This window comes from Doryrhamphus excisus, chromosome 23 (genome assembly GCF_030265055.1).
Source record: "Doryrhamphus excisus isolate RoL2022-K1 chromosome 23, RoL_Dexc_1.0, whole genome shotgun sequence".
NCBI classification, from domain to species: Eukaryota; Metazoa; Chordata; class Actinopteri; order Syngnathiformes; family Syngnathidae; genus Doryrhamphus; species Doryrhamphus excisus.
This window is the reverse complement of record NC_080488.1, coordinates 8,591,497-8,652,444: the sequence shown is the minus strand read 5'-3', so window position 1 is coordinate 8,652,444 and position 60,948 is coordinate 8,591,497. Positions and strand designations below refer to the sequence as shown.

The window sequence follows — 60,948 nt, the reverse complement described above, 5'->3', positions numbered from 1 at the left end:
GCTGGTTTTCCCCAATTAAACATGAAATGTGATTAATTCCAGTGCCAATAGCAACATGGCTGGAAATGTCATGCAAGGTTAAAATATGTCTGCAAGGACAACGTTGTCTAACGGTCAAAACACACCCATGCACACACACACACACAGACACACACGTGCCGACTCCTTTTCCGAGGTTGTATTTTATTGGTCAGAAGCAGATAAGAGACCCCACGTGCTCATGTTTACATACCTTCAAATTTCAAGCGGGATTTTGTATTTAGGCGGAAACACTTGCAAGAAAAGCCACACTTGACAGCAACATTTTGGGAGCAGAATACCAGCGAAAACATACCTGCAGATTTTGTTTGGAAAAGTTCTGAAGGAGACACAAGATGGGAAAGAAAAAACCTTCGATTTTTCAACTTATTGGTCTTTTCTCGTTTACCACCAAGGAAAAAGAACCGAGAAAAAAGAACTGCCATGACACTGGAGGTGCAGGTAAGTCAGTTATCCTTTAGTAATTCATATTGAAACCCAATTTGTCATATATAATAGTGTGTATATGCAGTGTATGCACCTATAGTATACACACATATACATAACCACTATGAGGTGTGTAATACAATATACAGTATACAATATATTTTCCCTTTTAAACAGTTTTTTCATGGTTTTCCTGAAATGTGACTACTGATGAGTAGATTAAATTATTTTTATCGTAAAGTGATTTTTTCTCTCCCTTCCTAAATGTTCTGGAGAGTCCCCTCATCCCCCATAATAAAGATTGTTATTATTAGATTGTTATTATTATTTGTAGACAGACAGGAAATGCCTGTCCCTCAGCTGTGGTTGTTTGGAGTGTTGTGTGGGTGAGTGAAGTTGACAATGACCTCCACTGATGAAGTCATAGCTTTCCCAGACCCTGGCAGGGGAGGGGCAATGGGAAAAACAGAACGTTGGCGGAAGTCATTAAAAGAAGCCCCTCCCTTACTTTGTGTGGCTTGTCTACATTGGGAATGGATGTTTTCTAAAATAGATTGCATAAATATAGGAAGAATTATCAATTAATTAATTTAAATTTAAATTGTTTGAATTTTTTTTGACTATGTAGCTCAACTTAATTAGCAAAAATGTTACAAAATGTCACTAAGTTTTATGACGAAACGAGGTAATCAGCTACGTGTTGCCACACGGACGGATATTACATTGCTCTGCCTGTCATTACACCGCAGACACTCGACAATGACATAATATTTGCAGAAAATGATGAATAAATGTTAATAAAAAAGTTATATTGGATAATTTCTCACGATATACTAGTGTACCACGGCACAGTGGTTGAAAATCACTGAAATAGAAAATAAATGGATGGAGCGTCGTCTCATAGCGCCTCTGCTGGTTACAAACAGGAAGTGTACTCCATTTTGCCTCAATTGCTAGCCCATTCCTAGCAACATTGTTTTAAAAAGAACTGAAAAAAGGATACTCTTATTTCTGTATCTCAGTTAATATACACACACTTGTAAATAATTTACAAGTTTCATTATTGTAACACAAAAAAGGTCACTTTGGGTCGTGTTGTTATTGGTGTCGATACCGCTATTGAACACAGGGTGGCGCTTTTCTACTGTATGTGCTGAGAATGTGGCCGTGACTAGGGAACATGGATGACTGCACTTTGAATACACCCCCTTACTCCCTGACACATGGTTTTAGTGTGTGAAACAAAGTCAAAACTCTATACAAAGAACACTTTATCGTTTTGACAGTGGTCGCCTATGTGTGAGCCCCGAGTGATGTCATACACGGGCCTCTGCCAGTGGATTGTCCGTCCATTAAAACTGGAGCCCATCCCAGCTGACTTCGGGCGTGTTCTTTTAGCGGCTAAATGCTATCATAAAGATCATATCAGCTTGCATGAGAACAACTGTCATCATCTTACGCTATTTTTAAATGACTTTGAATCAACAACAAGAACAACATGCTTTGGTAAAACCAACAAGAACTTTAGTCTCTGTTTGCAACCAATATCCTCTGGGACATTAGATATACTGTAGAACAGGAAGTTCTCATATTTACAAGGCCTTAAAATAGCCTCGTCACCCGGCACTCTCAGTGTATCGGTGTCTTGTCCAAAGTAGGGGGGGCCCCCCGTAGAAGTTTCTCACACGTGTCACACGCTAATGCCATGACAAGAGAGCCAGGGGAGACGGGAAGAGGGCTGGGGAATGGAAAAGGAGGTGGGAACAAGTTGAAGGAGCGGGAAAGAAAATAATGAGGAAGATAAATAAAAGCTTACATCGACACAGAGATTATGGAAGAGGGTTGCGGGTGTTGTTTTAACTGATGGCTGAGAACAGGAAAAGGGGCACACATGGGGGCTAAGCCAGCGGTCTCAAACATGCGGCCCGCGGGCCAAATGTGGCCCGCAGGACACTAGTTTGAGGCCCCCCGCCTTGATATGAAAGTTTAATGTTGTTTGATATGGATGCTGTATGGTATCATGTACCCAGAAAAAATTATTACGTTTGATTAATGTTCATGTTAAAGGTTAAATAACTGTTAATAGTTATCCTCCCTATCCGTGTGGAAGTGGTAAGTTTTTGGCTATTTAAGTTTAAAGGAAATAACTTGAAGGCTACCGTTTAGGTCGCTAGCTCTCTAGTTTGCGAGTTAGCATGTGTCTAAAAGACTCTGCAGTTGCACAATATGTTGTAAATAAAAAGAGTATAAATGTGACTATAGTCGTGTTTTGTCATGTCTACAGGGCTCTAATAATGCTTTGTTCATTTTAATGTAAAAAAAATAATTTGTCTACCCACCAACTATATGTGGTTTCTTAAGTTTTGATTATTTGCCGTTTTATTATTATTATTATTATATTTATTTATTACTGATTGATTGATTTTCTTTATTCTTGATTTGTTTATTTATTTTTTATTTTATATTTTTATTTTTTTTATTTTATAGTTTATTTATTTTATTTTTTTTATTTTGTGCAGAAAAATAAAAATTAAGATATTTTATCTTAATTTAATATAATTTAATTATCTTAATTTTTTTATTATATATTTGAGAACAGTGGAATGTTTTATCAGAGCTTTTATTGTAGAAAATCGGAACCAAAGCACTGAAAAAGTTTGTAATAATGCGTTTGTTTTTTTTTTGGAAAACCGGATGCGGCCCAGCCTTGCCCAGACCCTAGCTCCAGTGGCCCCCATGTAAATTGAGTTTGAGACCCCTGGTCTAAGCACTCTGTGGTGTCAATGCGCTAAAGGTGAACCAAGTATCTTTGAAACCGACCTCCTCCTTGAGGCATGCACGAGGGTTATGCAACCAAGTGTTTACGGACGCCCACACATTTACATTGTACGCCATTGATGATAACACTCTTTCTAGATCTGCTTGTTTACCTGTTGGAGCTGTGTCGCTGCATAGTGTACATTGTAACGTTTCAAATAAGGACACTCGGCTCAGCTTACAAGGTTCCCATTCGCTCATGCCCTTCCACAGAGGCTATCTTTGATGTCTGGTATGCGGTGCAGATACACAGACAGAGCCTTCAGATAGCGGATAGTCCGTAGCCACCAACACAACACGATGAAACACCTTCATTGTAAAGTTAAAACTACAGTACAAACAACAGTCTTAAGCCAATGCTATTTGTTACTCTACTATAAAAATAAAAGCATGTGTACAATTATTCCGTCTCATTACTAGACGCTTATGAAAAGGGCCAAAATGGCAGTTATCACCTTTTATTCCACTTTTATTATTCAAACTAACCAAATTTGGACTTTGTTTTCATTGAACAGGTATGTTCAGGTTGTAAATGATACAAAAATGTGCCAGGAATTGTGTTAATATAAATAACAAATAGCTTGCATTTACATTTTGAGGTCAGAACTATATTATTATTTCTAACATTAAGTATTTTTTGTAAAGGATTGTGCAAAATGTGTAGCATTTAATCTAATCTCGAGCAGGGTTCCCCAAACTCCACTCGCAGCCCGGTAGCGGTCAGTGGGTGGGGCCAAACCAGGCCGAGGGAAACTTTCAGGTGTAGTGATAAACAATGTTGCTATTGCGTCATGCTGGAGAATATACTCAACACAATAAATGTCTGCCAGATCGTTGCGATACCAATACTGTATTGCTAATAATGTAAGTCACTATGACTGCGCGGTGGTTGAGTGGCTAGCGCGCAGGCCACACAGCTAGGATTCCTACAGCTAGATTTTCCCCGTGCATGCGTGGGTTTTCTCCGGGTACTCCGGTTTCCTCCCACATTCCAAAAAACATGCTAGGTTAATTAGCGACTCCAAATTGTCCATTTTGGTATGAATGTGAGTGTGAATGGTTGTTTGTCTATATGTGTTCTGTGATTGGCTGGCGACCAGTCCAGGGTATATCCCACCTCTCGCCCGAAGACAGCTGGGATAGGCTCCAGCATGCCCGCGACCGTCTTGAGGGCCTGGAACCAATTCATTGCAATAAATAAGGAAGGACAGTATATCTTATATTTAAACCAGTGCCTCTCAAATAGTGGGGCAGTGGTACTTTATATGTTAGTGCGGACCTGCCAACATGTACACATTTTTTGTACACTTATGCTTCACAACTCTCCATTTTGTTGTATTTTCTAGGTTCTATGTGCCCTGTGATTGGCTGGTGACCAGTCCAGGACACAGCTGGGATAGGCTCCAGCATGCTCCGTCGTGAAATAAAATATTTATTATATTTATAATATTTATATTTATTTCAGTTCCCCCTCCTAAGTCAGCCATGATGGGGGTGATTTGGCTTGTAGAACAGTTTTGCTCTGATCAACCAATCAGAGGACAGAAAAGTGCTGATGTCACTGTTAGCCGGTTCGCTGGTCCTGAGAGGCCAATCTGAATTCTGACAGACTAACAATCATTGGTAATACTGTCTATGTCACATGGGCCAGCACTTCTGATTTTGAAGGCCCTGGGCAGATTACGCTGATATGGTAATACATACTAGAAGCTGATTGGACAACAAAAATCTAACATACAAATACACCACTGTAAGCATAACACATTACTAAATGAAAATACTTGACAGCTGTAATAAATTAATAGATACAAATACATAAAATAAATAATATAATTTAAGTCATAGATGTATATCAGTGCTTCTGATAGTGTTTAGGCCAGCAGAGAAGGCCTTGCCGACCCTGACTGCACACCATTAATAAAATCACATGCTGATTCAATGTTATATATAAAAAAAAGCCTCAAACCACAACAACTTTTGCAGTTATCAACATCCAATTATTCATTCATTCATTTTCTACCGCTTTTTCCTCACGAGGGTCGCGGGGGGTGCTGGAGCCTATCCCAGCTGTCTTCGGGCGTAAGGCGGGGTACACCCTGGACTAGTGGCCAGCCAATCACAGGGCACATATAGACAAACAACCATTCACACTCACATTCATACCTATGGACAATTTGGAGTGGCCAATTAACCTAGCATGTTTTTGGAATGTGGGAGGAAACCGGAATACCCGGAGAAAACCCACGCATGCACGGGGAGAACATGCAAACTCCACACAGAGATGCCCGAGGGTGGAATTGAACCCTGGTCTCCTAGCTGTGAGGTCTGTGCGCTAACCCCTAGACCACCGTGCCGCCATCCAATTATTATTTATCATTATTATTGTAGCAGTCCAGAAAGCTGACACACTTTTTAAAACTTGATTGTGACCTTAACACGTCAACAGCAGTTTTCCTTTCCAACACATCAGCACCCACACCCACACCCACACCCACACAACACTTCCTCATCCTACTTCAATTACAAGTGAGGAGCATTCAGGGACATCGAGACTCGCAATATCAATACAAAACACAAATAGAGCCCTCCATTATGCACTTATTATAGGTGATAGCTGTTCAATAATTACTTTCCTTGGTAATTAATTACATCTATGAAGGAGTAATTCTGTTACTAATTGGTAATGGTAGTGGTTTTATTTCATTTGAACATGCATCACATTACAATTGAACGCATCCCATAATCAGTTCACAGTTCCACATGTCCAAAAGGAGTAGGAAGAAGCAAAGCTTATTAAATCCTACCCCTCCATCTGGTATTTTTACAATCAGTAACTGTTACATTTGTTCACTTCCTGCTTTCCATAATACAGTTTAAGGATTTTTTTTTCGTTTTTTTTTTTTTTAATAATGTACCTCGTACCGAAGTACAAGGTGATATGACCATACAATGACATAATGGGTACCATAGTAAGTGTCAATATATATTCCTTACTCAATCCATGCCATAGTTTGATTCCATATACTGAAATGCTATAGCTTTTTTTAACGTAGTCCTAGCATATAGTAAGTGTTTCAAATGTAGTTCTTCCCTGAGATCATATTTCTCCTCTCTTGTAGAGTATTGGTATTGGATAAGTATTAGTATAAGTATAAGTATTGGATGACATTTTTAGGTAATTGGTTATTTTTAGCCTTATACATTATTTTAGCTGTTTGAAGATTAACTATATCAGCAAGTATTTGTGATTTTTGAAATAAGGAGTTAGTATGTTCTCTGTAGGCGGCATTATGAATTATCCTTACTGACCTTTTTTGCAGTACATTTAGCGAGTGAAGATTGCTTTTATAGTTATTACCCCATATTTCCACACAATAAGTAAGATATGGTAGAACCAGAGAACAATAAAGAGTGTGGAGTGATTTCTGATTGAGAACAAATTTTGCTTTGTTCAATATTGAAATATTTCTGTAAGTATTTCGGAAATATACTTTTTTACAGTAATTTGCCCAACACTGATCCTCATTTGATTAGAAGAGAAGGAAAACTATTTCTTCAAACATTTTCTGGCCTTGAATTGCCTTCTTTGAAGAAATACTGTAGATGCTTGTTTTCGTTTTGTTCTAGTTCAAATTGGGTCGCTAAAATCAGGCTATGACAAGACCCACACACACATAAATGAAGCCTTTGTCGTTTTTAGTCTCATTTGCTCCTGCAGGGTTGCAGAGCTGTCACCAACCGTTAAGAGTATTTTTCTTCAAAATGTTGAGATAGGAAAGAATCCAGTTGTTTGTGTCCCCTCGTGGGCTGAAGCGTCGTTTTGTTTGAACATAATTAGAAGACTGGGAGCTTTGAGGGTGAATTGAGGGCACCCAGCCATCCATCTGCTACACAGGAGGAGCTCCTTGAAGCTACCATGCAGAAGTCAGCTAGCAGAACATGCTACCTAACGCCACATATCAGCAGTGTTGCAGAAGATATACCTCGACTCAGTGATGAAAAAATGGGTGCACCCCCTAGAATGCACATATAGACAAACAACCATTCACACTCACATTCATACCTATGGACAATTTGGAGTCGCTAATTAACCTAGCATGTTTTTGGAATGTGGGAGGAAACCGGAGTACCCGGCGAAAACCCACGCATGCACGGAGAACATTCTGGGAATCCTAGCCTGCATGCTAACTACTCGGCCACCGTGCAGCCATAGTGACTTATTTTATTAGCAATACAATATTGGTATCGCAACGATCTGGCACACATTTATTGTGTTGACCAACAGTGTATTCTCCAGTATAGCGTAATGGCAATATTTTTTTATCACTGCATCTGAGATGGCCGAGGGTGGAATTGAACTCAAGTCTCCTAGCTGTGAGGCCTGCGCAATAACCACTATTTTCTACAATAAAAGCTCTGACAAAATATCTTAAATATTCTTAATTTTAATTTTTAATTTTTATTTTTCTGCACAAAATAAGATGAAAAATAAATAAACAAATCAAGAATAAAGAAAATCAATCAGTAATAAATAAATATAATAATAATAATAATAATAAAACAGAAAATAATAAAAACCTAAATAACCGCATATAGTTGGTGGGTAGACAAATTATTTTTTTCAGATTAAAATTAACAAAGCATTATTAGAGCCCTGTAGATATGACAAAACACGACTATAGTCACATTTATACTTTTTTATTTACAACATGTTGCGCAACTGCAGGGTCTTGAGACACATGCTAACTCGCAAACTAGAGAGCTAGCGACCTAAACGGTAGCCTTCGAGTTATTTCCTTTCAACTTAAATAGCCAAAAACTTACCACTTCCACACGGATAGGGAGGATAACTATTAACAGTTATTTAACCTTTAACATGAACATTAATCAAATGTAATAATTTTTTCTGGGTACATGATACCATACAGCATCCATATCAAACTTGCGCGGGCTGCACTAACATTAAACTTTCATATCAAGGCAGGGGCCTCAAAGTAGTGCCCTGCGGGCCACATTTGGCCCGCGGGCCGCGTGTTTGAGACCCCTGTTATTACCAAATGTGGCATTACAGTATTACAGTTCACGAGGTGAAAATGTATTCCATTATTACATAATGTGTTGCTACAGACGTAGCAATATGTTTGGCCTTTCTGGAGAAAATAAGCGAATGCTAACGCTCAATAAACATGACAGCTGCCAGCCACTCGTGAACTTCATTCATTGAGCGGCCACATTGCAGTCTTTGAAGCAGGGATTACAGCAAGCAGGCCTGCTTGCATGTCTTTCTTTGCCGCTATGCTGAGAAACCGCTCAAGGTTAATAATAGCAATAGTATTTAAGGTCACGACCTCAAAACCCTCATTGGCTCCCTCTGGTCGAGGTCGGGATCGTGTTAGGCGCCACCGTAGTCACAATGTTAGCTCTAGCATGTAAGTTTCTTTGCTCACACTGTGCGGTAGTTGGGGTTAAAGGTCAAAGGAGTGAACTCGAGTCATGCGACTTGGACTGCGGTCATAATTTTTATGACTTTGGAATCAATCTGACAATATCACCAAAGATTTGCAATTGGATGACTTGACTCGGACTTTGGTCTAATGACTTGAAAATACTGCATGTGTTAAAAATAAAATGTGTCCCCAGTCAGTAGTTCTCATGAACTAGTTTAAAGTTCAGTTCACATAGTACAGTAAACACTTCAAGTTGATGACTTCGGACTTGACTCGAACTGTCATGTCCCGATTTGAGACTTGGCTTGGACTTGCATGAGTTCGAGCACTCTCACCCCACTGCAATTTGCTTGGCTTCACTGGGTCTAGCAATAAAAATTGGAATTGCCCCCCTTCATATTTGACTACCATTGTAGTAGTACTAAAGTAGTATACTAGTACTATACTGTAGTACTAAATGTTCTGCAAAAACTGGCCCCATTCGCCCGACTCACACAACTTCCACCATCTAATCAAGAGTTATTTATTGCAATAGGTTGGAGCCTATCCCAGCTGTCTTCGAAACAAGAGGCGGGGTACATCCTGGATTGGTCGACAGCCAATCACAGGGCACATATAGTCAAACAACCATTCACACTCACATTCATACCTATGGACAATTTGGAGTCGCTAATTAACCTAGCATGTTTTTGGAATGTGGGAGGAAACCGGAGTACCCGGAGTAACCATTTTGAGGGGTTTCTGTGTGGAAGTGGTTTTTTCATTCATTCATTTTCTACCGCTTTTCCTCACGAGGGTCGCAAGGGATGCTGGAGCCTATGCCAGATGTCTTCAGGCAAGAGGCGGGGTACACCTCAGCCAATCAAAGGGCACTTACAGACAAACAACCATTCACACTCTATCCCAGCTGTCTTCGGAACGAGAGGCGGGGTACATCTTGGACTGGTCGGCAGCCAATCACAGGGTACATATAGTCAAACAACCATTCACACTCACATTCATACCTATGGACAATTTGGAGTCGCTAATTAACCTAGCATGTTTTTGGAATGTGGGAGGAAACCGGAGTACCCGGAGTAATCATTTTGAGGGGGTTCTGTGTGGAAGTGGTTTTTTCATTCATTAATTTTCTACCGCTTTTCCTCACGAGGGTCGCAAGGGATGCTGGAGCCTATGCCAGATGTCTTCAGGCAAGAGGCGGGGTACACCTCAGCCAATCAAAGGGCACTTACAGACAAACAACCATTCACACTCTATCCTAGCTGTCTTCGGAACGAGAGGCGGGGTACATCCTGGATTGGTCAGCAGCCAATCACAGGGTACATATAGTCAAACAACCATTCACACTCACATTCATACGTATGGACAATTTGGAGTCGCTAATTAACCTAGCATGTTTTTGGAATGTGGGAGGAAACCGGAGTACTCGGCGAAAACCCACGCATGCACGGAGAACATGCTGGGAATCCGAGCTGTGTAGCCTGCATGCTAACTAGCTATAGTGACTTATTTTATTAGCAATACAATATTGGTATCGCAACAATCTGGCACACATTTATTGTGTTGACTCACAGTGTATTTTCCATTATAGCGTAATGGCAATATTTTTTTTTATCACAGCATCTGAGATGGCCGAGGGTGGAATTGAACTCAGGTCTCCTAGCTGTGAGGCCTACGCAATAACCACTCAACCACCGCACGGTTAAGATTGATTATTTAGTTACATAAGCTTTCAACGCTGGGAAAGTTATATTATTGTTTGAATTCAAGTGAGACTTAAAAACCTTTCAATTGGTTTTTCCGCAGAAATTTCCCCCAAAACCGCCCAAGTTCCCTTAATGAGATCTTGGATTGGTTTCTGGTGCAACGTAAAGTGAAGCCATTTGTTAGCTTTTGGGAGCCGGAGGGCAAAAATTCTGACAAGCCTTGAATTTCTTGGGAAGCCATTTCCTTTGGAACGCTGTCATAAATTCTAATGATGCTAACGGGGCTTAATTGGTAGCTTCTTAGCTTCGCTGTAACATACCACAAGAATACGTCGTGTTCCCGACATATGCCTGACAGAATTAATGTGAACATTTTATAACTGTGCTAAAAAATGAAGTGATGCAGGTTAACATCATGCATCCATCTTTTTAATGTCACCGCGAACAAAAACTATGCTATGCTGCTGGTATAAAAAACATCAACATAAAACATGCATGCGCCTCACTCAATCTATTTTTATATAGTTTCGAACCCGGGATTAATAATGTATAGCTTTTAACTTGTAAATTTTAATGTTTTACCAGATGGGTTATTTCTGGGTTGTGCATGTTAGGCGTGTGTATGTAGAGTCATGTTCAAAAAAAATTTTTTTTTTTTTTTTTTTTTTGCCTGGAGACTAGACATGAACTGCGATTAGCTCTGACAAACAGAGGTTTGTGTCATTTCCGCTGCATCAAGCATGTGACTTTGCAGGCCCTTTGGAGGGGGAAAATGAAATGACCAGTTAGTGCACAATTGTGGAATGAAAGAGGAACATTTGATGTATTTGTACTATATATATATTTTTTTTATATGATATGATATTCTGCACCGGTGTCTGTGGCCATTGTGCACAAGGCGAGAATAATAAGAAGACGAAGTGAGCCGTGTTGTTCTAGGCTGAGAGTATTTCCTGCATCTCCATCAGTGGTGCATCCGCTCTTCAGCTCACAGAACACTGAGACAATAGAACAGATGGAGGAAGAACACTGTCCGTGCATCTGGTTTAAATGCATTGACACACCATTTTTAGCACGTCTCCCACTGACAACAGAGGCCCTAAACACAACATTACAAAGAAAACCTCTGTTTTATGCTGCAGAACCAGAACCAGACTAACTTCAAAGTGCAACAGCGACTATTTCTAACAATGCTCAACAAGCATGAAGACGCGTTTTGAATTTCTTGCCTTGTGGGACTAATGAACGATTGTCCTTTTCTTTTTGAACGCTTGACTGCTCACATTGTGTTACAATAGCGGGAGACATTTCATGTCAGGAGCTGTCATGTTACGTAACAACACATTTAAAGACACAGTTAGTGGAAAATATGCACGTTTTGAATTCCATCACAGTGTGGCTACTTCCGACCTACATCTGTAGTCCACTATATTCATTCATTCATTCATTTTCTACCGCTTATCCTCACAAAGGTTGCGTGGGGGTTGTCTTCGGGCGATAGGCGGGGTTACACCCTAGACTGGTCGCCAGTCAATCACAGGGCACAGGAGAAGATTGGACAGACCAATGATATGTAACAAGAATCACTGTTCCTAAGTTAGAACTGGCCGGCATGGTGAAAAAGTGGTTGGCATAGTTAGGAGATCTGGGTTCGAATCTCAGCAAGGGTAGGTGTTCTCCCTGTTCCAATTGTTTTTCAATATAACTTTATTATATTTTTTATTAACTGAAAAATATTTGGCTGCACGGTGGTGGAGACAGCTAGGAGACCAGGGTTCAATTCCACCCTTGGTCATCTCTGTGTGGAGTTTGAATGATCTCCCCGTGCATGCGTGGGTTTTCTCTGGGTACTCCGGTTTTTCATCCCACATTCCAAAAACATGCTAGGTTAATTAGCGACTCCAAATTGTCCATAGGTATTAATGTGAGTGTGAATGGTTGTTTGTCTATATGTGCCCTGTGATTGGCTGGATGGCCACCAGTCCAGGGTGTACCCCGCCTCTCGCCCGAAGACACCTGTGATAGGCTCCAGCACCCCCGTGACCCTCGTGAGGCTAAGCAGTAGAAAATGAATGAATGAATGAGTTCTCCTCTTATTTTGTGTGGAAGTGGTAACTTTTTGGCTAGTTATTTTGTCTTTCTCCACCCTCGGCCATCTCTGTGTGGCGTTTGCATGTTCTCCCCGTGCATGCGTGGGTTTTCTCTGGGTACTCCGGTTTTTCCTCCCACATTCCAAAAACATGCTAGGTTAATTGGCGACTCCAAATTGTCCATAGGTATGAATGTGAGTGTGAATGGTTGTTTGTCTATATGTGCCCTGTGATTGGCTGGCGACCAGTCCAGGGTGTACCCCGCCTCTCGCCCGAAGACAGCTGGGATAGGCTCCAGCATGCCCATGACTCTTGTGAAGATAAGCGGTATAGAAAATGGATGGATGGATCTCACACAGCTAGGAGACCCGGGTTTGATTCCACCCTCAGGAACCCCAATAGACCTAATGAGAAGACAGAAGTTCATATTAAAAACAGATGTAGTAGAACTGCCTGTTCCAGTGAAAATGTGACCAGAAACAACATTTTTGATTAAACATGGTGGTTGTTTTGCAGCATGTTTGAGTTTATTGTTGAAGTTCAAGGTGGTATGACCTACTTCATCCATTAGAGGAATACTTGAGGGGTTTGGACCTTGGCATTCCCCTTGCTGAGCACCATGACATTAAAAGACTTTTCAATTGACTGTTCCACTCTGAATTTACATGCATTTGATACTAATTAAAGATTCTAATTGAACATTTGGGCTTCTCCACTCTTGCCCTCAGTCTCCCCTTGAATAAAAATCGCCCATACCGCGGTACCGGGTACCCAAAAGTACTCTCATACTAAGAAATAAATACAGAAGACCTTCATTCGCCTCCACTGTTTTGCTCACAAGTCAAAAGTAATCAGTTTCAAAGCCATCTAATAGAAAAATAAAGTCAAACGTTGTCTCTATGGCTATAAATCACTGTTTCACAACCTCCGGAGGCAGCTTAGCTTCTGTCATACTGTCATAGCAATGAGAGTGACATATCTGTGCTAACAGTGTCCAGGGGTGTCTGGATATAGTAATGCAAGGTTGATCTTTAGGTCTGGGTCGAAAAAAAAACCCCTAAGACTTTCTTTTAGACCACATTTCAACTAAATATTATATAATACTATAATGTTATTGTGCAATGACAATAAAGAAAGTCAAACAACCATTCACACTCACATTCATACCTATGGACAATTTGGAGTTGCTAATTAACCTAGCATGTTTTTGGAACCCACGCACGCATGCGGAGAACATGCAAACACCACACAGAGATTCCTGACGGTGGAATCGAACCCATGTCTCCTAGCTGTGTGAAATCCATCCATCCATCCATTTTCTATACCGCTTATCCTCACGAGAGTCAGGGGCATGCTGGAGCCTATCCCAGCTGTCTTCAGGCGAAAGGCAGGGTACACCCTGGACTGGTGGCCACCCAGCCAATCACAGGTCACATATAGACAAACAACCATTCACACTCACATTCATACCTATGGACAATTTGGAGTCGCTAATTAACCTAGCATGTTTTTGGAACCTGTGTGTTTTGGAACATGCAAACACCACATAGAGATTCCTGACGGTGGAATCGAACCCATGTCTCCTAGCTGTGTGAGATCCATCCATCCATTTTCTATACCGCTTATCCTCACGAGAGTCACAGGCATGCTGGAGCCTATCCCAGCTGTCTTCCGGTGAGAGGCGGGGTACACCCTGGACTGGTGGCCAGCCAATCACAGGGCACATATAGACAAACAACCATTCACACTCACATTCATACCTATGGACAATTTGGAGTCGCCAATTAACCTAGCATGTTTTTGGAATGTGGGAGGAAACCGGAGTACACGGAGAAAACCCACCACGCATGCACGGGGAGAACATTCAAACTCCACACAGAGATGACCGAGGGTGGAATTGAACCCTGGTCTCCTAGCAGTCAAATGTTTTCAGTTAATACAAAATATAATATAAAATAATAAAGATGTATTGAAAAACAATTGGAAAACACCAGGTATTAGTACAAGTAACATTTTAACACTGTTTTCTCAATCTTAACTTTGATGGCACATGAAGGGAGCACAATGAGTTCTACGGCCGGCATCACACTTTTCCACTTTTCCATCACCGTTACACTTAACAAATAGCTTCTTAGAGGAACGCTAACAAGCAGAACATAATATTGTGAGTAGTCAAATGGCGAACAGAAATTGTTAGCTTTGGCTTTACATTGCCGACTGTTTATTTATGCAGCGAGAGTTGGACTTCAACAACAACATTTCGAAATTCTTTCAGTCCACTTTTGTTGCACTTTCACTGATTATCTGGCACACGTAGTATGGAGGACCAAAACTGCCGAAATAATAAATAAATAAATAAATAAAAGTGAAAATAAAAACAAAATTGAAAAAAAAATCGAAAAATTAAATACACAAAAATAAATATAAATGGAAATAAAAACAAAAATAAAAAATATATACATAAATAAATAAATAAAAGCAAAAATAAATACAAAAATAAAAAACAAGATTCAAAAATTAAAAATAAATACAAAAATAAATGTAGAAATAAATACAAAAATAAATATATAAGTAGAATTACATATCAATAAATAAGTGCAATAAGTGCAATTTATTTATTAGATAAATAGAATTACATATCAATAAATAAGTGCAATAAGTGCAATTTATTTATTGATATGTAATTCTATTTATATATTTATTTTGTATTTATTTCTACATTTATTTTTGTATTTATTTTTAATTTTTGAATCTTGTTTTTTATTTTTGTATTTATTTTTGCTTTTATTTATTTATTTATGTATATATTTTTTGTTGTTTTTATTTCCATTTATATTTATTTTTGTGTATTTAATTTTTGGATTTTTTTTTTTCATTTTTGTTTTTATTTTCACTTTTATTTATTTATTTATTTATTATTTTGGCAGTTTTGGTCCTCCATAACGTAGCTCCTTATGAAACCACACGTTATCAGACTCACTTAACACACTTAGCTTTCTCCGAGTTCTCAATAATTTGTACACATTCAAACAGTCTGTTAAGTGCTGAAAATGGCCAAAAATGCTATTTAATTCATGATTTTGTAATAAAATCAACACCACGCTCATTAGACTCCCATCGACGAGTCTCCCATTTGATTGCAGAGTTCATTGCAGGCTCAGTATTCACTTCCTGTGTTGATCCCCTATGCCGGAGCACCTCGTTTTCTATCCGATGCCCGACAAGGGCTCCGGTTCGCCCCAAACACCATTCAGTAAAGGTTCATATAAGGAGCCACCATATCCTGCTAAAACAAACAGCACCGAGGAGGTAGAAACAAATGCTTTTGTTTCGGAGATATATTTAGATTCAGGCTGCCTTCACCCAAACGTCATGTCTCGGGGGGGGCCTTGTTTGCCCTCAAGAATAATAAGATCCCTGTGACCATGTTGGCACCAAGAGTAACCCATACGCCGTTTCTGCAAGAATAAAATACTGCAAATTTACAATGAAGATTTTTCCAAATCTTATACTATACATTATACTATAAGAAATGAAGTGTCTTCTCATTAAAGAGAGTCTGAAGCAATCCAAGCCCTGCAGGCCATGACTCCTCTGAGAGCAGTGTGGTCCAGAAGACAGGAAACAGCTTGAAAGAAGTCCAGCAGTCAAGGCCATGGGAGGGGTAGAGAAAACGGGGATTTCCTCATATGATGACCTGGACTTTTATCAAAAGTGTGCCGTCTTTGATTTGGCGCAGCACATGAGCATGATCAGCATTGTGGGATCTGTTTGCGTCTTCAGGGATCACAATGGGAACTAATGGGAACTTTTGGATTTAAGAAGTTCGAGGATGAAAAGCAACTTTCACCTAGAATGACACTCACGGTCACGATGTGAGTTTTACAGTTTAGTGCAAGGGGTCTCAAACATGCGGCCCGCGGGCCAAACTTGAAATATTAAGTCAGTTAGTATATGTTTTGTTTGAGTCGGACCATCTGGAATGGATTAATATTACTAAAACCGAGGTCTTAGGGACAAAAATACTTTGAATGGTCATTTAATTGTGGGAACCGCTAACACAACCGCTAACATCCTAATACAGACCACCATCTTAAGTATATGACAGTGTACCACCAGACCGAGCAGAAACTGTAGTAATTCTACACTTAATCAAACTTACTTAAGATTTGTCAGATCAAACCACAATTGATGTAGAAGACTTCAGCGGAATACATTATATATACATACATTATATATATATATACACTCTAAATCAGGGGTCTGAAACATGCGGCCCGCGGGCCAAATGTGGCGCGCAGGACACTAGTTTGAGGCCCGCGCCTTGATATGAAAGTTTAATGTTAGTGCGGCCCGCGCAAGTTTGATATGGATGCTGTATGGTATCATGTACCCAGAAAAAATTATTACGTTTGATTAATGTTCATGTTAAAGGTTAAATAACTGTTAATAGTTATCCTCCCTATCCGTGTGGAAGTGGTAAGTTTTTGGCTATTTAAGTTTAAAGGAAATAACTTGGAGGCTACCGTTTAGGTCGCTAGATCTCTAGTTTGCGCGCATCCATCTACAGGGCTCTAATAATGCTTTGTTCATTTTAATCTGAAAAAAATAATTTGTCTACCCACCAACTATATGTGGTTTCTTAAGTTTTTATTATTTGCTGTTTTTATTATTTTATTATTTTATTATTATTATTATATTTATTTATTTATTACTGATTGATTGATTTTCTTTATTCTTGATTTGTTTATTTATTTTTCATCTTATTTTGTGTAGAAAAATAAAAAGTGAGATATTTGAGAACAGTGGAATGTTTTATCAGAGCTTTTATTGTAGAAAATCGGAACCAAAGCAAAGTTTATTAATTTTTTTTTTTTTTTTGGGGAAAACCTGATGTGGCCCAGTCTCACCCAGACCCTAGCTCCAGTGGCCCCCCAAGTAAATTGAGTTTGAGACCCCTTTCATTTCTACAACATTACCATGCCAGGTTATTATTTGAGTCTATAAAATAGACACAATTTAATGTAAACATGGATCTGACTGCTGTTGAACATATTATATTTCACTTTATATAAATTGCCCAAGTAAAGCTAGTTTTTTTATGTACAAGCATCATCCTGCATTATCAATAATAAAAGGAAATTAGTCAAAGTAGGTAATTTTTTACAAAGAAACATAAATATAGGAAGTAAAAGCTCATCACCAATCTGACCTTTTTGTATGTAAATATATGACCTCTTGTCCACCACCACCCACTCCCCACGACAAGTCAGCAAACATTACCACAGCCTTTGAGCAGTGCTTTTTAAGGACTATCCCTGCTTCCTGTGTCTTTAAAGTGCAGTAGGAGCCTCTCCTAAATAGAGGAGGAGGGGGGGCTGCTGTGCGCCACTTGGAGGTGTCTGCCTGCCTCTCAAAGGAGCGTGTCCGTGTATACTGAACACACGGGAGTCCCAGTTTGATTCGGATTCGCGGAAAAAAAAATTCTCGCAAGAGATAAGGAAAGGAAAAAGGGGCGATACACACATGGATGGACGGACGGACGCTGCAATCTGGATTCGTTTGGCTGCCGGTGCGCGACATTTGTGGACATAATGGGGAATACGACACCTAAACCATTAATAGGTGAGGCGTCTGTGATATTTATTTTATTGGAGATTCCGTGTGTGACGTGCACGATGTGGCGTGTAGATACAGTATATATATATATATATATGTGTGTGTGTGTGTGTGTGTTCGATTTCCTCGACATGTTATCGCTGCGCATCACTGTGGGAGCTGAACGTGATTGCCGTGGCGCTAATCAATTGCACATAAATGAAAGCAATGTTAGTGGGGGGGTCACCTGTTCACGCTGATAGTGGGTCACCCACCACACAGAGTGGACAATCATGAGCACTACTCCAAAAGATAAACCAGTTGCATATCTTATTGCATTAAAAACGTCTTTACATATGATATAGAAATGCATGGTTACTTTAATTTTTTAATATTTTACATTTTATGGATATTAATAATTGCTCAATCTATAATAGCAGCAATCTATAATATTCTTAACATTTGCAAGACTGTCATCTCAACCGGATCACCGCCATCCATACATCTTCTATATGCCGTTTAACATTACTAAGGTCAGGGGCATGCTGGAGCCTATCCCAGCCAATATTTTTTTAAACATATTATTCAAATGATAACTTTATTACAGCAAACATGGAAATATGTTGATTCATTTCAGGTTCATGGAAAATAATGGACGGGCAGTTCCATTATGATTATGCGGGGGTGGGAGATCCATCTATTTTCTATACCGCTTATCCTCATGAAAGTCACGGGCATGCTGGAGCCTATCCCAGCCAATATATTTTTAAACATATTATTCAAATGATAACTTCATTACAGCCAACTTGGAAATTTGTTGATTCATTTCAGGTTCATGGAAAATGATTGACGGGTAGTTCCATTATGATTATGCAGGGGTGGAAGATACATCCATACATACATTTTTTATACCGCTTATCCTCACGAGAGTCACATGCATGCCGGAGCCTATCCCAGCTGTCTTCGAGCAAGAGGCGGGGTACACCCTTTGACTGGTGGCCAGCCAATCACAGGGCACATATAGACAAACAACCATTCACACTCAAATTCATACCTATGGACAATTTGGAGTTGCTAATTAACCTAGCATGTTTGGTTGCATGGGGAGAACATGCAAACACCACACAGAGATTCTTGAGGGTGGAATCGAACCCGGGTCTCCTAGCTGCGTGACCAGTGTGTTCACCACTTGACCACTATGCAGCCACAGGGTGGAAGATCCATTGATGTAAATTAATGCAAATATCAAGGCATCAAGGGCGGCAAGGCGGTAGAGTGGTTAGCGTGCAGACCTCACAGCTAGGAGACCAGGGTTCAATTCCACCCTCGGCTATCTCTGTGTGGAGTTTGCATGTCTCCGGGTACTCCGGTTTCCTCCCACATTCCGAAAACATGCTAGGTTAATTAGCGACTCCAAATTGTCCATAGGTATGAATGTGAGTGTGAATGGTTGTTTGTCTATATGTGCCCTGTGATTGGCTGGCCACCAGTCCAGGGTGTACCCCGCCTCTTGCCCAAAGACAGCTGGGATAGGCTCCAGCACCCTCCCTTGTGAGGAAAAGCGGTAGAAAATGAATGAATGAATGAATAACTGGGTGGCACGGCAGTTTAGTGGTTAGCGCGTAGACCTCACAGCTATGAGACCAGGGTTCAATTCCACCCTCGGCCATCTCTGTGTGGAATTTGCATGTTCTCCCCGTGCATGAGTGGGTTTTCTCCGGGTACTCCGGTTTCACATTCCAAAAACATGCTAGGTCCATAGGTATGAATGTGAGTGTGAATGGTTGTTTGCCTATCTGAATGGTTGTTTATCAATGCAAAACTACATTACATGTGAGATTTAATATATACTGTTAAACATGTTACTCTACATGCTTTTCCACTCTCACGGGGTAAACAGGGCTTTTATTCCAAGATAGCAGTGACACATCTGCCTGTTTTATGTCAGACACATTATTCCTGGAGTACAATCGCAAGCGACTCCTGATTGTGCCCATGAGCAGCGTTGTCATTATTATAAATCATCACAACATCACTACTTTGTCATTTGACACCTAAAGCACAATACTTTATAATCAGTGCCCCATGTCGCTTTGATTTACTGCCCGTCCCACTCCCACGCCCCCACACAGGCTAGACACGATGTAGTCACCGCTACCAAGCCAACACCAACGCATGGGACTTGCGGGGAGGAAGCACTAAGCATGCATTGTTTATATGGAACACATTCTCTCTCTTTAGCATTTAAATGCATCTTTATGTACAGACTCTAAATCAAAACATATGATAAAAAGCCTACAATGATCTTATTGAGCGTATTCAACAAAAGGTGCAGTAATAACACTGTGAAATTCTTCAAATCCATCAAATCTCATGTTTTTCGGAGTAAATGACTTTAGTGTATGACGATCAGACGTTACGCCCGGAGCTAAGAAGGAATAACGGCTCTGCTCATGTAGTCGCTGTTGTTGCTCCATCTTACATGAAGCGTCTTGTGCTCATGTCTTATGATTGCATCTATTCTTGCTTGTTTGTCAAAGGGGCCAAAACACCTGAAGTAGCCTGTCCTGGTTTCGCCTTGAAGAAATGGTGTTGTATCTCAAATTGGAGGTGCTCTCGTGGAGGTTTCTGCAAATGAAACTACTAATATATTATATTATATATATAATATATTCCACTGTTCTAATAAAAAATCTTACTTTTTTTTCTACACAAAATAAGATGAAAAATAAATAAACAAATCAAGACTAAAGAATCAATCATTAATAAATAAATATAATAATAATAATAAAACGGCAAATAATAACAACTTAAGAAACCACATATAGTTGGTGGGTAGACAAATTATTTTTTTCAGATTAAAATGAACAAAGCATTATTAGAGCCCTGTAGACATGACAAAACACGACTATAGTCACATTTATACTCTTTTTATTTACAACATATTGCGCAACTGCAGGGTCTCGAGACACATGCTAACTCGCAAACTAGAGAGCTAGCGACCTAAACGGTAGCCTTCAAGTTATTTCCTTTAAACTTAAATAGCCAAAAACGTACCACTTCCACACGGATAGGGAGGATAACTATTAACAGTTATTTAACCTTTAACATGAACATTAATCAAACGTAATAATTTTTTCTGGGTACATGATACCATACAGCATCCATATCAAACATTAAACTTTCATATCAAGGCGGGGGCCTCAAACTAGTGTCCTGCGGGCCACATTTGGCCTGCGGGCCGCGTGTTTGAGACCCCTAATTTAGAGTGTCAAAACAATAAATATATACAATGTATTCCACTGAAGTCTTCTACATCAATTGTGGTTTGATCTGACAAATCTTAAGTAAGTTTGATTAAGTGTAGAATTACTACAGTTTCTGCTTAGTCTGGTGGTACATTGTCATATACTTAAGATGGTGGTCTGTATTAGTATGTTAGCGTTTGTGTTAGCGGTCCCCACAATTAAATGACCAGTCAAAGTATTTTTGTCCCTAAGACCAAAACAGCGGATCCTCGGTTTTAGTAATATTAATCCATTCCAGATGGTCCGACTCAAACAAAACATATACTAACTGACTTAATATTTCCAGTATTTTTTTTTTTAAGTTTTACATTATAGTTTGACATTTAAAATGCATATAAATCATGAATCATTAATGTTAAAAAAACATTTAATATCACTTTTACCCTGATTAATTGTTGACAAAGATGTCTATGAGGCAGTGGCGAGGGATGAGTAGAGCTCAACACCCCCTTTGTGTATTTTTTTTTTTTTAATTTAATAGTGTTTCTCACCTCCTACATCAAAGTACTGGTACTTACTTAGACACATAAAAAAACACAACAACAAGAAAAGCAAAGACTTGTGGTGTAAATGTGAGTCAACATTTGGCTCCAGTTTCCAGTTAAGAGAATAACCTCAGGCTACTAACGGGGATGTTTTGCGATAAAATACTTTATGAATACAGTTGGACTAGTTAGACTCATGCAATATATTAATAATTTGACAAGATGCGCACCATATTATTCATTAATCGGGAAATGTGCTAAATGTTTGCATGCATTTTCAATGAATAAGGTTCCACTGTATTATACTAATGATACATGATGTCAAAAATTTTGCCTTTAATTTGAATGATGTGTGTCTGATTCATTAATATATAATTTGTAGCAATGTAGTATGGACCATTTTCTTAATTTAATGCAGTTAATATATCTTTGTCAGCATGGTGCATTGGGGTTGCTTTATTTAAATGCTCAACTTATAATAATAAACTTATTTCATATCACATGACCATCAAATGCTGTTTGATTTCTGACTTGATAATTTGGTTAAATGGTTAAATTTCTTAGGAAATTGAGATGAAATTATAGATTAAGCCTTTGAATGGTGTATCCATCTTTGCTGGACAAGAAGTGGTCCATTCTTAGTTTGTTGATGCTGCCGGCCAAGATGGCTTACAGACATATGGACATAAATAAAATTGATGCCAGCATGTGAAAAATGGATTATCTGCTTATGTTTTATGTTTTCCATTTTATCTTGTGTGACATTATTATTGTGAGTGTGATTCCAAATGGTGTTCTCTTCAACCGCTATTTGCATTTTTTATTATTTACTTTTTATCTTTTTACTGTAAGCTACTGTGTTTATTTTATGCCAACAACAAAACAGATCTTACTATATTATCCTTGTTGAACTCTGCCCCTCATTGCCCACCCCTTCCACTACTTACATCCCCCCGCTGATCTATGCCCCCCCATCACTTAATTGCACTATTGTACATATTACTGTAATATCTTGTTGCATTGCAAGTTGAATCTAATCTAATCTAATTAATAATAGAGGAAATTCATTCAGTTACTACATAAGAAATACAGATGATAATTGAATGCATATAAATATGATTACTGTTTATTACTGCTGTGTGCATGGTGCATACGGTTACAGTAAAGCAATCGAATGTTGTAAATGTGTGCTACATGCTAAATAAAAGAAGCTATTGAGAGGAACTGAGAGGTCCATAGTGTGAGTGTGGGAAAAAAAAGTGTCTAAGACTGAAGGCTCTTTTACATAACTGGCCTTTGCCCTCACAACCAAGTGCCACGGACCACTTGCTACATGTTATTAGGTGCTGATACGTTAGTTTCTTTTTACGGCAGCTGTTGTCGCTGTTTTGACCTTGACTGAGACGCACAAAGCAAACTTGAAGTTGACACATGTTTGGGTTAAATTTGATGCTTAAATTAAAAAAAAAAATACATTTGTGTTTTGTATTGTGTTTGATTTCTATACACAGATGCGACTCTGCAACCCCGCCCTGTGGCAAACAGGCAGTACTACACGTTGCCGAACCATGGGTCAGGAGTTGAGAGAAGGTCGGCACATCCAGTTAGCATCAGTATGGAGTCGCCTCGCTTTCATCCTAACGCTAAGGGCAAGAATATCAGACTGGACGGGCAACTTCGCCGCGCCATTCGTAAAAACAGCTTCTGCAATGGCATCACCTTCAGCCACCGGCCTGTTCACCTCTACGAGAAGGTTTGTTATCTTCTAGTCTCTTCTAGTTACATGTTACAGTTCCAAGAAGTTACATCAACATCGTTGTTATCAATTCAGGTGCGACTTCGTCTCACTAGTGTGCACACTGGCTGGAGTGGAGCTCTGCGTTTCGGGTTTACCAGTCTGGACCCCAGCGAGTTGATGACATCGGACATCCCCAAGTATGCCTGCCCAGATCTGGTGACACGGCCCGGATACTGGGCCAAAGCGCTGCCTGAGAGACTTGCCCTGAAGGACAACGTGTTGGCGTTCTGGACCGATCGTCACGGAAGAGTGTTCTACAGTATCAATGACGGCGAGCCAATTCTTTTTCACTGTGGCCTCAGCATCGGCTGCCCGTTGTGGGCCATCATCGATATCTACGGGATCACTCAGGAAGTCACACTGCTGGGTAAATGTCACATTTGTTTTGCTTTGGGTTTAGCGGTCCAGCTAAATGTTCTAATCTTGTGACCTACTACTAGGCCATTTCTCGATATTGAACAGTCCGACTCACAGTGAAATAACGTTAAAATCATCACACAGCAACTTAACACTCAAAAGTTAGGTACGAAATATACAAGTACCAATACGTGTTTAGGCTTTCCATGATGGATTTCTTCCTAGCAAAGCTTTTCATTGGCGATGGCTGCTGGAGCCCCTGCAAGGATTCACTCAACTGCTTTTGTCCACCAGAGGGAGACCCCCCCCCCCCGCCCACCAGGATGCTCTGACCACCTTGAATCCTTGAATGCTTTGCTGTGAAGAAATTATGGGAAGGTGTTAAAATACCAATTTTTTTATTTTAAACTCGTATATTTCTTTCCTTCCCTTTGAATGTTAAGTTGCTGTGTGATGATTTTAGCGCTCCAAGATGACACAGTTTTTTCACAGTTCATGATTGGCTAATGCGGCTTACTGTATATATATATATATATATATATTTATCTGTATATTTAGTGGGTGTGGATCTTATACACTGCAAATTAGGAAATTGTTTTGAAATTGTTTTGATCAGCAATAATAAGGAACCATATGTGGTAATTTAAACAACGCCATTATGAGGCAGTATAGTCAATGTATTGATAATAATGAATATACATTTTTGTAGTACCAAGTAAATATAATTAAGGAAAAAATAAGTTATAATGAGATATAAAAATCTAAATAAAATTTCCTAGAATATTTCTTTGAATAAAATGGGTTCTAAAATGTTTCTGATATTTTGGTTAGCTTGTCGGGAATGAGAAGAAATATCAAAGACGCCTCTCAAGATGATGTAGTACAGTTCTTCCCTACTACAAACTACAATGATAAACATTTTGTTAGAATAATACCCCACTTAACCATCTTAAGTGCTAATTAAAATCAAGCATTCTGGCTGTGGTCCTCGTCGTGTCATTTTCCTTTTCAGTGTTTTTTGTGGTAAGTTGTAAAATATTTTATAGCGGGAATCTGAGCATGAATTAAAGGGGTATTTTTATTGGAATAAACCTACAAGGTATAAACTGTGGACTTTGAGCCACTGCTAAACCTTGAGTATTTATTTACATAGTGTTAATAAATATGGATCTAATTTAAGCAGCTTCCCGAGTGGGCAAGAGCATCTGTGACATCCAGTTCCAAGCGTATAGGTCTCATCACCGACTGAACAATGGCATAGATATCTGTTCACTCCTAATTACTCGACTTCTACACTCTGATGTAAACTTCCTTGCATGTTTCCTTTTATTTCCATCGGTGCCTGCCCTTGTAGTTCCATCCCTTACTTGTGTTTATATTCAGTCTGACAGGAGCTGTAGCCATGTTTGGTCAAGGCGGCAAATCCCATGAGCTTTAGTGAGGGGCCAGTGCTCTCGTCTGCTACGCCATCACTAGAAATAGTCACAAAGGAATGGAGCATAAGTCAAAGGGAGACAACGGGCTACAGATTTGTTTAGAGAACTTATGAAACCTTTTACAACGCTGCAGTGTAGCGAGTTGAGATCATAAGGACGAAAGTCATCTACGAATCGACTGTCTTATGCTTGACTAGACTATGTGAAAATAGACAATACTTGTGTCCAGTGTGGAAGTGGTACTCCCTCGTTATCAGAGTTAAGGCACTCGTCTTCATATTACACCTTTGATGGAATCTCATATGGTTTGAAGTCCAAGTGTTACTTTTTACATTAGTCAAACTTTAAATTGTACTAATTTTGGGAAACATTCTTTCCAGTTTACCAGTGTCCTGGAACGGATTGTGTTTGGTACCACTGGATTTGAAGCTCTTAATGCATTCACATAAACAAACGTAGACCAGAGAAGAAGCTAAAGAGACAGATGACACATAGATCAGAAAGATGTCTTTAACGGATTAATTGGATTCTCATTATTTTCTATATGGAAAAACTTGCCTTGGTTAAGAGTCTGTTTTGGTTTGAGTCAAATTTTCTAGGTGTCTTTAACGGATTAATTGGATTTTCATTATTTTCTATATGGAAAAACTTGCCTTGGTTAAGAGTCTGTTTTGGTTTTAGTCGAATTTTATAGGTGTCTTTAACGGATTAATTGGATTTTCATTTTTTTCTATATGGAAAAACTTGCCTTGGTTAAGAGTCTGTTTTGGTTTTAGTAGAATTTTATAAGTGTCTTTAACGGATTAATTTGATTTTCATTATTTTCTATATGGAAAAAGTTGCCTTGGTTAAGAGTCTGTTTTGGTTTGAGTCAAATTTTATAGGTGTCTTTAACGGATTAATTGGATTTTCATTATTTTCTATATGGAAAAACTTGCCTTGGTTAAAAGTCTGTTTTTTTTGCTTTGAGTCGAATTTTATAGGTGTCTTTAACGGATTAATTGGATTTTCATTATTTTCTATATGGAAAAACTTGCCTTGCTTAAGAGACTGTTTTGGTTTGAGTCGATTTTTATAGGTGTCTTTAACGGATTAATTGGATTTTCATTATTTTCTATATGGAAAAACTTGCCTTGGTTAAGAGTCTTTTTTGGTTTGAGTCGAATTTTATAGGTGTCTTTAACGGATTCATTGGATTTTCATTTTTTTCTATATGGAAAAACTTGCCTTGGTTAAGAGTCTGTTTTGGTTTGAGTCGAATTTTATAGGTGTCTTTAACGGATTAATTGGATTTTCACTATTTTCTATATGGAAAAACTTGCCTTGGTTAAGAGTCTGTTTTGGTTTGAGTCGAATTTTAGAGGTGTCTTTAACGGATTAATTGGATTGTCATTATTTTCTATATGGAAAAACTTGCCTTGGTTAAGAGTCTGTTTTGGTTTGAGTCGAATTTTAGAGGTGTCTTTAATGGATTAATTGGATTTTCATTATTTTCTATATGGAAAAACTTGCCTTGGTTAAGAGTCTGTTTTGGTTTGAATCGAATTTTATAGGTGTCTTTAACAGATTAATTGGATTTTCATTATTTTCTATATGGAAAAACTTGCCTTGGTTAAGAGTCTGTTTTGGTTTGAGTCGAATTTTTTAGGTGTCTTTAACAGATTAATTGGATTTTCATTATTTTCTATATGGAAAAACTTGCCTTGGTTAAGAGTCTGTTTTGGTTTGAGTCGAATTTTATAGGTGTCTTTAACGGATTAATTGGATTTTCATTATTTTCTATATGGAAAAACTTGCCTTGGTTAAGAGTCTGTTTTGGTTTGAGTCGAATTTTATAGGTGTCTTTAACGGATTAATTGGATTTTCATTATTTTCTATATGGAAAAACTTGACTTGGTTAAGAGTCTGTTTTGGTTTGAGTCGAATTTTATAGGTGTCTTTAACGGATTAATTTGATTTTCATTATTTTCTATATGGAAAAACTTGCCTTGGTTAAGAGTCTGTTTTGGTTTGAGTCGAATTTTATAGGTGTCTTTAACGGATTAATTGGATTTTCATTATTTTCTATATGGAAAAACTTGCCTTGGTTAAGAGTCTGTTTTGGTTTGAGTCGAATTTTAGAGGTGTCTTTAACGGATTAATTTGATTTTCGTTATTTTCTATATGGAAAAACTTGCGTTGGTTAAGAGTCTGTTTTGGTTTGAGTCGAATTTTATAGGTGTCTTTAACGGATTAATTGGATTTTCATTATTTTCTATATGGAAAAACTTGCCTTGGTTAAGAGTCTGTTTTGGTTTGAGCCGAATTTTATAGGTGTCTTTAACGGATTAATTGGATTTTCATTATTTTCTATATGGAAAAACTTGCCTTGGTTAAGAGTCTGTTTTGGTTTGAGTCGAATTTTATAGGTGTCTTTAACGGATTTATTTGATTTTCATTATTTTCTATATGGAAAAACTTGCCTTGGTTAAGAGTCTGTTTTGTGTTAGTCAAATTTTATAGGTGTCTTTAACGGATTAATTGGATTTTCATTATTTTCTATATGGAAAACTTGCCTTGGTTAAGAGTCTGTTTTGGTTTGAGTCGAATTTTAGAGGTTCATTCATTCATTCATTTTCTAAGACACAGATGACACATAGATCAGATCTTTGAGCTAAGAGCAAGTGAGTTTACATTAAATGATGCTATATAAGCAAATGACAGGCTCTTTTCTCCATTACAGAAAGCACGTTTGCTGAGAGCGTTGGGTCCAGTTGCCTGAACGCAGCCCGTCTGAGTGCCTATCTGCCACAAAGCAGCCACGACTCTGCCAATTTCAGCAACAATCAGCTGGAGAACAACCAGGCGGCCGCTGCCAAAATGGCCAACATCCAGCTCAGTAATTACACTCAACTTATCCCTTGTTGCTCTTCCACTTCTTCCTCCACGACGCCATCCTCATCTACCACCACTGGATGCAGCGTTTCTCGTGTGGTCCGCAGCCTTCCTTCTCCGCTGGATAGCGACTTGCACTTTCACCCGATCCGTGGCTCTGATGTCATACTGTCGGCGGACCGCTTAGCCGCTTGTATCCACTTCCTGGACAGCAGTCGGACTTTAGTGTTTAGCGATCGTCCGCTGCACACGGGAGAGACTTTGTATATAGAGGTCGGCCATTTGGGTCTGCCTTACTTTGGGGCGCTTTTGTTTGGTTTGACATCATGTGACCCAGCTAGTCTTCACGCCGGGGACTTGCCAGCCGACCCTGAGGTTCTCCTGGATCGCAAGGAGTACTGGGTGGTGCACCGCGGCTTCCCCATGCCGTGCGCCGGAGATGTGCTCAGCTTCAGTGTGTTACCCGGTGGAGAGGTGCACCACGGCGTGAACGGAGTCGGACGAGGAAGACTCCTTTGCGTGGATTCGTCTCAGGTGCTGTGGGCTTTCTTCGCTCTGCATGGAGCTGTCAACAGACTCAGGATACTTGGTAAGTTGAATATATTTACAGTAAAGATAATAAAGTGTAGGGGGGGGTGACAGGTAGAACATATAGAAAATATATTTTCCATATAGAAAATAATGAAAATCAAATTAATCCGTTAAAGACACCTATAAAATTCGACTCAAACCAAAACGGACTCTTAACCAAGGCAAGTTTTTCCATATAGAAAATAATGAAAATCCAATGAATCCGTTAAAGACACCTATAAAATTCGACTCAAACCAAAACAGACTCTTAACCAAGGCAAGTTTTTCCATATAGAAAATAATGAAAATCAAATTAATCCGTTAAAGACACCTATAAAATTAGACTCAAACCAAAACGGACTCTTAACCAAGGCAAGTTTTTCCATATAGAAAATAATGAAAATCAAATTAATCCGTTAAAGACACCTATAAAATTCGACTCAAACCAAAACAGACTCTTAACCAAGGCAAGTTTTTCCATATAGAAAATAATGAAAATCCAATGAATCCGTTAAAGACACCTATAAAATTAGACTCAAACCAAAACCGACTCTTAACCAAGGCAAGTTTTTCCATATAGAAAATAATGAAAATCCAATTAATCCGTTAAAGACACCTATAAAATTCGACTCAAACCAAAACAGACTCTTAACCAAGGCAAGTTTTTCCATATAGAAAATAATGAAAATCCAATTAATCCGTTAAAGACACCTATAAAATTCGACTCAAACCAAAACAGACTCTTAACCAAGGCAAGTTTGTCCATATAGAAAATAATGAAAATCCAATGAATCCGTTAAAGACACCTATAAAATTCGACTCAAACCAAAACAGACTCTTAACCAAGGCAAGTTTTTCCATATAGAAAATAATGAAAATCCAATTAATCCGTTAAAGACACCTATAAAATTCGACTCAAACCAAAAAAGACTCTTAACCAAGGCAAGTTTTTCCATATAGAAAATAATGAAAATCAAATTAATCCGTTAAAGACACCTATAAAATTCGACTCAAACCAAAACAGACTCTTAACCAAGGCAAGTTTTTCCATATAGAAAATAATGAAAATCCAATTAATCCGTTAAAGACACCTATAAAATTCGACTCAAACCAAAACAGACTCTTAACCAAGGCAAGTTTTTCCATATAGAAAATAATGAAAATCCAATTAATCCGTTAAAGACACCTATAAAATTCGACTCAAACCAAAACAGACTCTTAACCAAGGCAAGTTTTTCCATATGGAAAATAATGAAAATCCAATTAATCCGTTAAAGACACCTATAAAATTCGACTCAAACCAAAACAGACTCTTAACCAAGGCAAGTTTTTCCATATAGAAAATAATGAAAATCCAATTAATCCGTTAAAGACACCTATAAAATTCGACTCAAACCAAAAAAGACTCTTAACCAAGGAAAGTTTTTCCATATAGAAAATAATGAAAATCAAATTAATCCGTTAAAGACACCTATAAAATTCGACTCAAACCAAAACAGACTCTTAACCAAGGCAAGTTTTTCCATATAGAAAATAATGAAAATCCAATGAATCCGTTAAAGACACCTATAAAATTCGACTCAAACCAAAACAGACTCTTAACCAAGGCAAGTTTTTCCATATAGAAAATAATGAAAATCCAATTAATCCGTTAAAGAAACCTATAAAATTCGACTCAAACCAAAACAGACTCTTAACCAAGGCAAGTTTTTCCATATAGAAAATAATGAAAATCCTATTAATCCGTTAAAGACACCTATAAAATTCGACTCAAACCAAAACAGACTCTTAACCAAGGCAAGTTTTTCCATATAGAAAATAATGAAAATCCAATTAATCTGTTAAAGACACCTATAAAATTCGACTCAAACCAAAACAGACTCTTAACCAAGGCAAGTTTTTCCATAACACGTGACAGTCCATTTGTACACATATATTTTTACACATATTTTACACATAAAAGTGTCATGCAGTCTGCTATACATGCACTTTGAGATCATTTATTTGATGTAAAGTGCATAATAAAATTATTATTATTATTATTATTATTATTATTATTACGACCAGTCCAGGTGTACCCCGCCTCTCGCCCCAAGAAGCTGGGATAGGCTCAGCACCCCCGCAACCCTCGGAGGATAAATGGTAGAAAATGAATGAATTATTATTATTATTATTATTATTATTATTATTATTATTACGACCAGTCCAGGGTGCACCCTGCCTCTCGCCCCAAGACAGCTGGGATAGGCTCCAGCACCCCCGCGACCCTCGTGAGGGTAAGCGGTAGTAAATGAATGTATTATTATTATTATTATTATTATTATTACGACCAGTCCAGGGTGTACCCCGCCTCTCGCCCCAAGACAGCTGGGGTAGGCTCCAGCACCCCCGCGACCCTCATGAGGGTAAGCGGTAGAAAATGAATGTATTATTATTATTCTTATTATTCTTATTATTATTATTATTCTTATTATTATTATTCTTATTCTTATTATTATTATTATTATTACGAAATTGATAAAACAGCTACTTCAACCATCAAAAGGTTGTCTCAAGCCATGATGCCAGGTTGTATGTTGAGTTTAAATGAAATATTTTGGAAAGAACAGGCAAACACTTGGCGGGCCGGATGTGGCCCCCGGGCCGTAGTTTGCCCACCCCTGCCATAGCGTTAACTGTTAACTACCCATTCAGTCTTATTTCCTATCCCGTTCCCACAACTCCCATCACCTCAGACCCATTTTGAGATCCAACATAAAATAAACCGCCCTCCCTCAAACCATCACGAGAGCACCCGAGGAACACCTCAAGGACGCAGAACGTCAAGGGGAAAAAAAAATATGCACTTCTTCATTTGTTTTATCTTTCTGACCCAGGAACGCTGCAGGCCAGTCCTCCCTCCATCTCCCCAGGCACTTCCCAGAGCAGCAGTCCAGATGACAGTGATTCAGACCCGGCCTTCAGCGTCAACAGATCCTCCTCTGCATCTGAATCCTCGTTAGGTGAGAACAACATCGTTACCTTTAGAGCAGCGACTGGAATCTGACTCTGTATCTTATGTTCTCCTCCCATGCAGTGACTGCTCCCAGCTCCCCTCTTAGCCCTCCGGTCTCTCCCAGCTCAGAGTTGCCTCCTTCTGACAAAAATGGGGAATGCACCATTTGCTTCGACCAGGAAGTGGACACGGTCATTTATACATGCGGTCACATGTGTCTCTGCAACGACTGTGGACTTAAACTCAAGCGGCAGATCAACGCATGCTGTCCGATATGCAGGAGGCCCATCAAGGATGTCATCAAAACCTATCGGCCATGATGGTTCTTGGCACGGTGATGCCAGCATCCTTTTGTCAATGCAGATTAGCCATACAAGGACAAAATGTGCCTATAGAATTTTTATAATGTAAATCATCTCTGGAAAAAAAGACACGCTCCTCTTAGTGAATAGATGCATACTTGAGCTTTTCTGCAGCATTTTTGGTAAATAATTAACTGTCACTCTTCTTTTGTAAATCCATATTTCTCCTCTTATGTTCCCATATATATGTAAACAATTCAATCCATTCAGTATTTTATGCTTCTGCAGGAATAAATAACTTCTAGTGCCTTCTTGTGAGACATCTATGTCTAATTCATTAAGTGACAATCCAGGCTATATTTTGTAATGATGTTAAAGGCTTGTGGTGAAAAAATGACACAAAAAATTGAAGCAATAAAAGGAAACATTGTAAGTTGAATATGTATGTGTACCGGACTGAATGTGTCATTAAATGGTTTGAATGTGTGTCATTTCAGGTACAATTGTATATTCTGTTAAAGGTGTTATTATTTTTATTCATTATTTTGATAAAAGCAATCAGCTCATTGTATGTGTGATTAAAAATGTCATATTTGGGGTGTTCTTTTGTAGTGTATTTAAAGCACTTAGCACTCAGATGTGAGTTTAGCGCCCCCTTTTGGTCAGTGGGAAATAGTGAAAAATATTTTAAAGGGGACGTATTATGCTCATTTTTGGGCCCTTTGTTATGGAGTTGTGGACTACTACACACGATAAACAGTACATAAAGCGTTCTAGTTCTTCTAGAATCTCAACATCTGAACACAGAATCTGCATTTCAGCAGTATTTCGTAGTAGCGAAAACGGTCTGTTTTAATGTATTGCATCCAGGGCCCGCCTCCAGTCCCGCCCACTCTGCTGTGGTTGGTCACATTGCCGAGCGCAAAGAAACACTTCCGGTTTGTCTCGTTAAATATTTAGTAGTTGATAAACTTCCGGTTTGTGCCACCAAATTTACAGGAGTTGATAAACGGCTATTTATCCTTTTAAAATGTCTGCTTTTAACATACAGCCATATGTGTCTGATCCTAAATCCAAGTAGCTTTAGCATTTTAGCGTTAGTGTGTTGTGTTGGTGGCGTTTTGAAGGAATTGTAAACAAATTTGTTGTTTCCTTTGGAGGCATTGTTAGCAAGTCAAGTAAACAGCAGAGCAGCACTTGGGGGAGGGCAGAGCGTTTTTATATATATTATAAGGAAGTCCGCCCTTTGTGACATCACAAGGGAATCGTTTTACCACGCCTTTTATAACCGAGTGTTTTGAGCCATCACAAACTTATTTTATTATTTTATTTCCTGCTCATGGGGATCACAATAGATGAAAATATGAGCTGGAAACATCATATTACAAATATGCAACATAAGTTGGCCAGAAATATTTCAATATTGAACAAAGCAAAATTTGTTCTCAATCAGAAATCACTCCACGCTCTTTATTGCTCTCTGATTCTACCATATCTTACTTATTGTGTGGAAATATGGGCTAATAACTATAAAAGCAATCTTCACTCGCTAAATGTACTGCAAAAAAGGCCAGTAAGGATAATTCATAATGCCGCCTACAGAGAACATACTAACTCCTTATTTCTAAAATCACAAATAGTTAAACTTGCTGATATAGTTCATCTTCAAACATAATAATAAAATAACAAATTTGCTAAAAATGTCATCCAATACTTCTCTACAAGAGAGGAGAAATATGATCTCAGGGAAGAACTAAATGTGAAACACTTATATGCTAGGACTACGTTATGCTAGCCATAGCATTTCAGTATGTGGAATCAAACTATGGAATGGATTGAGTAAGGAAATCAAACAATGCACAACGATGAGGCAATTCAAGAAACAATACAAGCAGTTGATGTTTGCTAAATACAAGGATGAAGACTATATTGACTATATATACTATTATATACTATATTGACACTTACTATGGTACCCATTATGTAATTGTATGGTCACATCACCTTGTACTTCGGTATGTGTAAAAAAAATAATTAATAAAATAAAGTAAAAAATAATTCTTAAATTATATTGGGAAAGCAGGAAGTGAACAAATGTAACAGTTACTGATTGTAAAAGTACCAGATGGAGGGGTAGGATTTAATAAGTTTTGCTTCTTCCTACTCCTTTTGGACATGTGGAACTGTGAACTGATTATGTGATGCGTTCAATTGCAATCTGATGCATGTTCAAATGAAATAAAACCATTACCATTTTAGGGCTCACTTTCAAATGTCCAAACGTCATTATCTGAAACTTTGGCATTGTTTAACATGAGAATACAACATTCTAACTACATTTATTGGTCAGAAAGTAGCAAAAAGTATAATATTTAAGAAATACAAATGTGACGCTGTCTCCATCTCATCCCAAATGGACTGTGAGTCAAATCCTACACCATATGTCATCTTGTATCTATTAGATTCACTTGAAATATTCCAGAGACTCTATATACAAATTCTGTGTGCACTAAGTGTTGCCGCATCAAAGATGTTTTTTTTTTTTTTTGCAAAAAGCCTAGTGCAGCGAGGCATGCAGTGTACAGGGAAAACAGAAGCTTGCAGAGAGTGATTAATAATTGTCAGGGCCGACTATGACTGAATTAAAGATGAGGTAGGAATTGAATGAAGCGCACAAATGGAAGAGTACAGTTGCTTGCCTACTTTCTGAGCAGTTCAATTGTAAGCAGGTAAAAAAAAATGTATATATTTGTATTAGCCAATTAACTTAACATGTATGTTTTTAGGGATGTGGGAGGAAACCGGAATACCAGGAGAAAACCCAAGCAGATGGCCTACATGCTAACCACTTGACACTTTTGGTAGAAACAGACAATAAATGTGGAGTCACTTAGCTTTTCTGTTGAATCATTTCCACACCAGCAGCTTCTGAGATCATCCAAGGAGAATATTCCATCCAAGACCATCAGCGAAAATGACCTCTCCGACATTGACAACAATCTATTTTTAATCCCATCTTCCTACGTTTCTTTCACTTTACTCCAAGTGGCTTGTGATTCATTGCTACTTTTTTTTTTTTTTTTAGGTCACTTGTGTGTCACCTTTAATGTTGTCCCCACTTCCTCTTCCTTTGTTGGGCTCATAGTGAAGTACTATGTACCCATTTTTACTCACAAGCATATTCATTTGGCACACTTGTACAGTGTACTGAGTTGTAATATATTACAATTTTTGTGTAGTTTTATGCTTATTTTTATGTTTTTTAAATTTGTGCTTTACCGCTTCAAGAGTGTGGTTTGGTACAGCCAATCACAGGGCACATATAGACAAACAACCATGTTAATCCAAATTAGAAGCAATTTATGTCACCATCCTGAAATTGTTATTAATCCCTGGATCTTTTTGAGCATGTGGTGCGGGTTTGATTCCCGGTCAGAACCCCAATACCCAAGCAGTGACATGCGCTGAAACTTAAAAAAATGCATAATAACTAGGGATGTCAGTAAATTCATATAGTTAATCTCGATTAATCACATTTAAAATCCATAGTTAACCCAGAATCAATCACAATTAATCGTAGATAGAAATAACTTTTATTTATAATAATAAGTAGGAAACCGGAGTACCCGGAGAAAACCCACACATGCACGGGGAGAACATGCAAACTCCACACAGAGATGGCCGAGGGTGGAATTGAACCCGGGTCTCTTAGCTGTGAGGTCTGTATGCTAACCACTTGTACACAGGTGGTGCGGGTTTGATACCCGGCCAGGACCCCAGTGACATGCGCTGAAACTTTTTAAAAAAATGCATAATATCTACGGATGTCACTTAATCTCGATTAATCACATTTAAAATCCATAGTTAACCCAGAATAAATCACAATTAATCATAGATAGAAATAACTTTTACCCGCAGAAAACCCACACATGCACAGGGAGAACATTTAAACTCCACACAGAGATGGCAGAGGGTGGAATTTAATCCGGGTCTCTTAGCTGTGAGGTCTGTGTGGTAACCACTTGTACACCGTGCAGCCTTGGATATCCATTCATTAATTTTCTACCGCTTTTCCTCACGAGGGTCGCGGAGGGTGCTGGAGCCGATCCCAGCTGTCTTTGGGCGAGAGGCGGGGTACACCCTGGACTGGTGGCCAGCCAATCACAGGGCACATATAGACAAACAACCATTCACACTCACATTCATACCTATGGACAATTTGGAGTCGCTAATTAACCTAGCATGTTTTTGGAATGTGGGAGGAAACCGGAGTACCCGGAGAAAACCCACGCATGCACGGGGAGAACATGCAAACTCCACACAGAGATGGCCGAGGGTGGAATTTAACCTGGGTCTCTTAGCCGTGAGGTCTGTGTGCTAACCACTTGGACACCGTGCAGCCTTGGATATCCATATCATCTTTAAAATAAACATTCATTCATTCATTCATTTTCTACTGCTTATCCTCACAAGGGTCACAGGGGGGCTGGAGCCTATCCCAGCTGTCTTCAGCTGGAATAGGACTGGACTGGTCGCCAGCCAATCACAGGGCACATATAGACAAACAACCATGTTAATCCAAATTAGAACCAATTTGTGTCAGGGAAATTGTATATGTAAGTAAATTCAAATACTTAATCTTGATTAATCACATCTAAAATCCATAGTTAACCCAGAATTAAACACAATTAATCGTGGATAGAAATAACTTTTATTGATATTAATAAGTAGGAAACCGGAGTACCCGGAGAAAACCCATGCATGCACGGGGAGAACCGAGGCCGAGGGTGGAATTTAACTCGGGTCTCTTAGCCGTGAGGTCTGTGTGCTAACCACTTGTACACCGTGCAGCCTTGGATATCCATATCATCTTTAAATTAAACAGCAAATTAGAATAAATTCACCCTAATTACTCACATATTTATTCGGGAAGGATCATATATTTTTATTATTATTGCAGGGGTCATGACCCCTGCTATCCGGGTGCAAATTACTCGCCTGGCACCACTAATAGATGTAAAAAGTGAGCATAATTTGTGTTTTGAACAACTTATTTAATGTATGTTTGGTTATTTCTTCAGCATGAATCCGTTATTATGAATCAGAAAAGTTCAATTTCGTCTGTAAGAATCTCCTTTGGACACACGAAGGCGCCATTTCCCTCCTCCGTGCTGTGACTTCTCTCACTAAAAGAACCCCCCCCCCCCCCCCCCCCCAGCATTCATAATAGCTGGATTGCTTTCAAACCACATACTTGACTCGCTTTTTCATGAGTTACTTCTTCCGGATGTCATTTTCACAGACCTGCGAGGAGCATGGATTGCGCGCACGCACTCACGCACACGCAGAAATGCGCTCACAAGTCATCTGCTTTGAGACATGAACACAAGTGCAGCCTTTATTGATGCCAGAAAAAAAAAAAGCCAACACGGGATTCACACTCACTGCTGTGTGCATGAGTGAGCCTCGCATCCTTCCATTACGCACCGGAGCCGAGCTCACATGGGCTCCCCTAACCAGAACTCACACACGGGCACCAGAAAAGGCACCCCGGCGATATCTTCACCTTATCATACATCAACTTATTCCATTGAATGGCTTTAAAAAAAAAAAACTACGGATGCACCAGATTTTGGATTCGCACCACAGGGAAGTTCCAAACTATATCCGGTTAAGTCTTGTTTTATTTTCTTAACCCGCTGAAACACGAAGGGACATTGCCACCATGGTTGCAGTACCCTGAGGGGAGATGGATTTAGAAGGAGGAGAGCTGAACGGCTCTGCTGCTTGTTTGCCCCGGAATGAGAGCGGATCCGGGCTGAGCGCTTCTGCCGGACTGTCCACTGCGCTGGCCAGCGTGCTGATCTTCACCATTGTGGTCGACATACTCGGCAACGTGCTCGTCATCCTGTCCGTATTCAGGAATAAAAAGCTCAGGAATGCAGGTGAGCGAGTGGAAAAAAAACGTTGTAAAAATAAAGATTATTTTTTATTAATATTATATTAACTGACACACATGCAATACAATTATTATTATTTTAAAAGCTTTGAATCAAGGCTGTAGCCAGCGATAGGATTTGCGGTGCTATTTTTGAATTAGCATAAGTACAGGTTATTACGGTAATCTTAGGGGCCTGCACCTCAGTATCAAAGAGGAGGCTTTGGTGCAAAAGCAGAGTGGGGGTTTGTCTACAAAGCAGTATGAGTCTTTGTCACAAAGAGGGACAGAAATTCAAGCTTTAATACAACAAAGTTAATTTGAGTTTTTTGATGCTTTTTTTTTTATTATTTTGGTTTGGTTTGTCATATTTCGGCCATGTTTTTTTTTTTTTGTTGTGATGGTGGAATAGTCGTGGACGACAAAAATGATTTGCAACTTTATGAAAGAAAAAACTGTAGTGGAAAATAATAACAAGAATCGTATTTCCTGTATTCATATCTCATGTTTGTGAACTTTGAATATACTGTATAGTTGAAGACAACCATAATGTATATCCCACAATCACAAATACAGGTTTAGAGATAACTATATTGTATCCCACCAGATTGCACACACAAGATTAATATCATCAGTAATAATAACTCGGAATGCAGGATCGTAGACGATCGTCTGAATGCAAATCCATCCGCTTATCTCCAATTAACCTAATATTCATATTGCTGGAACGTGGAAGGAAGATTTAGTACCCCGAGAAAGCCCACACAGATATTCCATATCTCCTGACTATGTGGCCAACATGCTAACCACTTCGCATATAATAAAATTAACAAAGAATGCACAACCATAAAGCAACCCCACTAGACATGTAATGGATTTAGTTATGCATTCCAATGCATGCACGAATGAAAGTACAAAGACTGTACACATCAGGGGTCTCAAACTCAATTTACCTGGGGGCCGCATCAGGTTTCCCCCCCCCAAAAAACGCATTTATTAAAAACAAAAAAAATATACAAATTAAATATACAGATTTTCTACAATAAAAGCTCTGATAAAACATTCCACTGTTCTCAAATATCTTAATTTTTATTTTTCTGCACAAAATAAATAAGAAAAAATAAACAAATCAAGAATAAAGAAAATCAATCAGTAATAAATAAATATAATAATAATAATAAAAAGGCAAATAATAAAAACTTAAGAAACCACATATAGTTGGTGGGTAGACAAATTATTTTTTTCAGATTAAAATGAACAAAGCATTATTAGAGCCCTGTAGACATGACAAAACACGACTACAGTCACATTTATACTCTTTTTATTTACAACATATTGCGCAACTGCAGCGTCTTGAGACACATGTTAACTCGCAAACTAGAGAGCTAGCGACCTAAACGGTAGCCTTCAAGTTATTTCCTTTAAACTTAAATAGCCAAAAACTTACCACTTCCACACGGATAGTGAGGATAACTATTAACAGTTATTTAACCTTTAACATGAACATGAATCAAACGTAATAATTTTTTCTGGGTACATGATACCATACAGCATCCATATCAAAAACTTACCACTTCCACACGGATAGTGAGGATAACTATTAACAGTTATTTAACCTTTAACATGAACATGAATCAAACGTAATAATTTTTTTCTGGGTACATGATACCATACAGCATCCATATCAAACTTGCGCGGGCCGCACGAACATTAAACTTTCATATCAAGGCGGGGGCCTCAAACTAGTGTCCTGCGCGCCACATTTGGCCCGCGGGTCGCGTGTTTGAGACCCCTGATTTAGAGTGTCAAAACAAAAAGTGTATATAATGTATTCCGCGGAAGTCTTCTACATCAACTGTGGTTTGATCTGACAAATCTTAAGTAAGTTTGATTAAGTGTAGAATTACTACAGTTTCTGCTTGGTCTGGTGGTACACTGTCATATACTTAAGATAGTGGTCTGAATTGGGATGTTAGCGGTTGTGTTAGCGGTTCCCACACCGGGCCGCACTAACATTAAACTTTCATATCAAAGCGGGGGCCTCAAACTAGTATGTGGCCCGCAGGCCGCGTGTTTGAGACCCCTGGTGTACATAATATAATGTTTTTGCCTCAACTTAGTACTTGAATATTATTTGGAATTCTTGCAGCGCAGCCTAAAAAGACTCATAATATGACTTAAGTTGCCTTTGACGGCTTCGCTGGACTGGCTCTTATCTAAAGTGAGTCCCTCGAGGTGTGATGGAGTTTCCACAGCCTTGCCTGTCGTCTGTCACATCTCTCCATAAATAATAACACCCTCTTTCCCTCCATTTGGCTTTATCCTTGGTTCCGCATCCCTGATAAATCACACCCCTCCCTATATGAGGACCTGTAGACGGCTCATGAGGTGCCAAGGTGAGGGACTGTTGCATCACTACACACAATCTCATATCATGCTGTCATACACTTGAGGGATCCCAAGCGTGGCGTGAAGGTGAGCAAGGTGTTTATTACGGTCGCTTGAAGGTGATTTTTCTTTTCCTATTTCGGTCCCTTGGTGGCTTTTTTGGATCTTAGGTGTTGAATTCCGCATAAACAATTAGGCTATTAGGCACTACAACAGGGGTGGGCAAACTTTTTGACTCGCGGGCCGCATTGATATGACAAAATTTACGGTGTGGGGGGGGGGGGGGGGGCAGACTATATATTTTACACGTAACAGTCCACCTGGTATTATTGTATCTGTCAAATTGTCATGCAATCTGCTATTATTATTTATTATTTATATTTAAATATTTTAAAAATAATAAAATATAATAATTACAATAAAATTAAAATAATAATTATTATATTATTATTATGTAAAATATGCAAATGTAGCAATAATATTATATATAATTAATATAATAATTAGCATTAATATAATAATTATAATAATCATAATAGTTCTAATAATAATTATAATAATAAAACCATCAAAAGGTTGGCTCAAGCCATGATGCCAGGTTGTATGTTGAGTTTAAATGAAATACTTAAAAAGAAAAAAGATTGGGCGGGCCGTATTCAAACACTTGGCGGGCCGGATGTGGCCCCCGGGCCGTAGTTTGCCCACCCCTGCACTAGAAAGTAGTTACATCATATTTTAATTTCGATATTGTCGGCCACAGTTTGTTTTATTTCCATTGACAGGCATCATAAAAATAAAATATTCAGATTATGATTGATTACACAGGCAGCTTATTCTAGTTTTAGCTCGCCATGATCTGGATTGTGTTGCCGCCACTGAGGCTAAAAGATGGGATAACAATAGCTGCGTCAGCTATGTAAATAGTAACACAACACAGTGTAATCCAACACTAGTGGGCAAGGCGCTCAAGGCCAGCAAGGCCTTCTCTGCTGGCCTAAAAACTCATCAAAAAACAACCGACCTATATTTCCAACTGAAATTCTAGTTTTGTATTCATCCATTCCCAACAGTCTATCTTCATTTCAAAGTGTGTCCCTCGGCTGCACCGCTTCTAGTACAGGCGACCCGCCCCACTTCATGCTTCGGATTTTGCAGCTTCACTCCAACCATGCAGTGTTATGATCGAATACGGCGTATTAGTAAAAAAAAAAGCATATTTAAACATTTGCAATCATAAAAATGGCTAAATAAACTTAAATATAAATATAAGCATTAAGAAGACACATTTAATTGTGATTATATGTAGTATTCCACACTGACCACAAGGGGTCAGTAATGTTACTATAATGTTTAGTACCAGACTTGGTAGACGGGCTTCAGGGACAATAATAACAACATAAGAATCATAATAATAATAATAATAATTTCCCATGTCAAGCTAAAACTCATCTTTGAATTCCCCGATGTCACTTCCTGTCCGCCACCCACTCATCTCCCCTCATGAGCACAAATGATTATTTTTGTTATTATGTCTACTATATTGGTTAATATGACTGTAAAGGTGACTATATAGGGGTGTTATTTTTTATTCACAAAACCAAAAATTTCTGAAAATGTATAAAAGATAAGTTAAAAATGTGAACGGCATGATATCAAAAATATGTTTTTTGAGGAATACCTGGAATATGAAATTATAAAAAATTGTAATTACAAAGATATTTCAAGAAAACAACCTGAAAGGGTCATTTTTGACCCACTTATGGAAGGTTGGGGTAGTAACACAAAAATTAAAATTTCTTAAAATGTATAAAAGATAAGTTAAAAATGTGAACGGCATGATATCAAAAACATGTTTTTTGAGGAATACCTGGATTATGAAACTATACATTTTTTTCTCTTACGAAGATATTTCAAGAAAACAACCTAATTGGGTCATTTTTGACCCACTTATGGAAGGTTGGGATAGTAACAAAAAACTAAAATTTCTTAAAATGTATAAAAAATAAGTTAAAAATGTGAATGGCATGATATCAAAAACACGTTTTTTGAGGAATACCAAGAATATGAAATGACAAAAAATTTTCATTACTAAGATATTTCAAGAAAACAACCTGACCGGGTCATTTTTGACCCACTTATGGAAGGTTGGGGTAGTAACACAAAAACTAAAATTTTTTCAAATGTATAAAAGATAAGTTAAAAATGTGAACGGCATGATATCAAAAACATGTTTTTTGAGGAATACCTGGATTATGAAACTATAAATTTTTTTCTTTACGAAGATATTTCAAGAAAACAACCTAATTGGGTAGTAACACAAAACCAAAAATTTCTTAAAATGTTTTAAAGATAAGTTAAAAATGTGAACGGCATGATATCAAAAACATGTTTTTTGAGGAACACCTGGAATATGAAATGATAAAAAAAATTTCATTAACAAGATATTTCAAGAAAACAACCTGAAATGGTCATTTTTGACCCACTTATGCATCTAAGGATTAAAAACAAGACTCTACGAACCGCCCCTCGTTGGTGGAAGTGGTAAAGTCTTGCGAGAGAGAGTCGTACAATGATGCTAATGAGCCCACCAAAACTAGGCGGCGGTATGTCAGGTCATAGAGTGCTCGGAATAATGAGCTTTTACCCTTTTGAAATACATTACATAACACAGTCGCCGTGTTCCCGTTTTTCCCGCGGCCACAAGCAGTTTGGCGAGAAGTAACCAGGAACAATTTGATTATCGATTTTGCAACAACAATAAAAAAAATCACACAGTCGGATGGTCTCAGACAAGAGCGATGAAAAGCATTGCATTCATGTCAGTGGGCTGCGGGAATGGCTTCCATTGCAGATGTAGAGCAGCCATCGCTAATGGGCCTGACTGATGAGAGCAGTCACACGCTAGTTTATAGTACATTTTATCAGCATGTGTGAAACTCAGCAGATGCTTGATGGTACGCTCCATCTTATCCCCAAATCAGCGTCATAGTACTACAGTTAACAATTTTGTCAACAATCTTTGCTCTGTTCTTAAGAAACATTTTATAGCCTCTGCTGTCTCTTATGAATGTTTAATTGTGAGCGTCTTAGAGGAAGGCAAAGTCCTGGAACAAAGCTCCACATGCTCTTGTGTGTCTGGTGTTTGGTGTTTTCCCAGTGGTTTTAATGGTTTCCTCCTCAAATACAACATCATAAAAGTTAGGTTTATTTTAGATTTTATATTTTCCATTGGTGGGAATGGTGGTTCGTATGTATTGATGGGCATCTCTGTGTGGAGTACCCCAGTGATCCTCTAGAGCAGGGGTCTTAAACTCAATTTACTTGGGGGCCACTGGAGCTCGGGTTTAAAAAAACAACAACAAAAAACGCATTTATTAAAAAAAAAAAGTTAAAAAACTTCGCTTTGGTTCCAATTTTCTACAATAAAAGCTCTGATAAAACATTCCACTGTTCTCAAATATCTTAATTTTTATTTTTCTACACAAAATAAGATGAAAAATGAATAAACAAATCAAGAATAAAGAAAATCAATCAATCAGTAATAAATAAATATAATAATAATAATAATAAAAACTTAAGAAACCACATATAGTTGGTGGGTAGACAAATTATTTTTTTCAGATTAAAATGAACAAAGCATTATTAGAGCCCTGTAGACATGACAAAACACGACTATAGTCACATTTATACTCTTTTTATTTACAACATATTGCGCAACTGCAGCGTCTTGAGACACATGCTAACTCGCAAACTAGAGAGCTAGCGACCTAAACGGTAGCCTCCAAGTTATTTCCTTTAAACTTAAATAGCCAAAAACTTACCACTTCCACACGGATAGGGAGGATAACTACTAACAGTTATTTAACCTTTAACATGAATCAAACGTAATAATTTTTTCTGGGTACATGATACCATACAGCATTCATATCAAAAACTTACCACTTCCACACGGATAGGGAGGATAACTATTAACAGTTATTTAACCTTTAACATGAACATGAATCAAACGTAATAATTTTTTCTGGGTACATGATACCATACAGCATCCATATCAAACTTGCGGCGGCCGCACTAACATTAAACTTTCATATCAAGGCGGGGGCCTCAAACTAGTGTCATGCGGGCCACATTCGGCCTGCGGGCCACATGTTTGAGACCCCTGCTCTAGAGGATTTATGATTACGCCTAAGAAGCCTATTTCGACCACAGGAAGAAAGAAAATATGGAAATATGACATAAAATTAAAAATGATGACATAAAAAGTCACAATAATGAGTTCAAAAAGACAAAATGATGACATAAGGTCATACATTTTTAGATAAGAAAGCCATAATTATGGAGATAAAAAGTCAAAATCATGAGATAAAAAGACAAAAAGTATGATACTGCTGACTGCTTTGTGACAAAGGCACCAGTGAAGAAGGCGGGGCATGCCATTATCTTGTAATTGTGACATTTTATTTCATAATTATGACTTTTTTAATCTCATACTTGATTTTTTTTATCTCATAGTTTAAACTTTTTATCTCATAATTATGACTTTAGGGAAGGGGTGACACAGAACAAGACAGAATGACACAGAACGACAATAAAAGACTGGACAACAGACAGGCATGCCCATAACAATATATTGAAGACGGAAAAATTATTGCATTACTATTCATTTATTGTTTGATCAATTAATTTACAACTACAAAAATCTTTGAATTATCTTTATGGGAATGACAATCTCCAGTTTTGTGTATAATGTCATTACCCATATTGGATCTATAATAATAATAATTTCAACCAAAAGATAACAAAGCAATTGTTTCAAGCAGCATGAAAGCAACCTTAGTTAGATACAGCAGCTGGAAATAATATTCTGGTGTGAAGTTATAGTGAGTTATGAGTCATTTGGCTTGTGGGTGCTATTTTTATAATTTCATATTGGACGTGTTGGGGTATGTATGGACAATTATTATAGATGTGTTCATTTATGTAAAGTAAAAGATAGAATAGATGAGTACAACCACCTTTTTATATCCATCTTTTCTATTATGCATTTGTATTGGAAAGGTCTGGGTGGGGGGGCACATGACACTGTGGTACTGCCAACAGGGTGTTAACATTGCAGCGTGTCCCAGTGGGGTTAAACAAACTAAAAATACACTCACAAAAAAAAAAGTGCTCATGATAGAAGGAGCAGATGGTGGAAAGAATGACTGCACCTCCATGACAGGAGCACATGTGGATCGGTGGGTACGTTTGATGCCATGAAGTCTTGTACTGTATGGCAACTTATGAATAAAACCTCAAAACTGGGGTGTCCCTAAGGGGTGGTTAATTGAGTCATTGGACTGAGTGAGTCAAACCAGGCCGGGCGTCTCAAGCGGACAGGATGCATCCACAGGGAATATCACTTGGGTTGCGACATTAAGCTTTTTTTTTTTTGGGTGGAAGTTTGGATAATCGGATTAAATCACACCAGATAAGATGACGACAATTGCATTTCTCCTGCATTCTGTCTTTCCTTTCACATAAGTGTTGGGATTGATGTTAACATTAAGGGGACATGGACACCAGCTATTTCTCATAAATGGCAGCTTCCCTTCAGCCCAAATGTGTGTTTGTAGTTTGTGCTCATTATATCTTCATCTTGTCTCATAAACACCATTAAAATGAGAGAAAGAAGCAGATACAGTCAATGCTGTCCACACAGCACTCCAACTACAATGACTGTAAACACTTTCCTTCAAAAGGTTATGAACATATTGCATTGTGCAATTTGACTTCTCCAACCTGCTGGAGCATGATATGAACAAACTCTATGTTTAGTTACACAGAAAACACTATTGTGGCTTTTTTTCCAATTTGGTGAATATGCCTCAATATGCCTCAAGCCATCAGGCTGTGCAGCTCAGACTTAATTGAATGCGCATGAAGTGACTGAATGTATGAATGAATGGATGCACGGGGGAAACAATTACATTGAAAAGTTGCATGACTTTGCACGGCAGCTGCAACTGAGAAGTGGGATTATTCATGCTGGAGCCTATCCCAGCTGTCTTTGAACAAGAGGACTGGTGGCCAGCCAATCACAGGGCACATATAGACAAACAACCATTCACACTCACATTCATACCTATGGACAATTTGGAGTCGCCGATTAACCTAGCATGTTTTTGGAATGTGGGAAAAGCCCACGTATGCACGGGGAGAACATGCAAACTCCACACAGAGATGGCCAAGGGTGGAATTGAACTAGAGTCGACAAGCTGTGGGGCCTGCGCGCTAACCACTTGTCCACCGTGCAGCCCTGTAAATGTTACATTCATTCATTTTCTACCACTTTTTCTACCTCACATTTTCTACCTCACCGAGGGTGCTGGAGCCTATCCCTGCTGTCTTCAAGCGAGAGGCGGGGTACACCCTGGACTGGTTGCCAGCCAATGCTGGAGCCTATCCCAGCTGTCTTCGGGCGAGAGGCGGGGTACACCCTGGACTGGTTGCCAGCCAATGCTGGAGCCTATCCCAGCTGTCTTTGGACGAGAGGCGGGGTACACCCTGTACTGGTCACCAGCCAATGCTGGAGCCTATCCCAGCTGTCTTCGAGCAAGAGGCGCGGTACACCCTGGACTGGTCGCCAGCCAATGCTGGAGCCTATCCCAGCTGTCTTCAAGCGAGAGGCGGGGTACACCCTGGACTGGTCGCCAGCCAATGCTGGAGCCTATCCCAGCTGTCTTCAAGCAAGAGGCAGGGTACACCCTGGACTGGTCGCCAGCCAATGCTGGAGCCTATCCCAGCTGTTTTCAAGCGAGAGGCGGGGTACACCCTGGACTGGTCGCCAGCCAATGCTGGAGCCTATTCCAGCTGTCTTTGGGCGAGAGGCGGGGTACACCCTGGACTGGTCGCCAGCCAATGCTGGAGCCTATCCCAGGTGTCTTCGAGCGAGAGGCGGGGTACACCCTGGACTGGTCACCAGCCAATGCTGGAGCCTATCCCTGCTGTCTTCAAGCGAGAGGCGGGGTACACCCTGGACTGGTTGCCAGCCAATGCTGGAGCCTATCCCAGCTGTCTTCGGGCGAGAGGCGGGGTACACCCTGGACTGGTTGCCAGCCAATGCTGGAGCCTATCCCAGCTGTCTTTGGACGAGAGGCGGGGTACACCCTGTACTGGTCACCAGCCAATGCTGGAGCCTATCCCAGCTGTCTTCGAGCAAGAGGCGCGGTACACCCTGGACTGGTCGCCAGCCAATGCTGGAGCCTATCCCAGCTGTCTTCAAGCGAGAGGCGGGGTACACCCTGGACTGGTCGCCAGCCAATGCTGGAGCCTATCCCAGCTGTCTTCAAGCAAGAGGCAGGGTACACCCTGGACTGGTCGCCAGCCAATGCTGGAGCCTATCCCAGCTGTTTTCAAGCGAGAGGCGGGGTACACCCTGGACTGGTCGCCAGCCAATGCTGGAGCCTATTCCAGCTGTCTTTGGGCGAGAGGCGGGGTACACCCTGGACTGGTCGCCAGCCAATGCTGGAGCCTATCCCAGGTGTCTTCGAGCGAGAGGCGGGGTACACCCTGGACTGGTCACCAGCCAATGCTGGAGCCTATCCCAGCTGTCTTCAAGCGAGAGGCGGGGTACACCCTGGACTGGTCGCCAGCCAATGCTGGAGCCTATCCCAGCTGTCTTCGAGCGAGAGGCGGGGTACACCCTGGACTGGTCGCCAGCCAATGCTGGAGCCTATTCCAGCTGTCTTTGGGCGAGAGGCGGGGTACACCCTGGACTGGTCACCAGCCAATGCTGGAGCCTATCCCAGCTGTCTTTGGACAAGAGGCGGGGTACACCCTGGACTGGTCGGCAGCCAATGCTGAAGCCTATCCCAGCTGTTTTCAAGCGAGAGGCGGGGTACACCATGGACTGGTCGCTAGCCAATGCTGGAGCCTATCCCAGCTGTCTTTGGACGAGAGGCGGGGTACACCCTGGACTGGTTGCCAGCCAATGCTGGAGCCTATCCCAGCTGTCTTCGGATGAGAGGCGGGGTACACCCTGGACTGGTGGCCAGCCAATCACAGGGCACATATAGACAAACAACCATTCACACTCACATTCATACCTATGGACAATTTGGAGTCGCTAATTAACCTAGCATGTTTTTAGAATGTGTGAAAACCCACGCCTGAAGACAGCTGGGATAGGCTCCAGCACCCCCTGCGACCCTCGTGAAGAAAAAGCGGTAGAAAATGAATGAATGAATGAAATTCCTTATATTTGTATTTTATTGGCCATTTCTATGCATGAAAATGTTTAATTTGGGAGAAAAAACTCAATATGCATGACTAATGAAAAGCTGTATTCAACCATGAAACAACATGATTTATTAGGATGTATTTTCATGACCTTACACTAAACAAGTGAGATACTCGGTGGTGTTACGTCGGGATCCACATAGCTGGAATTAAATGTGTGAACTGCAGCATGACGTCTCCCGACATGTGACCCTGAGCGGGATACGTGTGAGAAATGGATAGTGGTATCATTCAATCATAAAGGCATGCCCATAATGCTTTTTTTTATGCTCTGAAGGTCTTTCCTTGAGAGGTAGCTCACACATTGAGGACGCTCACGTGCACAGAAAGAATATAAAACCCTGGAGATCCACATGTGCAGCCATGCAAGTCTTTTGCTTTGTTTATCTTCCCTTTGCGGTGTATTATTATTATTTGTGTTGGTCATGCTGATATTTTACATGACTGACACAATGCACCATAAATATGGCCGACATATAGAATTTATTTTTATACTTGCGTGCAGCCTTGTAGACCCGAAGCAAAGGAGTGAGTCACTTTATGTTTTGGGATGTACTGTGACTCTTTTGTACACTAGTGACAAACATATCATACGGACTTAGAATGGTTCCCTGTTGTGTTGTTTTGCTTTATGTATCATCAGAAATACTGTTTATGACACGGAGCGCCTCCTTGGTGGCTAAAATAAGGGTCCCTTATTTGGATTCCATTATAATATCGACTGCAAAGCTATAGGAGCACATTGAATATGCCAGGGGTGGGCAAACTTTTTGACTTGCGGGCCGCATTGATATGACAAAATTTACGGGGGGGGGGGGTGACTATATATTTTACACGTAACAGTCCACCTGGTATTATTGTATCTGTAAAATTGTCATGCAATCTGCTATTATTATTTATTATTTTATATTTATATTTAAATATTTTAAAAATAATAAAATACTATAATAATTACAATAAAATTAAAATAATAATTATATTATTATTATGTAAAATATGCAAATATAACAATAATATTATATATAATTAATATAATAATTAGCATTAATATAATAATTATAATAATCATAATAGTTCTAATAATAATTATAATAATCTAATAATAATAATAATTATTATTATTATTATTATTATGTGCTTGTGTCCCTTTTTTCAGGAGCACTGTCTGTAAACAACAGACCATGTCAAAAAACGAAATTGATAAAACCATCAAAAGGTTGGCTCAGGCCATGATGCCAGGTTGTATGTTGAGTTTAAATGAAATACTTTGGAAAGATTGGGCGGGCCGTATTCAAACACTTGGCGGTCCGGATGTGGCCCCCGGGCCGTACTTTGCCCACCCCTGGAATATGGAAATATCCACTTACTACACTACACGTTCGGTAAAAAAAAAAAAAAAGGAAATATTTTGTATGTACACACAGGCTAATTACCCTGCAAGAAGAGACAGCTGGTGGGGACGCAAGGGAAGGGTGGAAGTTGATTGAAAAAAAATCTCCCTGTGACCTTTTGGTTCTAATTATCATATGTCGGGTATGTGTGAAACCGAGTGGAATAACCTGACACAGTTAGTTTGTTAGTTAGTTCATTTAGTATATACGTATAGGATTCCTTACTTATATACAGATATTTTTGGAGTTATTATTTTTTTTTACATAATTAGAGCCAATTAAACAGCCACAAAAAGGGCGGGTCTGGAAACAATTAAACACAATAAATAAGGGATTACTTAAATAATTTTTGCTTGTGCGGCACGGTGGTCGAGTGGTTAGCGTGCAGACCTCACAGCTAGGAGACCTGGGTTCAATTCCACCCTCGGATATCTCTGTGTGGAGTTTGCATGTTCTCCCACAAAAAGGGCGGGTCTTGAAACAATTAAACACAATAAATAAGGGATTACTTAAATAATTTTTGCTTGTGTGGCACGGTGGTCGAGTGGTTAGCGCGCAGACCTCACAGCTAGGAGACCCGGGTTCAATTCCACCCTCGGCTATCTCTGTGTGGAGTTTGCATGTTCTCCCGGTGCATGTCTGGGTTTTCTTCCGGTTTCCTACTTATTATTATAGATAAAAGTTATTTCTATCTACGATTAATTGTGATTGATTCTGAGTTAACTATGGATTTTAAATGTTATTATATATCGAGATTAAGTATTTGAATTTACTGACATCCCTAGTTATTATGCTTTTTTTTTTAATTGGCTACTCCAAATTGTCCATAGGTATGAATGTGAGTGTGAATGGTTGTTTGTCTGTATGTGCCCTGTGATTGGCTGGCCACCAGTCCAGGGTGTACCCTGCCTCTCGCCCGAAGACAGCTGGGATAGACTCCAGCACTACCCGTGACCCTCGTGAGGAAAAAGCGGTAGAAAATGAATGAATTAATTATTTTTTGCTTGTGTGTGTTACAATAAATGTGTTCCCCTCGGGTACCCGAGTGAGGCATGGACAGGAAATGATGTCATGGGTTCCGAGTTGAGTTTAAACTTAACATGAATGACCGTCACAACAATTATTATTGTTATTATCCGGACCTTGTGTGCCTAGAATATTAAGTTTTATCACTGTATTAATATTTATATGTGTGTGTATCTACATATATATACATATAGTGTATATAATACATATATCGGGGTTTTGAAATAATAGTAGTCAGTGGGATGACGGTGTTCTGCAAACATAAGAACAACTCCAACCGGTTAATTAAACACCCAAAGTAAGAGTTCATTCTGTGTTTTCAATAATGTATGTCAGCTAAATAAAAACAGTTGCCTATGCCGCTTCATAGCAATCCTCCTAGCTGTTAGTGCTTACCTCATCCTCTTGACGATAAGGAGGAGAGATGGTTCAGCCAGCGAGAGTTCAGGCTGCAGCTCGCCAGCCTGTGCAGACGCTTAATGCTGGCCCGCACCAGCATCAGCCGGCAATCAAACCTCTGCACAATGACAAATGCACATAGCGAGGTTAGCATCACAAATACAAAGTGACAGATTTGCCCCACTGAGCTGACTCGGGAACAGAGTACAAATGCTTTTATTTTTATCTCAACAAGCCTGAGAGACGACCTCTGCTGTTTTTACTGGTGCTCTACAAAATAGCTGTGAAACGCACAAACATGCATGGAAATTAAATTGAAAAAAATACTAATAAATATTTTAAAGACCATAAAATAGCAGCTTGAATGCATACATTTATTTATTGCATACAGTAATCCCTCATTTATTGTGATTAATTGCTTCCAGAACCGACCTTGATAAGTGAAGCTCCACAAAGTAGGATTCCTTATTTATAAAGAAAATATTTTCAGAGGTGGAAAAAAATAGAAAACCTGTTTATGACCTTGTAGATAAAGGTTTGAACATTATTAGAGCACTGTAGAGATGAACTTGAGCCTTTACAATATTGTAGTCATTCATTCATTCATTCATTCATTTTCTACCACAAGGGTCGCAGGGTGCTGGAGCCTATCCCAGCTGTCTATGGACGAGAGGCGGGGTACACCCTGGATTGGTTGCCAGCCAATCACAGGTCACATATAGACATACACCAATACTTATTTTCTATTATTACACTGGCTAATACAAGCGTAAATATAACTATAGGGTTGTTAGGTCATTCCCAGAGGGCTCTAATAATGTTAAATAATGTATTTAAAAGGTATAAAGATTAAAAATGCATATAATATCATATTTTAAATTAAATAAAATTAAATGAAATTAAATAAAATAAATAAAATTAAATAAAATTAAATAAAATTAAATAAAATTAAATAAAATTAAATAAAATTAAAATTTTCTGGTTTTTAAACATTTATTATTCATTCATTCATTTTCTACCGCTTTTTCCTCACGAGGGTCGCGGGGTGCTGGAGCCTATCCCAGCTGTCTATGGACGAGAGGCGGGGTACACCCTGGATTGGTTGCCAGCCAATCACAGGTCACATATAGACATACACCAATACTTATTTTCTATTATTACACTGCCTAATACAAGCGTAAATATAACTATAGGGTTGTTAGGTCATTCCCAGAGGGCTCTAATAATGTTAAATAATGTATTTAAAAGGTATAAAGATTAAAAATGCATATAATATCATATTTTAAATTAAATAAAATTAAATAAAATTAAATAAAATTAAATAAAATTAAATAAAATTAAATAAAATTAAATAAAATTAAATAAAATTAAAATTTTCTGGTTTTTAAACATTTATTATTCATTCATTCATTTTCTACCGCTTTTTCCTCACGAGGGTCGCGGGGTGCTGGAGCCTATCCCAGCTGTCTATGGACGAGAGGCGGGGTACACCCTGGATTGGTTGCCAGCCAATCACAGGTCACATATAGACAAACAACCAGTACTTATTTTCTATTATTACATTGGCTAATACAAGCGTAAATATAACTATAGGGTTGTTAGGTCATTCCCAGAGGGCTCTAATAATGTTAAATAATGTATTTAAAAGGTATAAAGATTAAAAATGCATATAATATAATATTTTAAATTAAATTAAATTAAATTTTTCTGGTTTTTAAACATTTATTATTCATTCATTCATTTTCTACCGCTTTTTCCTCACGAGGGTCGCGGGGGTGCTGGAGCCTATCCCAGCTGTCTTTAGGCGAGAGGCGGGGGAAACCGCAGTACCCGGAAAAAACATGCAAACTCCACACAGAGATGACCGAAGGTGGAATCGAACCCTGGTCTCCTAGCTGTGACCCACAATGATGAGATATCTTGCTTTATTTTGTAGCTAATACACTTGGAGCATCCATGCATTTTTTTATGAGTTGCTGGGGTCAGACTAGTGATGGACGCTGTCAAGCACCTATTTATTTATATATGTTTATTATTTTTGCAGTTGTTTAGGTTTATTAGATGGAGATTGACCTTGACATGTTGTCATCTACAATCCTCACCTGTATCACATGACCACTGTCTTAATATCAGCAACTCAACACACACTCAAGAAAACAAGAGATATTTATTTAACATTTCTTCTGGTCTTTGATAATAATAATAATAATAATAATAATTCATATACCGTGGCTGACTTTCAAGCAGCTGGCTAGATTACTAAACAATACGTGTCTCCACAACCAAAACTAACTCAATTTGTCATTTGCCAGCATGCAGCAGACATCTGTTAAGTCCAGTAATTGCAGATTAAGAGCAACCCTTCTCGATGGAGAATATTTATGTTTACACATTGTGATGATATTATATTGGAAACACATACATAATAAAACCAGAATCCAAATTGTGATTTTTGTGGTTGTAGAGAAACAGCGTTATTATTATCCGTCCCTCCTCAGGTCAAAGCTGACGGTTGCGTGACACTGGATCTTCTCAGAGGGCATGAATCACAGAAAATGACGTCTGATGTTGTTACAGTGTAGCTGTACTGGGTCAGGAAGATAAAATAGAAATCAAATTGTAACGCTGTGTCAGATAACAAAGAGGCTTCGCCAGTGGAGCCCCAATTGAATCTACTTTGGCTGTATTGCAAAAGCATTAGCATTAAGCCACCCTTATTAAGATAACTAAATATATCAGCGTCTGCTATATGATTTGTTTGCTCCTTTTCTGCAAATAACCTCACTAAATTGTAAATATGATGCAGTTTAAAAGTGACAGAACACGCCCTTAAGCTATATTATCAGTGCAAAAATATGCATATTTAAGTAAATGTGACATATTATTGGAATTTTCAAGCATGAAAAGAATGAAAATACACATAAAAGACGCATATGGAGACAAATTACACAAATTACACTAGGTGTCAGTATACAGATCAGACAAGAAGTACACTATTCGCACGGTTGTGAGTGGTTAGCGCACAGGTCACACAGCTAGGAGACCGGGGTTTGATTCCCCACTCCGGCATCTCTGTGTGGAGTTTGAATGTTCTCCCCTTGCGTGGGTTTTTTTTCGGTTTCCTCCGACATTCCAAATGAATGTTTTATTTTCTGTTATTATGACTACAATAGGGGCGGCGCAGTGGTTGAGTGGTTAGCGCGCAGACCTCGCAGCTAGGAGACCCGGGTTCGATTCCGCCCTCGGCCATCTCTGTGTGGAGTTTGCATGTTCTCCTTGTGCATGCGTGGGTTTTTCCAAAAACATGCTAGGTTAATTAGCGACTCCAAATTGTCCATAGGTATGAATGTGAGTGTGAATGGTTGTTTGTCTATATGTGCCCTGTGATTGGCTGGCCACCAGTCCAGGGTGTACCCCGCCTCTCACCGGAAGACAGCTGGGATAGGCTTCAGCGTAACGCAGTGATCCTCGTGAGGATGGATATGAAACTGATGGCTGCACGGTCGGTGGTTAGCTCGCAGGCCACACAGCTCGGAGACCCGGGTTCAATTCCACCCTCGGCTATCTCTGTGTGGAGTTTGCATGTTCTCCCCGTGCATGCGTGGGTTTTCTCCGGGTACTCCGGTTTCCTCCCACATTCCAAAAACATGCTAGGTTAATTAGCGACTCCAAATTGTCCATAGGTATGAATGTGAGTGTGAATGGTTGTTTGTCTATATGTGCCCTGTGATTGGTTGGCCACCAGTCCAGGGTGTACCCCGCCTCTCGCCCGAAGACAGCTGGGATAAGCGATAGAAAATGAATGAATGAAGCCAGGACCACTTAAACCGAGACCAAGATATAGAACCAGACCAAGAACTAGAACACTTTCAAGAATTAATCACTTTCAAAATTAATTCTCAGGGATAATAACTGACTAACTCTTGTCTTATAAGACAAGGGCGGACCCTGAATGCAGCAAAACTGTTCCAAACCACCAGAAAGAAGCTGGACCCTTTCTTACCTGGCATTGGACCAGGATATTATTGATGGATTTGAACATTACCAAAGTTGAGTATATTGTTGCACATCTTCTGGAAGAGGCGGCACGGCGGTCTAGTGGCTAGCGCGCAGAACTCACAGCTAGGAGACCAGGGTTCAATCCCCACCCTCGGCCATCTCTCCGTGCATGCGTGGGTTTTCTCCGGGTACTCCGGGTATGAATGTGAGTGTGAATGGTTGTTTGTCTATATGTGCCCTGTGATTGGCTGGCGACCAGTCCAGGGTGTACCCCGCCTCTCGCCCGAAGACAGCTGGGATAGGCTCCAGCACTCCCCGCGACCCTCGTGAGGAAAAGCGGTAGAAAATGAATGAATGAATGAATCTTCTGGAAGACCACTGTGTTTGGTCCTGATGCTGCACAACTGCTGTAGACCACTACCGGAACTTCTCAGAGCTTGAGATGATTTATGTGGCTCTGATATATCAGATGTACTTTGGTGTAAGGCACCGATTTCTATTCTTTGAGTGACAGGAAGACCCGAGTCATGGACTAATGTGGTTATATTTCCTGGTTCTAGTCAGGACTCGAGCAGCAGCATTCCGGATGTACTGTAAAGACTTTAAGAAATGTTTTGAGGGAGCAGCAGTGACATTTTTTAGGCCAAAAGAATTCCCAGAACGCCAAACAAACTGTCTTATTTATAAGAGTCAAGGTGGCAGTCGCTTGTAGGATTCATCCCCAGGCCACAGTGCCTCTTTCCAGGAGGCTGTGGTAGGAAAAGATTTCCACTCTGGAGTGAAGACACGAGGAAAGGAACCACAGATAGAACCTTTTTGGACTTTGTTAAAAAAAATAAAAAAAAAGCCCAGGGCATAAAACGGCATCTGTTTTGAATGGAGTGGTTTATTTTTGACCTCTGTTTCTCCAGGGAACATCTTCGTGGTGAGTTTGTCAGTGGCAGACCTGGTGGTGGCGCTGTACCCTTACCCTTTGGTTCTGACGGCCATCTTCCACGACGACTGGACCATGGGTGACCTGCACTGCCAGGCGAGCGGCTTCATCATGGGAATCAGCGTCATCGGCTCCATCTTCAACATCATGGCCATCGCCATCAATCGCTACTGCTACATCTGCCATAGCTTGCAGTATGACCGCGTGTTCAGCCTCAGGAACACGTGCTGCTACTTGGGGCTCACTTGGGTCTTCACCGCTATCGCCACCGTGCCCAATTTCTTTGTTGGCTCGCTGCAGTACGATCCTCGTATCTATTCTTGCACTTTTGCCCAAACTGTTAGCTCATACTACACCATCTCCGTCGTCGTGATCCATTTTCTGATTCCGCTTCTGGTGGTGTCTTACTGCTACTTGAGGATATGGGTAAGAGTGATCCAAGTCAAACATCGTGTGAAACCAGAACAACGAACCAAACTAAAACCCAGCGACGTAAGGAACTTCCTGACTATGTTTATGGTGTTTGTGTTGTTTGCCGTCTGCTGGGCGCCGTTGAACTTGATCGGCCTGGCGGTGGCGATAAACCCTGAGAAAGTTGCGCCGAATATACCCCAGTGGCTTTTTGTCACTAGCTACTTCATGGCGTACTTCAACAGCTGCCTCAACGCCATCATATATGGCCTCCTTAACCAAAACTTTCGCAAAGAATACAAGACGATCCTCGTTGCTGTGTGCGTTCCACGTTTGTTCCTGGTGGAGACCTCCAAGTGTGCCACAGAGGGTCTCAAGAGTAAACCCTCTGCAGCTGTAACAAACAATAATGTAGCCGAGATAAATGTATAGCATAAATGTTATGCATTTCTCAGGAATTTTGTGCCTTTAAACTTGATGTCAATTCCCCGGTTTAAACGGAATACACCCGAGGAGCTGAAACTGACGACACGCAGCCAAGTCTGGAGCATTTGCATTGCAATGTAATGACATTTGGAGATGCTTATGCTACTGCAGCTAACAATATTTCCTTCAGAAAAGTCATGCACATCAGTTATTCGCCATGAAATACACAAACCCAGCTGTACTCCCGTTAACAATGAATTTAAAACAAATCATGTTTTCACCAAAAAAACTATTTGGCTTCAGAAAAGCAGTCAGCTGTGTGGGGGAAATTTCCCCAAAGTCTCAGGCACAATATGTCTGTTTTGTGGCTTTTCGAAAGCGTATCCCAGCATGGTCGCATCACATGCGTGCTCACTGCGCTTCAGTCAGATGCATTCTGATCCGATGCAAAACAAATAAAAAAGTGTGTTTTTTTATTCCACTGTTTTGATCTTTTAAATGTAGCATTAGCGATGAAAAAAAAAAAAAAACGCCCAATCCGTCTTCAAATGCGGGATTCAAGCTGAAGCCTTTTTCACTCACTCGAGTGAGCTCAGATCCCGGGGATTATGCACTTACTTGGAATTTAGCGGCCAAGAATATTGAAAGTCTGGAAAAGACTGATTGTAATGCTGCTGCATTATTCATTCATTCATTTTCTACCGCTTTTCCTGTTTTCCATGTTAAATAAATGTATTTTAAAAGGTATAAAGATTAAAAATGCATATAATATTATTAATTTTAAATTAAATTAAATTAAATTAAATTAAATTAAATTAAATTAAATTAAATTAAATTAAATTAAATTAAATTAAATTAAATTAAATTAAATTAAATTAAATTAAATTAAATTAAATTAAATTCCAGCTGTCTTCAGGCGAGAGGCGGGGTACACCCTGGACTGGTCGCCAGCCAATCACAGGGCACATATAGACAAACAACCATTCACACTCACATTCATACCTATGGACAATTTGGAAAATTAACCTATATTGAACACTGAACATTCCAGGATATTCCAACGCTATTAAAGCTATTTTCTGTTAGCCGTGGGCCCAAAAAGTTTGGGAACCATGCAAGAAACCATATTTTGTTCTTAACTTTAAAAACTACATGCATCACTATGAGCCCTGTGAGTCTATATTATATCTTAAAATACTTATTTTCTATTATTACATTGGCTAATACAAGCGTAAATATAACTATAGGGTTGTTAGGTCATGCCCAGAGGGCTCTAATAATGTTAAATAAATGTATTTAAAAGGTATAAAGATTAAAAATGCACATAATATCATTTTTTAAATTAAATTAAATTAAATTAAATTAAATTAAATTAAATTAAATTTTTTCTGGTTTTTAAACATTTATTATTCATTCATTCATTCATTTTCTACCGCTTTTTCCTCACGAGGGTCGCGGGGGTGCTGGAGTCTATCCCAGCTGTCTTCGGGCGAGAGGCCGGGTACACCCTGGACTGGTCGCCAGCCAATCACAGGGCACATATAGACAAAAAACCATTCACACTCACATTCATACCTAGCATGTTTTTGGAATGTGGGAGGAAACTCCGGGTACTCCGTAGAAAACCCACGCATGCACGGGGAGAACACGCAAACTCCACACAAAGATGGCCGAGGGTGGAATTGAACCCAGGTCTCCTAGCTGTGAGGTCTGCGCGCTAACCACTAAACCACCGTGCTGCATTATTTCATCTTCAATGTGTATAAATATGAAGTGTTTGCCTTCTTTCCACAAGGAATGTAGCTTTCATTATGAATCACTTTGATACACTTGGACCGTGTGTGACTGTGGCTCCAATTCATTAAAATAAACGAACAAAAAGCAATAGACTTGGAGCTTCAAGTGACACGGCTGTAAGTAAAAACTGGAATTTTTCAATGTCCTAATTTGATTTTAACACTGCTTTTATCAGGCTGTTAACAGCTGTGTGCGTTGCGAATTGAATTCCACAGGGCGTTGCCCTCAAACACATTAAAAGAAATAACAGAACAGATGCTTTATACAAAAGCGACATGCATGTTTATTTAAAAGCCAGAGGGTGCATGATATGCATCACAGGGCATCTCAGTGATGTGATTGTATCATTATGCAAAATCACAACACACGCCACCTCAGTTTTGGATGGCTTTGAAGCACATCTTATCAAACAATCTTTCCCACGATTCCCACTCTCGGAGCGGCCTAAAGATGTATCACTGTCTTGGAATATTACATAAACTAGAAAGGCACTCAGCAAAGTGCAGACCTCCGCCAAGGTGAAAAGATGCGGTCTGCATATGAAGGCAAAATGATTCCTGGCAAAGCCGCAGTAAACGGTGATATTTTTTTTATTCACATTGTTACATGTACCGTGTTTAAGTGAAAGTGGATTCATTAAGACAAATGATATGAAGGTGCTCAAGTCTCAATGGGGGGGGGGGGGGTTATGGAAGCAAATACTATTAACGGAAAGTATGCAGCTTCTGCAGGAATACTACAGAAGTAAGTAACGTGTAGTTGACCTGGGTTTGATTCTCCGCTGTGTTCTCAAAAAACAAAACATGCAAATTGTCATGCGAGTGTGAATGGTTGTTTGTCTATATGTGCCCTGTGATTGGCTGGCGTCCAATCCAGAGTGTACCCCGCCTCTCGCCCAAAGTCAGCTGGGATAGGCTCCATTCTAGTGAGGATAAGTGGTATAGAAGATGGATGGATGGAATTCAAATATTCATTCATTTTCTACCGCTTATCCTCATGAGGGTCGTGGTGATGCTGGAGCCTACCCCAGGTGTCTTCGACAGAAAAACCTCCTTTCTGCATGGAGATGACCCTCAGGTGGTCCTCCTCATTCACCCACACCAGGAATGTCTTGTTGTCGTACCTCCGGGAGGCGGAGTACACCCTGGACTGGTCGCCAGCCAATCACAGGGCACATATAGACAAACAACCATTCACACTCACATTTATACCTATGGACAATTTGGAGTCGCTAATTAACCTAGCATGTTTTTGGAATGTAGGAGGAAACCGGAGTACCCGGAGAAAACCCACGCATGCACGAGGAGAACATGCAAACTCTACACAGAGATAGGCTGGGATAGGCTCCAGCCTAGTGAGGATAAGTGGTATAGAAGATGGATTGATGGATGGAATTCAAATATTCATTTTCTACCGCTTATCCTCATGAGGGTCGCGGTGATGCTGGAGCCTACCCCAGCTGTCTTTGACAGAAAAACCTCCTTAATGTTGCTTCTTTTCTGCATGGAGATGACCCTCAGGTGGTCCTCCTCATTCACCCACACCAGGAATGTCTTGTTGTCGTACCTCCGAGAGGCGGGGTACACTCTGGACTGGTGGCCAGCCAATCACAGGGCACATATAGACAAACAACCATTCACACTCACATTCATACCTATGGACAATTTGGAGTCGCTAATTAACCTAGCATGTTTTTGGAATGTGGGAGGAA

At 39.5% G+C, this 60,948-nt stretch overlaps 2 protein-coding genes across 3 annotated transcripts; both read left to right on the top strand.

Annotated features, from left to right (window-relative positions):
• Positions 1–344: 344 nt before the first annotated feature.
• Positions 345–32,898, top strand: neurl1b (neuralized E3 ubiquitin protein ligase 1B). 2 transcript variants are annotated; one of them, XM_058063844.1, is made up of 6 exons: positions 345–480; positions 23,428–23,669; positions 23,748–24,081; positions 28,230–28,970; positions 31,828–31,953; positions 32,028–32,898. In XM_058063844.1, exons 1-6 carry the CDS (start codon positions 375–377, stop codon positions 32,264–32,266), a joined length of 1,788 nt encoding a protein of 595 aa, XP_057919827.1. In that variant the 5' UTR covers positions 345–374; the 3' UTR covers positions 32,267–32,898. The 2 variants fall into 2 exon arrangements, with proteins under 2 accessions (XP_057919827.1, XP_057919828.1); XM_058063845.1 differs by lacking the exon at positions 345–480 and adding an exon at positions 17,793–18,150 and having other exon boundaries at positions 32,028–32,863.
• A 4,628-nt stretch (positions 32,899–37,526) lies between these two features.
• Positions 37,527–57,948, top strand: mtnr1c (melatonin receptor 1C). The gene is made up of 2 exons (XM_058063843.1): positions 37,527–38,193; positions 56,581–57,948. Exons 1-2 carry the CDS (start codon positions 37,998–38,000, stop codon positions 57,444–57,446), a joined length of 1,062 nt encoding a protein of 353 aa, XP_057919826.1. The 5' UTR covers positions 37,527–37,997; the 3' UTR covers positions 57,447–57,948.
• The last annotated feature ends 3,000 nt before the right edge of the window (positions 57,949–60,948 follow it).

What these genes read in the sequence shown, in the direction of transcription:
- neurl1b (XM_058063844.1), top strand. Translation starts at nt 375, where the DNA reads ATGGGAAAGAAAAAACCTTCGATTTTTCAACTTATTGGTCTTTTCTCG. An exon ending in CTGTTCACCTCTACGAGAAG is followed by an intron (nt 23,670 to 23,747) that starts GTTTGTTATCTT and finishes TTATCAATTCAG; the next exon opens with GTGCGACTTCGTCTCACTAG. An exon ending in CAACAGACTCAGGATACTTG is followed by an intron (nt 28,971 to 31,827) that starts GTAAGTTGAATA and finishes TTTCTGACCCAG; the next exon opens with GAACGCTGCAGGCCAGTCCT.
- mtnr1c (XM_058063843.1), top strand. Translation starts at nt 37,998, where the DNA reads ATGGATTTAGAAGGAGGAGAGCTGAACGGCTCTGCTGCTTGTTTGCCC. An exon ending in TAAAAAGCTCAGGAATGCAG is followed by an intron (nt 38,194 to 56,580) that starts GTGAGCGAGTGG and finishes CTGTTTCTCCAG; the next exon opens with GGAACATCTTCGTGGTGAGT.